Consider the following 63,760-nt stretch of genomic DNA (forward strand, 5'->3'; position numbering starts at 1 on the left):
CATCTTCTCGCCTTTCGCTGCTCAACTTTCCTGTCCACCTACACCATTCATCTTGAATCTCATCGGTACATCTTGTTAATTTAAGTGGTTGCATTGATCCTGAGTTATTGCAATAAGTGGTGACAAAGATGGAACATTTAATGCGCAATTCCCCAGTACCTGATGTTTCTGTGTATCTGAAAACAAAAGACACAAAGTGTTGGAAGAACTCAGCAGGTCTGGCAGCATCTTTGGAGGGCATAGAGAAAGAGTCAGGATCCTTCTTCAGACTAACTGTAGTAGGGGGAGAGTAAGAGATGGCATAGTGGTGGGGCAGGACAAAGTCTGACAAGTTTAGTTTACGCTACTTTAGTTTAATTTCATTTCATTTCATTTAGTTTAGTTTAGAGATAGACAATAGACAATAGACAATAGGTGCAGGAGTAGGCCATTCAGCCCTTCGAGCCAGCACCGCCATTCAATGCGATCATGGCTGTTCACTCTCAATCAGTACCCCGTTCCTGCCTTCTCCCCATACCCCCCCATCGTCCACGTCGAGCAGTAATGACTCGTGTACTAGTTCTATCCTACACACTCGGGGCAATTTACAAAGCCCAAATAACCTGCGAACGTCTTTGGGATGTGGGAAGAAACCAGAGCACCCGGAGAAAACCCAGGCAGTCACAGGGAGAACGTGCAAACTGCACCCAGAGAACTCCCGAGGTCAGGATTGAACCTGGGTCTCCGGCGCTGTGAGGCAACAACTCTACTGTTATGCCACTGTGTTTTGTCCAATTTCTATAATCAGAATTTGGCAACCAAAACAGTATTGTTATACTATTGAGTATTATACTGAGAATACTATTGAGTTTAACCTAAAGGAAACGTAGTTCTGCTATAGAATTCCTCTAAATGAAATGATCTGTTACGGTGGAGATCCACTACAAAAAATTAACTTGGTTTTAAGTGCTCTCGTTATAAACGGAAAGTGAAACAGCCATTCTGGAAAATATTTTTATTGGTGCAGGGCTAAATCAAAACCATTCAATGATACGAATTCCATGTCAGTTAAAAAGAAACGCACAACATTCTTCAAAAGCAATGGATCTAGACTTAGATTGGAGAGATATAATGTTTGAGCATTAGGATTCTTCCAAGTTTATCATTGTGGTTTCACCAGCCAAAACCATGCAATCTTGAGTTTAGTTTTGAGTTTGAGTTTAGTTTATTGTCACATGTACCGAGGTACAGTGAAAAGCTTTTGTTCATCTTCCCACCCATCCTAAGAGGATAAGGGGTAAATTTCCAAAGGATTTCTCCCGGTTGTTGGGGAAGGACCATAAAAAGCCTCAGAAAAGCTCGGGACAATTCCTTTAATTTTCACCACCACCCACACCCATAATAAATCAGGGCAAAGTAAATGCTTGGATTAATAACATAATTACTTGCTTTCTCTCTGTATACGAAATGTATACTGCAGATGCTTGTTTAAACCGAAGGTAGACACAAAACGCCGGAGTAACTCAGTGGGTCAGGCAGCATCACTGGAGAAAAGGAATAGGTGAGCCCCCATGGCTCTCAGTCTGAAGAAGGGTCTCGACCCAAAACGCCACCTATTCCTTCTCTCCAGCGATGCTGTCTGACCCACTGAATTACTCCAGCTTTTTGTGTCTATCCTCTCTCTGTCTACTCCTGCGTCTCATACGGAATCCTCCCTTTCAATTTGTACCAAAAGATCAGTAATCCAACAACCAAGCAAACGAGAAGCAACACTATTACTGTGATCAAAATAGCCTTTGTTATGTGATCGTTTAAGATAGGCAGAGGCTTAACGGAAGAAACCATGGCAACATTGGACATCTCGGAAGACTGATTCTTCTCATCATAAGCACGGATGGCGAAGTAGAGTGTTGTTCCGTTCTCCAGTTCTGTATTTTCAGGGACAATTATAACCATTTCCTTGGAGCCAAATGGCTGTGGTTTCAAGTTCGTCAAGTTAACCAGTTCAGCTCCGGAGAAACTACGTGGCAGCAGTAATTTGTCGCTCATTTTCATCTCGTAGTAGGATGCTGAGAAAGATAAGAAACACATGAATGCATTGACTTATGGCTGAAAACAATATTTTGATGATCAAAGGTACAAGATCAAGAGAACGGATTGGGTTCCACGATGGCGCAGCGGTAGAGCTGCTGCCTTACAGTACCAGAGACCCAGGTTCAATCCCGACTACAGGTGCTGTCTGTACGGAGTTTGTACGTTTTCCCTGTGACCTTGGGGGTTTTCTCCAGGTGCTCTGGTTTCCCTCAACACTCCAAAGATGTACAGGTTTTAGGTTAATTGGCTTTGGTAGAGATTGTAAATTGTCCTGAGTGTTAGAGAGGGCGAGCATACGGGATGAACGCTGGTCGGTGGGGATTCGGTGGGCCAAATGGTCTGTCTCCGTGCTGCATCTGGAAAGCCTAAAATGAATGTTCGAATGCAAATGAAACCTTTTTTGCTATTTTATAGCAAATTACTAGTTGAGACATCATCTTCAGTGCAGTAATAATGAGGAACTGCAGATGCTGGTTTACTAAAGAAAGACACAAAATGCTGGAATAACTTAGGAGGCCGGGATGCTCTTCAAAACATTTTACATTTTGACATCCCCACTGTGAGATCCCTTTGAAGTATGCCCACTTTGAAGTTCTCCTCCTGCCTTTCTGAGACCCTCTCTCATTGCTCCCCTTCTGTGATTGCCAGCCATGCTCTGTCCTCCCCTCCTCTCTTCCAACTTTCTTTCTCCACCCCCCCCCCCCCCCCCCGCCACCTTCACCTTCAATCAGTCTGAAGAAAGGTCCCGACCCAAAACGTCACTTATCCATGTTCTCCAGAGATGCTGCCTGACCTGCTGAGTTACTCCAGCACTTTGTATCTGTCTTCAGTACTGTGTCCAATTTAGGATATCAACCTTTCGACATGGAAATGGATTGAGTGGTGTTTGAATGAAAATGCTGGAAAGAGTACCAAGCAGATTTATGAGAATGCTGCCAGTATTCGAGGGCCTGAGCTGTCGGGAGAGGTTGTGCAGCCTAGGGGCAAATATGCTGAGGGGTGGTACTGCAGGGGTGTATAAAATCATGAGGGGAATAGACAGGGTGAATGCACAGAATGGTTTACCCTGAGTAGGGGAATCAAAAGCCAGAGGACATAGGTTAAGGTGGGAGGGAAAATATTTAATAGGAACTTAAGGGGCAACTTTTCTAACTCAGGGGTGGTGGGGATATGGAACGAGCTGCCAGAGGACCTAGTTGTGCCAGATACTATAACAGCATTGAAAAGACACTTGGGACAGGTACATGGATAGGAAAGGTTTGGAGGGATATGGGCTAAACACGGGCAAATAGGACTATCTCAGATAGGTAGAAAGCAGACTGTTGGGTTGCATCACAGCTTGGTTTGGGAATGGGACATTGAAAGATAAATTTCTGAATAATCTGAACTATGGTGATGCAGTCTGATTATCAACAATGATCACTGTGGAGTCTTGAATTGTATTCATTATGTGTAACATTATCTAGCATGCCTGTATGTAAAACGCACAGGTCTGTCTACAGTAGAAGCCTATCTGAACTGATCTCATCTGCCTGCACATGGTCCATATTCCTGCACTTCCATATGTCTATCCAAAAGCCACTTCGACGCCACTATGGTATCTGCCTGTATCACCCATGGAAGTGCATCCCAGGCCCCCAGCCACTCTCTGTGTAAAAAACTTGCCCCGCAGACCTCCATTACACTTTCCCCCTCTCACCCTATAGCTATGCCCATTGGTGTAGCTCGCTTCCACACAAGGATAAAGGTTCCGGAAGTCTACCTTATCTATGCTTCTCATAATTTTATACACTTCCATCAAGTCTCCCCTCAACCTCCGATGTTCCAGAGGCATGGACTCAGTGGGTCAAAGAGTCTTGTTCCATGCTGTATGATTCGACAAGTAATTCTCTAAAACACCAGGCTTTCCTTGCCTTCATTGCGACATGTTCCTTCTTCCTGGCCAATTTACTTCCATTGTGTCACACCTCAACTGGCCAGCAGGATTCCTTGACTGTTTGTGCAGGGAGGAACTGCAGATGCTGGTTTACACCACACAAAGTGCTGGAGTAACTCAGCGGGTCAGGCAGCATCTCTGGGGAGAAGGAATAGGTGATGTTTCTGGTCAAGACCCTTCAGACCCAATCTAAAGAAGGGTCTCGACCCGAAACATCATCTATTCCTTCAAGTTCATAAGTTCGTAAGTGATAGGAGCAGAATTGGGCCATTTGGCCCATCAAGTCTCTCTTTGGAGAATTACTTGTCGGATCATACAGCCTCCATGGCCTTCTGTGGCAATGAATTCCACAGATTCACCACCCTCTGACTAAAGAAATTCCTCCTCATCTCCTTCCTGAAATTCCTCCTCATCTCCACCCTTTTAATCTAAGGCTATGGCCTCTGGTCCTAGACTCTCCCACTAGTGGAAACATCCTCTCCGCATCCACTCTATCCAGACCTTTCATTATTCAGTAAGTTTCAATGAGGTGCCCCCTCTGTAGAGATGCTGCCTGAGCCGCTGAGTTACTGCAGCATTTTGTGTCTGTCTTCCACAACTATATGATCGCTTCATTGCTGGAAAGAAAAATTCTCTGTAAGCCCCATATAAATGCGGGACCATTTACCTGTTCCGTGATCCATATCTGCTCCTGGTGCAGTCCATTCCAGCTGAATCTTATCTTCAAGTACTCCCGCTTGAAGGTCTGTGATTTTACACGGTGGAAAGTTGACAGTGGGAGTGCCCGCGGGAATTGAAATCGATCCTCCAGATTTGACCCTGCTGAAGTTTCCGACCTGTGCCACGAGATCGTCTTCACTGACTGGAAGTCTTGGCGGATTTGCATGAACATTGCCTGTGTGGAATGAAAGACATATATCTCCAGGATCCAGAATACATTGAACATGAATATGGAAAGAGGCAGGAACATAGAAACATAGAATATAGGTGCAGAAAGAGGCCATTTGGCCCTTCGAGTCAGCACCGCCATTCATTGTGATCATGGCTGATCACCCACAATCAGTAACCCGTGCCTGCCTTCTCCCCATATCCCTTGATTCCGCTAGCCCCCCGAGCTCTATCTAACTCTCTTTTAAAAACTTCCACTGAGGTCCTGAGTGCCTCCTGTTGGGGAATAGCAGGCACAATGGATCTATTCTGACATTTTCTCCCTGATTCCCTTTGTCACGAGTGTTGGAGGTGTGCATGAGAAACAGTGAAGCCACTCAAAAGAGCCAGCAGCACATCCTGACCATCAGCCAGAGGCATGCGCACAATATCAATGTTCCCTGATGGTGGCGTTGCAGGTGGATAGGGTGGTAAAGAAGGCTATTGGTACATTGATCATCCTGTAACGTGGTGACCACACCATACTCCAATCATCATGAAAACATCTGTTTTTCAAGGAAATTAACCTGCCATCCTTTCGTCTGGACTATCAGATAATCTATTAATGCTTTGACGTACGTTAAATCACATTTTTCCATTGGATGTTTCACATGAGATATAGTCACATATAGTTTCCAGCTGGTCGAGCTGCTGCCTCACAGCGCCAGAGACCCGGATTCGTTCCTGACCTCGGGTGCTGTCTGTGTAGAATGTGCACTTCTCCCTGTGACCACATGGATTTCTCCCATGTGCTCCAGTTTCCAAAGACGTGCAGGTTTGTAGGTTAATTGGCCTCTGTAAAATTAACCCTAGTGTGTAGAGTGTGGATGAGAAAGTGGGATAACATAGACCTAGTGATTGATGGTCGGTGTGGTCTCGATGGGCCGAAGGGTCTGTTTCCCTGCTGTATATCTAAAACTAAAACCTAAAACTGAACCTGGTAAGTTTTAGAGAACGTGGGAGACAAGGTTTCAGCAAATTGAAAGGGTGTGTGGGAAGCTAAACATTATTCTTCTTGCACTGAACGTTACTTATGTTATTCCGTTTATCATGCATCTGTACACTGTGAATGGCTCGATTGTAATCATGTATTGTCTTTCCGCTGACTGGTTAGCAAGCACCAAAAGCTTTTCACTGTGCCTCGGTACATGTGACAATAAACTAAACTAAACTAAACTATGGGGAGTACAGGAATCGGTGAGTAGACTCCTGGAGTATAGAAGGAATGAGTGGGGACCTCATTGAAACTTACCAAATAGTGAAAGACTTGGATAGAGTGGATGTGGAGAGGATGTTTCCACCAGTGGGAGAGTCTAGGACCAGAGGTCACAGCCTCAGAATAAAAAGATGTTCCTTTAGGAAGGAGAGGAGGAGGAATTTCTTTAGTCAGAGGGTGGTGAATCTGTGGAATTCATTGCAACAGAAGGCTGTGGAGGCCGTCAGTGGCTTATTTGAAGCCAGAGACAGATAGATTCTTGATTAGTACGGGTATCAGGGGTTATGGGGAGAAGGCAGGAGAAGGGCTTGGTTCGCATTTCCCCATCCGCTCACTGAGACCCTTCTTAGTTTTTTAGTTTAGTTTAGAGTTACAGCGCGGAAACAGGCCCTTTGGCCCACCAAATCCGCGCCAACCAGCGATCCGTGCACACTAACACTAGCCTACACTAGGAAACCAAAGATCTCGGAGAAAACTCACCTAATTTGAGGAAGGACATTCTTGCTATTGAGGGAGTGCAGCGTAGGTTCATAAGGTTAATTCCCGGGATGGCGGGACTGTCATATGATGAAGAATGGGGCGACTGGACTTATATTCACTGGAATTTAGAAGGATGAGAGGGGACCTTATAGAAACATATAAAATGATTAAGGTGATTGGACAAGTTAGATGCAGGAAACATGTTCCCGACGGTGGGGGAGTCCAGAACCAGGAGCCACAGTTTAAGAATAAGGGGTAGGCCATTTAGAACTGAGATGAGGACAAACTTTTTCACCCAGAGATTTGTGAATTTGTGGAATTCTCTGCCTCAGGAGGCAGTGGAGGCCGATTCACTGGATGCATTCAAAAGAGAGAGAGATAGAGCTCTTAGGGCTAGCGGAACCAAGAGATATGGGGAGAAGGCAGGAACGGGGTACTGACAGTGGATGATCAGCCATGATCACATTGAATGGCGGTGCTGGCTCGAAGGTACCGAATGGCCTACTCCTACACCTATTGTCTATGTATCTACTGTAAGTATTTATGTAGATCACAGGGAGAATGTACAAACTCCGTACAGACAGCACCCGTAATCAGGATCGAACCCGGGACTCTGGCGCTGTAAGGCAGCTATTTTATCGCTGCGCCACATGCGGCCATTTTCTTACGTGAAATTCTAGACTTTGCATTGTGCTTTATAGCAGAGTTCCACAAGCCCAGAAATAAATGAGTGGTTGACATGTCCACTCAGTACGCCCCTGTTTTCAGTATTAGCCCCTGGCAAACGAAAATTCATCAGCAATGAGTCATAGAGATATACAATCAGAAACAGGAATGTCAGCAAACATTGTCCATGTGAGATCTTCCAGCAATCTGTAGTCCGCCAAGGGCTACGAGATCTCCCGGTTGCAATGTTCGGTCTGCTGAGGCCTACGGGACCTCCCGGTTGCCAACCAATTCAACTCCCCTTCCCATCCCCATACCACCACGTCCGCACCGACCAGCAATCCCCACACATCAACACCATCCTGCACACACTAAGGACAATTTTACATTTATACCAAGCCAATTGACCTATAAAACCTGTGCATCTTTGGAGTGTGAGAGGAAACCAAAGATCTCGGAGAAAAACCACCTCATTTGAGGAAGGACATTCTTGCTATTGAGGGAGCGCAGCCTAGGTTCACGAAATTAATTTCCGGGATGGCGGGACTGTCACATGATGAAAGAATGGGGTGACTGGGCTTGTATTCACTGGAATTTAGAAGGATGAGAGGATATCTTATAGAAACACTAGACCAAGTGGACCCGTTGGACCCAAACCTCTTCTGCATTGGTGTAGTACCCCCTCCCCCACACCTCCCCCCTCCACGCCTCCCCCTCTCCCCCCCTCCCCGCCTCCCCCTCCGCCCTCCCCCTCCCCCATCCCCCCACCACTCTCCCTTCCCCCCTCCCCGCCTCCCCTTACCCCCTCCCTCCACCCTCCTCCCTTCCCCCTCCACCCCTCCCTCCCCTCCTCCCTCCCCTCCTCCCTCCCCCCATCACACCCTCCCCCTTCCCCTCCCCCCCACTCCATCCCCTCAACCACCCTTATCCTCCCCCTTATCCTCCCCCTCCCTCCACCCCCTCCCTCCCTCTCCCCTCCTCCCTCCCCCCCCCTCCCCCTCCCTCCCTAGGAGATAGATTTAAGCTTTAAAATGTGAGTAACTTTAAAAATATAACACCGATTTCAATGAAACTTCATCCATTAGCACCAAAGGGACAACGGTGAGTAAGGTGGGCCTAAAATTGTAGTGCTATCGTGTGCCGTTTTGGCTATAGTTCAGGAACAAACAAACAAACAAACAAGAGTTTTAGTATATAGATATAAAATTATTAAGGGATTGGACACGTTAGAATAGCTGCTATGAACCGGTCCTGCTGAGCCGGATGGGCACAACGCATAGATCAACTTGCACTTTACCCTGTCTAAAAACTGTTACAATTGTTTCGTTTCGTTGGGTTGCTGTTAATTACTTAAATTATTGCATCGTATGGGAGGCGCATTCCCAATCTCGTTGTACCCCTGGGTACAATGACAATAAAGATATATTGTATTGTATTGTATTGTATTGTAGAGGCAGGAAACATTTTCCTGATGTTGGGGCAGTCCAGAACCAGGGGCCACAGTTTAAGAATAAGGGGTAGGCCATTTAGAACTGAGATGAGGAAAAACTTTTTCACCCAGAGAATGGTGAATTTGTGGAATTCTCTGCCTCAGGAAGCGGTGGAAGCTGATTCACTGGATGCATAGAAAGAGAGTTTGATAGAGCTCTTAGGGCTAGCAGAATCAAGGGATATGGGGAGAAGGCAGGAACAGGGTACTGATAGTGAATGATCAGCCATGATCACATTGAATGGCGGTGCTGGCTCAAAGGGCCAAATGGCCTACTCCTGCACCTATTGTCTACGTATTTATGTATTTATGTAGGTCACAGGGAGAACGTACAAACTCCATACAGACAGCACCCGTAATCAGGATCGAACCCAGGTCCCTGGCACTGTAAGGCGGTAACTCTACCGCTGTGCCACCATGCCACCCTGTAAGTTTGTTCCAAAACAAACTTGTCGTTCAATGGCTCAGAATGGCTAGGGTGGCATGGTGGCGAAGCGGTAGAGTGCTGCCTTCCAGCGCCAGAGACCCGGGTTCAATCCTGACGGCAGGTGCTGTCTGTACGGAGTTTGTACGTTCTCCCCATGACTTGCATGGGTTTTCGCCGAGATCTTCAGTTTCTTTCCACACTCCAAAGATGTACAGGTTTATAGATTAATTGGCTTGGTATAATTATAAATTGTCCCCAGTGTGTGTAATGCTAACGTTAGTGTGTGGGGATCGCTTGTTGGCACGGACTCGGTGGGCCGAAGGCCCTGTTTCCGCGCTGTATCTCTAAACTAAACAAAACTAGACATCACAAATCACTGCAAAGATATATTTTCATTGTCTTCATTTGCATTGGCAAATATTTATTACCATCAATGGTGATTCCCGATGTGTATATGGCATTCCCTCCTCTCTTGCTCATCAGCTTTGAGGGCCCTTCAATTCCCTCCACGCGCACCTTGAAGCTGTACCTTCCTTGTCCGGTAATGTTCAGGAAATACTTGGAGTAAACCCCATCATTCCTGCGAGTATCAGCCCCTGAAAGCAAGTAAAGGCAAACAATGTATAGGAAGGAACTGCAGGTGCTGGTTTACAACGAACATAGACACAAAATGCTGGAGTAACTCAGTGGGTCAGGCAGAATCTCTGGAGACAAGGAATAGGTGACGTTTCGGGTTGAGACCCTTCATCAGAACGAGTCATGGACGGGGAAAAGAGAAGTATGGGAAGCTGCAGAACAAAGCAGAGGCTGCATCGATGACACAGGGCAGGTGGAGCTCACAATGGTCCATTGATGGCTGGGGCTGAGGTGACAACGAAGGAACACAAAACGGTGAAATTAGCAATTAGAAAATACCCTTACCTGCCTAAATGTTTGTTAAATGTAGCAATACTACCCGCCTCAACTACCTCAACTACCTGGTGTAGGAAAATAACTGCAGATGCTGGTACACATCAAAGGTATTTATTCACAAAATACCAGAGTAACTCAGCAGGTCAGGCAGCATCTCAGGAGAGAAGGAATGGGTGACGTTTCGGGTCGAGACCCTTCTTCAGACCGGAGGGCACGTTGTTCCATATGCCCATCACCGTTTGTGTCAAAAAGTTACCCCTCAGGTTCCTGTTAAATCTTCCCCGTCTCATCTTAAACCTCTGGTTTGGATTGCATCAGGAATAAATATTTCTCCTGGCAGGAACAAATAGAAGAGGTTCTTTACCCACTCAGTGAGAGGGAAAGATAGATCAGTCAAGATTGAATGGTGGAGTAGACTTGATGGGCCGAATGGCCTAATTCTGCTGCTAGAGCTTATGAACAGTCCGCTCTTTGTCAATGGCTCACTCCCAGATTTTCACCTTACAGTCACAGCACTGTTAACAATTCACGCAAACTCCAATTTTTATTTCTCAGAGACGTTTTCATGCAACCTACCTAAGCCATTATCGAAAAGTTCTTGTTCATCTGGGTCGCCATTGGGAAGTTCAGCAATGACTATCACCTTCACATTTAAGACGGGTAAAAATCCCTGAGAGACTTCCACGTAAATAACCAAGGGGCTGTTGGGATCCTTCCTGCTGACCCTCGCGTTAACGGTAATGGGGGCAACGTTCTCATCCACCGCTCGAGATGTCACGGTCATCGTAACCTGCTGCTTCTGTCCGGAATTCATGATGCTGTAAACCCAGTTTCCTTCCTGGGAGATAAATGGTCAGGGTTAATCCAAGGCCAATGACATCAAAACAGGCAAGATCCACTTTATCACCTTCCCCAAGGCCAACATTGCACCATGGTGGGCTCCACCTTTCCTTCATCATCATTGCTGGCTTCATAAGTGATAGGAGCAGAATTAGGCCATTTAGCCCATCAAGTCTACTCCACCATCCAATCATGGCTGATCTATCTTTCCCTCTTCACTCCATTCTCCTGCCTTCTCCCCATAACCTCCGACACCTGTACTAATCTAGAATCTAACTATCTCTGCCTGAAAAATATCAATTGATGGCCTCCATCACCTTCTGTAGCTTCGATTTGTTCTTTTGCATAGTTTTGTACCATTTCATATCTCTCTTTTGCATATCTTTATCTATATATCTCTAGTTTCCCTTTCCCCTGACTCTCAGTCTGAAGAAGGGTCTCGACCCAAAACATCACCCATTCCTTTTCTCCAGAGATACTGCCTGTCCTGCTGAATTACTCCAGCATTTTGTCTCTATCTTCGGTGTAGACCAACATCTACAGTTCCTTTGATATCTAAATGATATTTAAAGTCAGCAATGCTTAACACATGGGATTAATTGTTATATAGGTGCAAGGGACCCTTGGGAAAGTGGTGGTGAGCCTTTTCCTTGAACTATCAGTGCTATTAAGAAGCTCCCTCTACCCAGTTATGTTGAAAACTCAAAGATCTTGAAGCCAGTAGTGAAGAAGAAATTGTCTTAAAGGTTCAAATTGACATAGGGATAACTTAAAGATGAAGGAATTCCAACGCATCCGATATATAAAGTCATAGACACAGAATCGTATAGCATGGAAACAAGCCCTTCGGCCCAACTTGTCCATGCCAACCAAAATGCCCCATCATTTGCCTCATCCCATTTACTGAATAGGTCAATAATAGGCAGCCCACATTGTAAAGTTGGGACCTGTCACATAGGAGTTTGATAAGAAAATAACTGCAGATGCTGGTACAAATCGATTTATTCACAAAATGCTGGAGTAACTCAGCAGGTCAGGCAGCATCTCGGGAGAGAAGGAATGGGTGATGTTTTGGGTCGAGACCCTTCTTCAGACTGATGTCGGGGGTGGGACAAAGGAAGGATATAGGTGGAGACAGGAAGATAGAGGGAGATCTGGGAAGGAGGAGGGGAAGGGAGGGACAGAGGAGCTATCTGAAGTTGGAGAAGTCGACGTTCATACCACCGGGCCGCAAACTGCCCAGGCGAAATATGAGGTGCTGCTCCTCCAATTTCCGGCGGGCCTCACTATGGCACTGGAGGAGGCCCATGACAGAGAGGTCAGACTGGGAATGGGAGGGGGAGTTAAAGTGCTGGGCCACCGGGAGATCAGTTGCGTTAATGCGGACCGAGCGCAGGTGTTCAGCGAAGCGATCGCCAAGCCTGCGCGTGGTTTCGCCGATATAAATAAGTTGACATCTAGAGCAGCGGATGCAATAGATGAGGTTGGAGGAGGTGCAGGTGAACCTCTGTCTCACCTGGAAAGACTGTTTGGGTCCTTTGATGGAGTTGAGGGGGGAGGTAAAGGGACAGGTGTTGCATCTCGTGCGGTTGCAAAGGAAAGTGCCCGGGGTTAGGGTGGTTTGGGTAGGAAGGGACGAGTGGACCAGGGAGTTGCGGAGGGAACGGTCTCTGCGGAACGCAGAGAGGGGAGGGGATGGGAAGATATGGCCAGTGGTGGGGTCCTGTTGTAGGTGACGGAAATGTTGGTGGATGATATGTTGGATCCGCTGGCTGGTGGGGTGGAAGGCGAGAACGAGGGGGATCCTGTCCTTGTTGCGAGTGGGGGGAGGGGGAGCAAGAGCGGAGCTGCGGGATGTAGAAGAGACCCTAGTGAGAGCCTCATCTATAATGGAGATGGGGAAGCCCCGTTTTCTGAAAAACGAGGACATCGTTGATTTTAATTTATTGTCACATGCACAGAGGTACAGTGAAAAGCTTTTGTTACGTGCTAACCAGTCAGCGGAACGACAATACACGATTACAATCGAGCCATCCACAGTGTACAGATGCATGATAAAGGGAATAGCGTGAATAACCTAACGTGCAAGATAAAGCCAGTAAAGTCTGATCAAATATAGAGATAGTCCAAGGGTCACCAATGAGGTAGATTGCAGCTCAGGACTGTTCTCCGGTTGTGGTAGGATGGTTCAGATGTCTGATAATAGCTGGGAAGAAACTGTCGCTGATTCTGAAGAAGGGTCTCGACCCGAAACGTCACCCTTTCCCTCTCTCCTAGATGCTGCCTTTTTCAGTCAGAGAGTTGTGAATCTGTGGAATTCTCTGCCTCAGAAGGCAGTGGAGGCCAATTCTCTGAATGCATTCAAGAGAGAGCTCGATAGAGCTCTTAAAGATAGCGGAGTCAGGGGATATGGGGAGAAGGCAGGAACGGGGTACTGATTGAGAATGAACAGCCATGATCACATTGAATGGCGGTGCTGGCTCGAAGGGTCGAATGGCCTCCTCCTGCACCCATTGTCTATTGTCCATTGCCTGACCTCCTGAGTTACTCCAGCATTTTGTGATACTTTCGTCCCTGATTCAGAGGATGAATAGCAGTAAATAGACATTACATGGTCAATGCAGCCTGAAAGGAATGGGTGTGAATAATGAATAATTCATTGCAATGTTCGTAGAAGAAAAAATACAAACTACCAGAAAAAGGAATCAGCTCCATCAAGGCCTGGATAGAGTGGATGTGGGGAGGGTGTTTCCACTAGTGGGAGAGCCTAGCACCATAGCCTCAGAATTAAAGGATGTTCCTTTAGGAAGGAGACGAGGAGAAATTTCTTTAGTCAGAGGGTGGTGAATCGGTGGAATTCATTGCCACAGAAGGCTGTTGTGGCCAAGTCAATGGATTTTTTTTAAGGCAGAGATAGATAGATTCTTGATTAGTACGGGTGTCAGGGGTTATGGGGAGAAGGCAGGAGAATGGGGTTAGGAGGGAGAGATAGATCAGCCATGATTGAATGGTGGAGTAGACTTGATGGGCCAACTGGCCTGATTCTGCTCCTATCACTTATGAACTTATCTGTGGAGAGACATCCAAAGTGATGTTTCAGGTGCGTTCGAACATACCTCTGCAGTGCCTGGAATCTGGAGTCGTGCTGTGCGTGTTGCGTTCTCGGATTGGAAGTCAGCCTGAGTGTAGATCTTCCCACTCGGGGCACGTAGGATAACATCCGGTGGAATATCCCCCCAAGTGACCACAAAATATGTGTTGTTTCCAATGGTTTTGTCAATAGAAACGATACCACTAAACCAACCACCTTGATCGATACTCCTTCCTAAACTTTCAAGCTGTGAATCAAGGAAACAGACTGATATTGTATTGTAAAACACTTTGTAAAGTGGGAATGAATGTTAAATAATTCTCCAACGCAATCAAACCTGGATTGCCTGTTGGCTAAGGTCGCCATTTTCTGATACTAGTCCGGTGAAAGCATCAATGAGTCCATTCGTGTCTACTTTATCAGTGGCTGCTAGCTGTAGACCATCTATTAAATGAAATGTAAAATAATCCTTAACTCACATATTATCCATGGTCAATGTCCATTAAGAACTGAATTTTTAAAAAAATAGGCCTTACAAATACCTGTAATGTGAGATCCGCCCTTTGAAAAAGTCAAAATAAAACTACTAAGTGGATTGAACTTGGTTGCAACACTGGTGGTGATAATGGATTGTTCTGCTCAATACTCTGCTGTGGGTAAAGCAAGACTTTTGCGGTGAGTTTGCTTTAGGTAGATTAGTTATCGCAACAAAGACATAGATTTGGAAGGAATGGGCCATTTTATGGCTGGCTGGATGGATGGATGTGACCAGGGATGTGACCAAGGATTATTCGGTGACCCTCAATAATCATTGATACAGGTGAAAGACTTGGAGGAGGGGCCAGAGTGTAAAGTCCACAAGTTAGGCAATGGTGTGCAAATGGGAGGGGAAGGGGCATGTTGCAGAGAAGATATTTGGAGTCCACCACAGAATATAAATGGGTTGAGTAAGTGGGGAAAATGCTTGGCAAAAGACCAAAGCCAGATAATTATCTGCATGGAGAAAGATTGGAAATTAACCAAGTAGAGACGGAATGAGATGTTTTCGTGCACGAATCACAAATATTTAGCAGGGAGGTGCAGCAAGTAGCTGCAAAGATAATTGGCACGTTGCCAAAGGGCCGGGGTTTTGAAGTAGGAAAGTGTTGTACGAGTTTGTACCGTCTACTGCTGGGCCCACATCTGTGCACGGTTTTGGTCCTTTTATTTAATAAAGGGTATACTGGAATGGGGGGCAGTCTGAAAGAGATTCAATAGACAATAGACAACTCTCTGACTGAAAAAGTTTTTTCTCATCTCAGTTCTAAATGGCCTACCGCTTATTCTTAAACTGTGGCCCCTTGTTCTGGACTCCCCCAACATTGGGAACATGTTTCATGCCTCTAACGTGTCCAACCCCTTAATAATCTTATACGTTTCGATAAGATCTCCTCTCATCCTTCTAAATTCCAGTGTATACAAGCCTAGTCGCTCCAGTCTTTCAACATATGCCAGTCCCGCCATTCCGGGAATTAACCTAGTAAACCTACGCTGCACGCCCTCAATAGCAAGAATATCCTTCCTCAAATTCACAACGTTAATTCAACGGGATGAGAGGGTCGTCCCATCAAAAGCGGCAAAAGAAAATATATCTGTTATCTTTGGAATTTCAAAGACTGAGAAGTGATCTGATTGAAACATGGAAGATCTTGAGGGAGTACAAACAGGTAGAAGCCAAGAAGTTACCACCAGGAGGAGAATCTTGATTGGGAGAATATAATAACGGGATTGGGGATAGGCACTTAAAAATGATCTACATGGGTACCTCTTCTCACAGAAAGTGGCGAATCTTAAGAAATCTCCACCTCAAAGGAGATCATCGGAGATATTTTAAAAAGTAAGTCGATAAATCTTTGAAAGATGAGGCGCATGAGGACCGTGGGAAGAGGAGTTGAGCATGGGGCAACTCTGCCATGATCATATTGAAGGGCCAGGACAGACTATACTGCCCGTTTCCCGTGTCCAAATATCTCAGATTCATCGGCTGCCAACTTACTGTTGATGCACGACTCAAAAATGAGCAAAAAATTAATCTGTCAGCAATTTCAATTAAAACCCAGGGCAATTTATTTGAAAAGGCAAAGGCTTCATTACAAGAGTAAAGAGAACTTGAAACAAAGAGCCACAGAGTCATAGAACACAGAAAGCGGCTCTTCGTCCCATTCTGTCCATAGCAAACATCAAATACCCATGGACACTCATTAACTTTGCCAGCACCTGGACTGTATCCTTCTATACCTGGCCATTCAAGTGCTCATCTGGATATTTCTTAAACATTGCCAGAATCTTTGCCTCCACCATCCAGGGGCAGCACGTTGGCACAGCGGTAGATCTATGAGCTTACAGCGCCAGAGACTCAGGTGCAATCCTGACTATGGGTGCGGTCTGGACAGAGTTTGTACGTTCTCCCCGTGACCCGCATGGGTTTTCTACGAGATCTTCGGCTTCCTCCCACACTCCAAAGACGCACAGGTTTGTAGGTTAATTGGCTTGGTGTAAATGTAAAAATTGTCCCTGGTGCGTGGAGGATAGTGTTAATGTGTGTGGATTGCTGGCCGGCGCGGACTTGGTGGGCCAGTGGGCCTGCTCCGTGCTGAATCTCTAAACTAAATTAAACTAAAAATTCAGGCAGTGAATTCCAAATTCCAGTCACCCTCTGGCTGAAAAGGCAAATGTGGGTCCCTTGAAGACAGAAGCAGGGGAATTTATTATGGGGAACAAAAAAATGGCAGACGAGTTAAACCGTTACTTTGGATCTGTCTTCACTGAGGAAGATACACACAATCTCCCAAATGTTCTAGGGGCTGGAGAACCTAGGGTGATGGAGGAACTGAAGGAAATCCACATTAGGCAGGAAATGGTTTTGAGTAGACTGATGGGACTGAAGGCTGATAAATCCCCAGGGCCTGATGGTCTGCATCCCAGGGTGCTTAAGGAGGTGGCTCTAGAAATTGTGGACGCATTAGTGATTATTTTCCAATGTTCTATAGATTCCGGGTCAGTTCCTGTGGATTGTAGGGTAGCTAATGTTATCCCACTTTTCAAGAAAGGAGGAAGAGAGAAATCGGGAAATTATAGACCAGTTAGTCTGACAGCAGTGGTGAGGAAGATGCTGGAGTCAATTATAAAAGACGAAATTGCGGAGCATTTGGATCGCAGTAACAGGATCGTTCCGAGTCAGTATGGATTTACGAAGGGGAAATCGTGCTTGACTAATCTACTGGAATTTTTTGAGGATGTAACTAGGAAAATTGACAGGGGAGAGCCGGTGGATGTGGTGTACCTCGACTTTCAGAAAGCCTTCGACAAGGTCCCACATAGGAGATTGGTGGGCAAAATTAGAGCACATGGTATTGGAGGTAGGGTACTGACATGGATAGAAAGTTGGTTGACAGACAGAAAGCAAAGAGTGGGGATAAATGGGTCCCTTTCAGAATGGCAGGCAGTGACTAGTGGGGTACCGCAAGGCTCGGTGCTAGGACCGCAGCTATTTACAATATACATTAATGACTTGGATGAAGGGATTAAAAGCACCATTAGCAAATTTGCAGATGATACAAACCTGGGTGGTTGTGTGAACTGTGAGGAAGACGCTATGAGGTTGCAGGGTGACTTGGACAGGTTGTGTGAGTGGGCGGATGCATGGCAGATGCAGTTTAATGTGGATAAGTGTGAGGTTATCCACTTTGGTGGTAAGAACAGGAAGGCAGATTATTATCTGAATGGTGTCAAGTTAGGAAAAGGGGACGTACAACGAGATCTGGGTGTCCTCGTGCATCAGTCACTGAAAGGAAGCATGCAGGTACAGCAGGCAGTGAAGAAAGCCAATGGAATGTTGGCCTTCATAACAAGAGGAGTTGAGTATAGGAGCAAATAGGTCCTTCTGCAGTTGTACAGGGCCCTAGTGAGACCGCACCTGGAGTACAGTGCAGTTTTGGTCTCCAAATTTGAGGAAGGATATTCTTGCTATTGAGGGCGTGCAGCGTAGGTTTACTAGGTTAATTCCCGGAATGGCGGGACTGTTATATGTTGAAAGACTGGAGTGACTAGGCTTATATACACTGGAATTTAGAAGGATGAGAGGAGATCTTATCGAACCAGGGGCCACAGGTTAAGAATAAGGGGTAGGCCATTTAGAACAGAGATGAGGAAAAACGTTTCAGTCAGAGATTTGTAAATCTGTGGAATTCTCTGCCTCAGAAGGCAGTGGAGGCCAATTCTCTGAATGCATTCAAGAGAGAGCTAGATAGAGCTCTTCAGAATAGCGGATTCAGGGGGTATGGGGAGAAAGCAGGAACGGGGTACTGATTGAGAATGATCAGCCATGATCACATTGAATGGTGGTGGTGGCTTGAAGGGCCGAATGGCCTACTCCTGCACCTATTGTCTATTGTCTATTGACCACGTCTGTTCTCTCCTCATAGCTGAAGCCTTCCATCATGGGCAAACATCTTTGTGAATCTCCTCTGCTGCTCCTCTCCACCCTTCATTTGCTGAGCTCCCAGGTATGAACAGTGTGGCTATTTACTGTTGGTCACCTGTCCTTCTTGAGAGCTCCTCCAGTTCTTTGGCTGCACCTGGTCCCAGTGCGATGGTGTGGATTTTGGTTCCACTCTCTTCCACCTCTTTGAAGCAGTCGCCAATTCCTCCGTCCTCTCCATCCGTGAGCAAAATAATCTCGTCTCCATTTGTAGCGCCGTCATCACCGCGAAGTACCTGCAATGCCATCGGTTATCAGTGAGGAGAGCAAAATGTAATACCTAAAAGTTATGTGTTGATGAAACCTTCCCCAAACTTTACAAGTTCACAAGTTGTAGGAGTAGAATTAGGCCATTTGCCTCATCGAGTCCACTCCGCCATTCAATCATGGCTGATCCCTGCCTCCTAATCTAATTTTCCTGCCTTCTCCCCATAACCCTTGACCACCCGTTCTAATCAAGAATTTGTCTATCTCGGCCTTAAAAATATCCACTCACTTGGCCTCCACAGCCCTCTGTGGCAATGAGTTCCACAGATTAACTACCCTCTTACTAAAGAAATTCCTCCACACCTTTCTAAATGAGTGCCCTTTAATTCTGAGGCTGTGACTTCTGGTCCTAGACTCTCCCACCAGTGGAAACATCCTTTCCACATCCACTCTTTGCCTTTCATTATTCTGTAAGTTTCAATGAGGTCCCCCCTCGACCTTCTAAACTCCAGCGAGTACAGGCCCAGTGCTGTCAAAGGCTCATTATATGCCAACCCACTCATAACTGGAATCTTTACAGCCTTACCTGAAAACCAGACCGAACCCCACTACAGATGTTTGTTCCTCCACCGGCAGATGTTGGTAGTAGTTTTACAAGGTTCTTCCTCACAGCGTCATTATCAACAGTCTTCAGCTGCGTTTTAATCATTGCACGAGAATTAAAAGTGACAATTCCAGCTTGTGATCCTGTCTCAAGAACCTGCAGCAAGAATATCTCGGCTGCTTGTCGAAGCCTGCCAATGCGATTCTCCTGTTTCATAACAAGAAGAAAATAGCAACGTTAAACACAGCCCTGTTTAGTAGGTGAAAAACAATGCTGGATACAACTGAATCTTCACATAGCAACAAGGAACTGCAGATGCTGGCTTATACCAAAGAGAGACATAGAGTGCTGGAGTAACTCGAGTAAAGGGCAGCACAGTGGCATAGTGGCAGAGTTGCCGCCTTACATCACCAGAGACCCGGGTTCGATCCTGACTATGGTACTTGTCTGTATGGAGTTTGTATATTCTCCCCATGACCTTGTGGGTTTTCTCCGGGATCTCCGGTTTCGTCCCACACTCCAAAGACATACAGGTTTGTAGGTTAATTGGCATGGTGTAAATGTAAAATTGTCCCTAGTGTGTGTAGGGTAGTGTTAATGTGTGGGGATCGCTGGTCGGTGTGGACTCAGTGGGCCGAAGGGCCTGTTTCCACGCTGTATCTCTAAACTAAACTAAACCCAACTCAACGGGTCAGGCAGCATCTCTGGAGAAAATGGATTGTTGGTGTTTCGGGTCGGAACCTTTCTTCATACTTCACGTTTTTTTCACGTTTTTAGATCTAAACCATGAAATTGCAATCATTCTGTTGGAATCAGAATGTCAAGTCAAATTGAGTTTGTTGTCACATGCACGTGAATGGTGAGGTACAGGTACATTGAAAATCTTGCTGCATGAGGCAGCATCACAAACACATAGACACTGACAAACACACAAAAACATAAATCACATATAAACTATAGATATATTATGCAAAAATTCCACAAGATTGTGACAAGAAAATGACAGCATTAAAAAAAAAAAACGTTGTCAGAAAAGTAACTCCGTAGTAGTGCAAGAGGTGGACCACAGTGTGTCGTAGTTGAGGTAGGACTAGGGTTGTGTGGGTTTAGTTTTAATGTAGTTTAGAGAAACAGGTCCTTCAGCCCACCAACCAGCGATCCCCGCACATTAACACTACCCGACACACACTATGGCAATTTTACATTTATACCAAGCCAATAAACCTACAAACCAGTTTGTCTTTGGAGTGTGGGTGGAAGCAAAAGATATTGGAGAAAACCCATGCAGGTCACGGGGAGAACGTACAAACTCCATACAGACAAGCACCTGTAGTCAGGATCGAACCCGGGTCCCTGGCGCTGTGAGGCAGTAGCTCAACCACTGCCCCACCATGCCACACTTGGTTCATTTAAGAACCTGATAGTTCACAAGTTCACTGCTTATAGGAGTAGAATTAGGGCATTCAGCCCATCAAGTCCACTCCGCCATTCAATCATGGCTGATCACTGCTTCCTAATCCCATTTTCCTGCCTTCTCCCCATAACCCTTGACACTGGCTCTAATCACGAATGTATCTATCTCTGCCTTAAAAATATCCACTGACTTTGCCTCCACAACCCTCTGTGGCAAAGAGTTCCACAGATTAACTATCCTCTGACTAAAGAAGTTCCTCCTCACCTCCTTTCTAAAAGAACTCCTTTTAATTCTGAGGCTATGACCTTTGGTCCTAGACTCTCCTACCAGTGGAAACATCCTCTTCACATCCACTCTATTAATGCCTTTCATTATTCTGTAAGTTTCAAATGAGGTCGCCCCTGAACCTTCTAAACTCCAGCGAATACAGGCCCAGTGCTGTCAAACGCTCATCATATGCTAACCCACTCATTCCTGGAATCATTCTTGTAAACCTTCTTGTATAGTTGTAGGACTGCAGCAATCCTGATAGTGTGAGGTGGTGTGAGACCTCGGGTGTCTGTATCCCCTGCCCGATGGTGGCAGCAAGAAGAGGAACCACCTCATGCGGATGCTTTTAATGGCAAAGAGGACCCTGTCCATGTAAGTGTGTGTAGGATGGAACTGCAGACGCTGGTTTAAACCGAAGATGTACGTAAAATGCTAGAGCAACTGAGCGGATCAGGCGGCATCTCTGGAGAGAAGTAGTAGGTGACGTTTCGGGTCGTGACCCTTCTTCAGACCACAGGGGAAACGTGAGATCTAGATCTAGATAAAGATATGCAAAAATGTAACGATGATAAAGGAAACAGCCATTGTTTGCTGTGAGGCAGGTGAAAACGGGTTACAGACTTCTTTTCACCTAGCTCACAGGTAACAGTGGCCCGTTTCTTTTATCATCGTTATTTTTTGCATATTTTTCATTCATCTATATACTAAAACTCTTGTTTGTTTGTTCCTGAACTACAGCCAAAATGGTACACAATAACGTGACAATTTTAGGCCCACCTTACTCACCGTCGTCCTTTTGGTGCTAATGGAAGAAGTTTCATTGAAATCGTTGTTATATTTTTAAAGTTATTCACATTTTATAGTTTAAATCTGTCTCCTAGGGAGGGGGGAGGGAAGGGGGGTTGAGGGGGATGGAGGGGGGAGGGGAGGGGGGAGTGGGAGGGCGGAGTGGGGGAGGAGAGGGTGCTGCACCAATGCAGGAGAGGTTTGGTCCCAACGGGTCCACTTGGTCTAGTTTGTTGTACATCTCCCTATGTCACCATACTATATGTCTCATTTGGACATATCTCAGTGGATTGTGTGGGGGGACCGAAGGGAGGAAGGGGGGTGAGAAGGAAGAATAAAGGGGGAACTGGCGTGGTGGGGTAGGAGGGGAGGGAGAATGTGTAACTTTGTAAGTGCCCTATATGGGTGACAATTTGCATCCCTTGGGTATGCAAGCAAAGAATTTCATGGTGGCTTGTCACATGTGACAATAAAGTATTCAATTCAATTCAATTTTCCCGCTCCCCTGACTTTCAGTCTGAAGAAGGGTCTCGACCCGAAACTTCACCCATTCCTTCTCTCCAGAGATGCTGCCTGTCCCGCTGAGATACCCCAGCAATTTGTGTCGATCTACAGTTTAAACCAGCGTCTGCAATTCCTTCCTCCACACACCATCATGGACAGAGTCCTCGTCTATCTTCTGCCCATGTTGGGCCGGGGTTTGAATCCACCGTATTCCTGGAATTACCATACGGCCATGACACCACCAGTCAGGATACTTTCCACCGTTGAACTATTTGGTCACTCGTGACCCGATGTCCAATGACACATCACCCACTGAGAGGGGGCGACGCTAATTGGATGCCATCTCCCATCTTACCGCTGTCTGCAATTATAATTGGGTGGGAAGGAACTGCAGATGCTGGTTCTCACCGAAGATAGACACAAAATGGTGGAGTAACTCAGTGGGACAGGCAGCATCTCTGGAGAGAAGGAATGGGTGACGTTTCGGGTTGAGAGCCTTCTTCAGATAATTGGGTCACCTTATATTTGGAAAGACTGTTGATTTCACACAGGGAAAGATGACTCAGAGATGAGATCAAATAGTCCCTTTGTTTTCGAGTTACATTATTAATTTGTGTCTGGAGCAAGCTGTGGTGTCTAAGGGCTGTTGAAGCATGAAGAAAATTGGAGCCAGCACATCTGGGAACAGTCACAAAACCCATCTGCTATTTTCCTAGTGTCTGGCATGAACCCAATGCCGTCAGACATCGGCAGTACATGTTTCAGCCTGAACGCCTCTCTCAATCAACTCCACACACATTCTGGCATGTCACTTTGTGGTCTTTTCCTGCACCATAGTCATGTACACAGTAAGCTGTAAGAACCATGCAGCCCCATAGCATCCTCCTCACAGCTCACACTGCCACCCAACTTTGTGTCATCCGCAAACTCAGAGATGTTACATTTAATTCCCTCTTCTAAATCGTTAATATATATTGTAAACAACTGGGGTCCATCACCGAGCCTTCCGGCACCCCACTAGTCACTGCCTGCCATTCTGAAAAGGACCCGTTGGTTCCTACTGTTTGCTTCCTGTCTGCCAGCCAGTTCTCTATCCATGTCAATACCCTACCCCCCAATACCATGTGCTCTAATTTTGCACACTAATCTCTTGTGTGGGACCTTGTCAAAGGCTTTTTGAAAGTCCGGTTTCTACACAAATATAATCATCTCTTGAGTTTAGAGATACAGCGCGGCAACAGGCCCTTTCCGCCCTGCACATTAACACTATCCTACACATACTAGGGACAATTTTTACATTTATACCAAGCCAATTAACCTACAAACTGTACGTCTTTGGAGTACGTCTTTGGAGGAAACTGAAGATCTCTCGGAGAAAACCCACGCAGGTCACGGGGAGAACGTACAAACTCCGTACAGACAGCACCCGTAGTCGGGATCGAACCCGGGTCTCCGGCGCTGCACTCTCTGTAAGGCAGCAACTATACCGCTGTGCCACCGTGCCGCCCAGTTGAGGCTGGCATGGTGGCGCAGCGGTAGAGCTGCTGCCTTACAGCGCCGGGAACCCGGGTTCAATCCCGACCACCGGCGCTGCCTGTACAGAGTTTGTACGTTCTCCCCGTGACCTGCGTGGGTTTTTGCCCAGGAGCTCCGGTTTCCTCCCACACTCCAAAGACGTACAGATGCGGTCGGTTAATTGGCTTGGTATAAATGTAAGTTGTCCCTAGTGTGTGTAGGATAGTGTTAGTGTGAAGGGATCGCTGGCCGGCGCGGACTCACTGGGCCAAAGGAGCCTGCTTCAGCGCTGTATCTCTAAACTAAACGAATCTAAATGCTAAAATAAAAGTGAACTGCTACAAAGACAAAAAGCATTGCACAATGTTCCTTTGTCCTAAGTCCCCGTGTGGTCACCCTCTCCACCGATTTTGTTCAGTGGTTTTATCATAAAGGACCTTACCATATTCATGCTTCCTGAGACGTCAAGGACTAAACAAAGCACCCGGCTCTTGGCCTGTACAAGTGTGAATGTTGGTTGGACAGAACCAGTGTGGGGCGAAGAAACAATTTTGAAATCCTCTGATTCATTGATCACTTCCCAAGTGCTCCTGTAATTGCACATTTGGTTCTGCATGTTGGGCGCTTCAGTATTGTGAGTGTTGTTATCACAGAATTCGACCACCTGGAAGTTTGGAGAAAAAAAAGCCTCGAGTTAACCAGATGATTAGCGAAAAGGAGGTATTTTCCAGGTGGTCATAATTGATCTTTAGACTTTCGACTTTCGAGATACAGCTCAGAAATAGCCCCTCCATCCCCCCCTCCCCCCACCCCAGCCTTCACCCCATCCCCGCTGAGTCTGCGTCGACCACACACTAGCACTATCCGATATGATGGGGACAATTTACAAATTTATCAAAGCCAATTAACCTACAAACCTCCACGTCTGTGCGGTGTGGGAGGAAACCGGAGCTCCCGGGGAAAACCCACGCAGGTCACAGGGAGAACATGAAAATTCTGCACAGACAGCACCCGCAGTCAGGACCGAACCCAGATGTGGAGAGGATGTTTCCACTAGTGGGAGAGTCGAGGACCAGAGGCCACAGCCTCAGAATAAAAGGACATACATTTAGAAAGGAGATGTGGAGGATTTTTTTAGTCAGAGAAATCTGTGGAATTCATCGTCACAGACGGCTGTGGAGGCCGTCATTGAATATGTTTAAGGTGGAGATTGACAAGTCCTTGGGTGTCAGGGGTTATGGGGAGAAGGCAGGAGAATGGGATTGAGAGGTAATGATAGACCAGCCATGATTGAATGGTGGGGGAGACTGAATGGCCTAATTTTGCTCCTTTAACTGTGATTAGTACGGGTGTCAGGGGTTATGGGGAGAAGGCAGAAGAATGGGGTTGTGAGGGATAGATAGATCAGCCTTGATTGAATGGCGGAGTAGACTCGATGGGCCGAATGGCCTAATTCTGCTCCGATAACCTATGAACTTATGAACATGCTGGAACACAATTAATCATCAGTGGGAAAAGAACAGTTTGGTGACTCTACTTACATTTTCCAAGCCTTGATTATACATTATGGAAGCGGATGCAGTCTGATCCTTGTTTGGATAAAAGTTACAACTTCTATCGTACAATCCTGTCCTTTCATTGATTTTACAATCTGAACAAGACCCACCGCTGCACTCCTTAACACTTCCAGTTATCTCCTTTGTACACCTGCAGACCAAATGACAAAAATAAAACCGATTTGATTTTGAGCGGCATTTCTATAAGTAATCATTTTGCAAGATTAGGGCGGCACAGTGGTGCCTCACAGCTGCAGAGACACCATTCTGACTAAGGGCCCCGTCTGAGTGGAGTTTGCACGTTCTCCCTGTGACCGTGTGGGTTTTATCCAGGTGCTCCGGTTTGCTCCCACATTCCAAAGACATGTGGGTATGTAGGGTAACCCTTTAAATGCTCGAAGGTGGTGCGGTGGCGCAGCGGTAGAGTTGCTGCCTTTTAGCATCAGAGACCCGGGTTCGATCCTGACTACGGGTGCTGTCTGTATGGAGTTTGTGCGTTCTCCAAGTGACCTGTGTGGGTTTTCTCTGGGAGCTCCAAATACGTACAAATTTGTAGGCTAATTGGCTTGGTAAAATTGTAAATTGCCCCTAGTGTGTGTAGGATAGTGTTGGTGTACAGGATGCTCGATGGACAGAGCGGGCTCGGTGGGCTCCTGTTTCCGCGCTGCATCTCTAAACTAGACTAAAGTAAGCAGACCACAATGGGCAACAGTCAGATGTTGTGGCCATGTCTCGGAATCTCAAACTGTCTTCTTCACAGAACAAAATAATGTGATTTCAATTGCCTCACCTCGTTACCTCAATGCGTCCATCGCTAGATTTATAAAAGGGCAGCTCATCACTGAATTCATTAAATACACCCCACCGGAGATGGGCCCATTCGTGAACAAATAATGGTCCTGTGGAAACAGAAGTGTATTTGTTCAATGTAATGCTCTCACTTGCAGTTAAAACTCACATTTCTGAGTGTCTCTGAAATTTCCCACTTCTCCCAAAAGAAACCATTTGATCCGCTGAGTCTATGCCAGCTTTCAGAGCAATACCATCTGTCCTATTGCGCACCCATTTCCATGTGCCCAACTTATGCCCACCAACTTACAGGATGGTGGGTATATGTAACGAGCTGCTACAGGAGGTAGTTGAGGCAGGAAGTATAACAGCATTTAGAAGACTAGTCTCTCCACATCACCCTCTATATCGACTTGAAACGTCACCCATTCCTTCTCTCCAGAGATGCTGCCTGTCCCGCTGAGTTACTCCAGCGTTTTGTGTCTACCTTTGGTTTAAACTAGCATCTGTGGCTCCTTCTTACACATTTAGAAGACACTTGGACAGGTACATGAATTTAGTGGGTTTTGGGCCAAACACAAGCACACGGGGTATAGAAATGAATGGCAGATGCTGGTTTATACCGAAGGTAGACTCAAAGTGCTAAAGTAACTCAAAGGTTCATAAATTCTTGGAGCAGAATGAAGCCATTCGGCCCATCAAGTCTACTCTGCCATTCAATCATGGCTGATCTATCTTTCCCTCTCAACCCATTCTCCTGCCTTCGCCTCACAACCCCATAACTCAGCGGGTCAGGCAGCATCTCTGGAGTAAAAGGATGGATGACATTTCGGGTCGGGATTGAAGAAGGGTCTTTATCCATGTTCTCCTGAGATGCTGCCTCGCCCGCTGAGTTACTCCAGCACTTTGTGTCTTTCCACGAGCATCTGGCTTCGATGGGGCATCTTGGTTGGCATAGATGATTTGGGCCGAAGGGCCTGGTTCCATGGGGTATGACTCTCTGACTCTTTAACTCCACCCACATTCTCCCGCCACCCACCTAAGCAGAGGCTGATTTACAATGAGTCAATTGAAGTACCAATTGGGAACAAGTTTGTCAAAAGAATAGTAACTTCCTGGAGACACAAGGAACTGCAGATGCTGAAATCTTGCGTTTAAAAAAAACGCTGGGGTAACTCAGCGGGTCAGGCAGCACCTATGGAAGGAATGGATAGGTGACGTTTCAAGTAGGGACGCTTCTTCACTCTGAAGAAGGGACCAGATACGAAGCATTGCTTATCCTTTTCTACCAGAGATGCTGCCAGGCCCGGCTAACTCCAGCACTTAGCGACCTACTTACACCCTATTTTGTCCTCCCAATTGTTGGCATCCCTTGGAAACTGTTTCATCGTATGCAAAGGTACATATGCGGTCATTGTTCTCAAAATGGCTTACCTCTCTTCCCATAAATTTGAAGCAGTCTGTCATTTAGAAGGAAGCCCGGAGTGAGGTGAATGTACCGGCCCTTCTCTCCACATCCTCCATACTGCAGAGTGTAAGGGGTGTCTCCATATTTAGGATTTTCTTCAGCAATGATTACACTGGCCTATGAAAGACAACTGCACATGAAAATCCATACAGTATTGATACTGTGCACTATCCAGGTAGAAAGCTCAGGTCTGGAGAAAGGTCTGTATGTGGATGGGAAGGTGAAGAAATATAAGAAAATAACTGCAAATGCTGGTACAAATCAAAGGTATTTATTCAAAAAATGCAGGAGTTACTCAGCAGGTCAGGCAGCATCTCAGGAGAGAAGGAATGGGTGATGTTTCGGGCTGAGACCCTTCTTCAGACTGATGTCAGGGGGGGCGGGACAAAGGAAGGATATAGGTGGAGACAGGAAGATAGAGGGAGAACTGGGAAGGGGAGGGGAAGAGAGGGACAGAGGAACTATCTAAAGTTGGAGAAGTCAATGTTCATACCACTGGGCTGCAAGCTGCCCAGGCGAAATATGAGGTGCTGTTCCTCCAATTTCCGGTGGGCCTCACTATGGCACTGGAGGAGGCCCATGACAGAAAGGTCAGACTGGGAGTGGGAGGGGGAGTTGAAGTGCTCTGCCACCGGGAGATCAGGTTGCTTAAAACGGACTGAGCGAAGGTGTTGAGCGAAGCGATCGCCGAGCCTGCGATGTGGATGGGAAGGTGGAGAAAGGTCGGTATGTGGATGGGAAGGGGAGTTGAATTGGCTTGGCAACCTGGAGGTCCGAGCATTGCAACCAGGAAATCTCGTAGACTTTCGCGGACTACAGATTGTTGGAAGATCTCACGTAGACAATGTTTGCGCTATGGACCTGTTTCTGATTGTATATCTCTATGACTCATTGCTGATGGATTTTCGTTTGCCAGGCTCAATTTTATTTCTATACACACACACACACACACACACACACACACATACACACCACACACACACTCACGCACACACACACACACACACACACACACACACACACACACACACACACACACGCGCGCGCACACACACGCCCACACACAGGCACAGACACACACCACACACACACCACACACACATATGTACACAAAAAGAATAAAGAAACTATAATTTTTTCTATTTATCTATATGAAATAATATAGAATGAAAGGCCTGGGTTGAGTGGATGTGTGGGGGAGTCTATGGAATTCATTGCCACAGACAGCTGCGGAGGCCAAGGGTTTAACTATTTTAAAAGCGGAGATTGATTGATTCTTGACTAGTACGGGTGTCAAAAGGTTTGGGGAGGAGGCAGGAGAATGGGGTTAGCAGGGAGAGATAGATCAGCCATGATTGAATGGTGGAGTGGACGAGATGGGCCGAATGGCCTAATCTTGCTCCAATGACTTATGAACTTATGTTTTTGCTTTCCAACATTATCGTCCTTCCTCCTTACTGCTCTTTCGTCCATAAATCTGCAGGTTTTATCCTGCACATCCACTTTGGCAGTCAGTAATAAGCCTTGGGTAACACGGCGCTCTTAAGTCAAGAGTGTTTTATTGTCAATTTGTTCCGAAACGGAACAATGAAATTCTTACCTGTGTGGCGGCAGCATAAGGCAGTACTCAATAGATAATATAATAAACAAACAAAATAAAATACAATCAATAAGTTTTAAAAAGGCAATCTCGTGCAAAAAAACCTTTGTACCTTCTCGTAGGATTGCGTGGTTGGTCTCTGAATCGAGCTGACTTCTGGCCAGCTGGATGGCAACAGGATCTTTACATCCGAAAAATAAACTTTGTTTTTGGTAGCTCGGTGAAGGTAGAGGGAGGCATCTGTTATCATTGTCTAAAAGGAGCACAGGTTTTAAAATCAGTGGCTCGTTGTGTCTCAGACGCATAGAATCATACAGAGTGCAAACAGACCCTTCAGCCCAACTTGCCCACACCGACCAACTACACTAGTCCCACCTGTCTGCATTTGGACCATATCCCTCCAAACCTTCCTATCCATGTACCTGTCTAATTGTTTCTTAAACTTTACGATAGTCCCTGCCACAACCACCTCCTCTGGCAACTAGTTCCATATGCCCACCATCCTTTGTATGAAGCAGTCACCCCTCAGATTCCCTTTAAATCTTTCCCCCTTTACCTTAAACCTAAGTCCTCTGGTTCTTGATTCCCCTAGTCTGGCCAAGAAACTCTGGGTGTTAACCTGATTTATTCCTCTCTTGATCTATAAGATCACCCCTCATCCTCTTGCGCTCCAAGGAACAGAGTTCTAGCCTGCTCAACCTCCCCCTATAGCTCAAACCCTCGCACATCCTCGCAAACATTATGGCAACATCCTCGTAAACATTATGTTATGTAATTATGTTGACAGAGGCAATCGTGGACACACATTCTTTTAACTCTTTTTCCTATCATCAAAACCTAAATTCAAACGAGTTCAATGCGGTATGAAGATGTACATTGACACTAAGCAACTCGAGAAGCACGCACCACCAGACTGAGAAACACCCTCTTCCCCTCTAAACAGTCCTTCTATAAGCTAGGGTACTGTCCGATTCACCTCTAGCTCATTGCGAACATTAGACTTTGTCTGGAACTGATATACTACAATGCTGAGAACTATATTCTGTACTCCATATCGTCCCGTTTGTTCTATCTATTCTATTTGAATTTGATATGTATAGTGTCATCTGATCTGTATGGATAGCATACAAAACAAAGTTTATCAAATAATAAATCTAAACAGGCCCTTCGGCCCATCGATTCCGCGACGACCACCATTCCCCGTACACTAGCACTATCCTACATACTAGGGACAATATTACAATTTTTACCGAAGCCAATTATCCTACAAGCCTGTACATCTTTGGATACCGGAGCTCCTGGAGAAAGCCCACGCTGTCACGGGGAGAACGTACAAACTCCGTACAGACAGCACCCATCATGAGGGTCCGGGTCTCTGGGGCTGTAAAGCAGCAATTCTATCGCCATGCCGACCCCCAACCTAAACCCAAACCTAATGAATTCATTTCAGATCTCACCTGGATTTTTTCAAGAAGCATTTCATTATGTTCGATGCTTGGTTTAATGGCAATCACAAGGTCTCTGTAACCATTATCCACCAAGTCTAGTCCAAAGCAGCTCTCAATATAGGTGCACAGAAGATAGGTGAACACTAAGTTAAAAGGTTTACGCAGCACCATCGTTACACTGACGTTCTGTTCTGCTCTGCTGGTCGCTAGTGCTGAAATAAACCAAGACGAACTAATGGAAGGTTGTACCTGTAACAGAAAAGGTGTGAGATGCTCGTTTGGACTTGTTTGTGACATTCCATCCCGCAAACCTGAACATGACTAGAAACAGAAAAATAGGTATAGGAGTAGGCAATTTGGCAATTCGGCCATTCAATATGATCATGGCTGATCATCCAAAATCAGTACCCTGTTCCTGCTTTTTCCCCATATCCTTTGATTCCTTTAGCCCTGAGAGCTAAATCTAACTCACTTAAAAACATCCAGTGAATTGGCCTCCACTGCTTTTTGTGGCAGAGAACTCCACAGATTCACAACTCTCTGGGTGAAGAAGTTTTTCCTCATCTCAGTTCTAAATGGCCCACCCCTTATTCTTAAACTGTGACTCCTGGTTCTGGACTCCCAAAAATCAGGAACATTTTTCCTGCATCTCGCCTGTCCAATCCTTTAAGAATTTTATATGTTTCTATAAGATTCTCATCACAAACAGAACTGAAACTATCGGATCTGCGAGAGTACGAGTTCATCCCTGGAATGAATCTATCAAAACTCTTCTTTAAGGAAAGAGTTTGATCTAATTAATTTGTGATTTTTCTCCCATCAAGGTTAGTGTACAGTTCTTTAAGGCATAGTGGTAATCTGAGGAATGTGATTTAGTTTAGTTTAGTTTAGAGACACAGCGCGGAAACAGGTCCTTCGGCTCACCGAGTCCGCACTGACCAGCGATCCCCGCACATTAAACACTATCCCACACACACTGGGGACAATTTACAACTGTACCAAAGCCAATTAGCCTACTAACCTGTACGTCTTTGGAGTGTGGGTGGAAACCAGATCTCCCGGAGAAAACCCACGCAGGTCGTGGGGAGAACATACAAACTCCACACAGACGTGCACCCGTAGTCAGGATCGAACCCGAGTCTCTGGCGCTGTGAGGCAGCAACTCTACCACTGCGCCACCGTGATGTGGCAGGAATGAACTTGTGAGCAGAGATGGTGGAGGTAATGCGATCCTGAGGCATGTAGGCAGAATGAACGGAAGGAAATTGTTTCCACTGACGGACATGTCAAGTACAAAAAAAAGTTGGCAAAAGAATCAAAGGTGATGAGGGAATAAATAAAGGTAGATTCAATTACAGGTTTCAAAAAGAAGATTGATGATTAACTGAAAGAAGAAAATATTTATGACTCTATGAGTCGTAGTCATACAGTATGTAACCAGGCCCTTCAGCCCAACACTTCCAAAGCAACTAAGATTCCCATCTGCGCGAATCCCATTCACCTGCATGTGACCCATATCCCTCTTAACCTTTCTTACTTATGTACCTGTCCTAATGTCATTTAAACGTTATTTTGGTACCTGCCTCAACCACTTCCTCTGGCAGCTCATTCCATGATGTACCATCATCTTTGGGCGGCACAAAGAGGCACAGGGGTGGCGCAGTAGTGCAGCGGTAGAGTTGCTGCCTCACAGCGCCCGTGACACAGGATCGATTCTGACAATGGGTGCTGCCGGTGTGGAATTTGCATGTTCTCCCTGTGTACGCGTGGGTTTCCTCCAGGTGCTCCGGTTTCCTCCCATATTCTAAAGACATGCGGGTTTGTAGGTTAACTGGTCTCTGTAAATTGTTCCTAGTGTGTAGGCTAGAACTAGTGTATGGGTGTAGTTGGTTGGCATGGACTCGGTGGGCCGAAGAGCCTGTTTCCACGCTGTATCTAAACTAAACTACACTAAATTTAACTAATCTAAACTAAACTACACTACACTACACTACACTGCACTACACTACACTACACTACACTACACTACACTACACTACACTACACTGCACTACACTACACTACATTACACTGCACTACACTACACTACACTACACTGCACTACACTACACTACACTACACTACACTACACTGCACTGCACTGCACTACACTACACTGCACTACATTACACTGCACTACACTACACTACACTACACTGCACTGCACTACACTACACTACATTGCACTACACTACACTACACTACACTACACTACACTACATAAACTAAACTAAACTAAACTACACTACCCTACACTACACTACACTACATTACACCACTACACTATACACTGTACTACATAAACTAAACTAAACTAAACTAAACTACACTGCACTACACTACACCACATTACACTGCACTACACTATGCTACACTACACTACATTACATTACACTACACTGCACTAGACTACACTACACTACACCGCACTACACCAAACTACACTCCACTACACTAAACTACACTACATAAATTAAACTACATTACACTACACTAAACTAACCTAAACTACACTACACTACACTACATAAACTACATAATCAGTCTGAAGAAGGGACTCGACCCGAAACGTCACCCATTCCTTCTCTCCTGAGATGCTGCCTGACCTGCTGAGTTACTCCAGCATTTTGTGAAATAAACTAAACTAAACTACACTCCAATACACTAAACTACACTAAACTACACTCCAATACACAAAACTACACTAAACTGGACTACAGTACACTAAACTACACTAAATGAAACTACAGTACACAAAACTAAACTAAACTAAACTAAACTAAACTTAATGAAGAAGCTACCCCTTCGGTTCTTGTTAAACCTTTTCCTCACTGTAAAGCCATGCCCTCTCGTTCTTTTTCACCAACCTTGGGAAAGGGTCTGTGTGCGTTCACCCTGTCTATGCCCTCTCGTGATGTTTCACACCACTGTAAGATCACCCCCTCAGTCTCCCACGCTCCAAGGAGCAAGGTCTCAGCATGTCCAACGTCTCCTCCTGACTCAGTCTCTCGAGCCGTGGCAACATCCTTGTGGAACATTTCTGCTGTAGGTGTGAAGAGTAGCCTGGGGCCACTTGAATCACTGCAGATACACACTGACGGGGCTGAATGGCCTCCATCTATGCTGAAACCAGTTCTGTGAAACCCTACCAGTGAGCGAACACTTGATTGATTATCATTGTGCGATCCAGCATGAGCACACTGCCTAGGGGCAACAATGTGGAAAGTGATATCTCAGTTCGTTTAACCTTTAGCCTGGGAATGAAACCACTGTCAAGTAGTTGCTGCCTTGCAAAACGTTGGAGAGGAGCTGGCAAGGAATATCTGCAGGCCGCAGGCACTGGAGTGTTGCAGCACACAGTGTAAAAGTATGACAGAAGCAGGAACACAAACCTCATGTTAAAGGATCCGCCTGATGTGCCAATGACCAAGAGCCCGGCTTACGCTGGATAATTCACTTTCTCAATGTGGGCATTGTGTCCAAACCCCCTCTTTCAGTTCCATCACAGGGGCGGCACGGTGGCGCAGCGGTAGAGTTGCTGCCTGACAGCACCAGAGACCCGGGTTCCACCCTGACTACCAGTGCTGTCTGTACCTGCTGTCCCTCCAGGTGCTTCAGTTTCCTCCCACATCCCAAAGACGGGTGGATTTGCAGGTTAAATGGCTTCTGTAAATTGTCCCTATTGTGTGGAGCACAGAACTGGTGTACAGGTGACCGCTGGTCGGCACGGACTCGGTGGGCCGAAGGACCCGTTTGAACGCTGTACCTCTAAACAAAATTAACTAAACTAATCAGGTTCATGGTTCCAGATGTTACACGTAGAATGATTCAAATCGCCTTCCTGAGACAAGTTGCTGACACGGTCCAAGTTCAATGTTTTGCTCAACTGAAGGATGTCTTGTTCCTCTGCTCTAAATACCTCTTTTCTTTTCACCTTTCATTCCAACACATTGCAAAGATCTAACTGATATTCTGGGGGTGCAATCCGGTTAGCCCATCACGCACATTACCACAGTCCCCCACCAGCACTATCGATCTCTCCTCAAGTCAAACCTCTGCAACCTCTTGGTATTTATAAATCCCTTCTATCCTCCACAAACCATGTTCCTTTTACCTCTTCCGGCAAAGCGCTTCTTGACAAGAAGTCCTGAAGTTTCACACACCGTAAGATAGCCCATGCACAGTTAATTCTCCAACTTCAGTCCATGAACTTTCTTTTTACTTTAGTTTAGGGTGGAAACAGGTCCTTCGACCCATCGAGTCCGCGGCGACCAGCGATCCCCGCACACTAACACTATGCTGCACATACTAGAGGCAATTTACACACTTACCGAAGTCAGTCAACTTACAAACCTGTACGTCTTTGGAGTGTGGAGGAAACCTGAGATTCCGAGAAAACCCACGCAGGTCACGGGGAGAACGTGCAAAACCCATACGGACAGCACCCGTAGTCACGATCGAACCCAAGTCTCATAAGTGATAGGAGCAGAATTAGGCCATTTGGCCCATCAAGTCTACTTTGCCATTCAATCATGGCTGATCTATATCTCCCTCCTAAACCCATTCTCCTGCCTTCTCCCCATAACCCCTGACACCAGTACTAACCAAGGCAGCAACTCTATTGCTGCGCCACCATGCCGCCCGAGATTTTAGAAATCTAGTTGTGTAGGGCATCTAGACATTGAACCAGTGATTCTTCAATTTGAACCAGCATCTGCAGTTCCTTCCTACACATTCTAGTTCACTGAATCATTTCAAATTTAGTAGCCCATTTAAAATCTCAATGCCTTGGGAATTTCCAAGAGGTTAATCATCAACAAAACTGACCCTTTATGTTTTTAAGGACTGCATTGTAAAACTGTACCAAAGTCATTCAACCCTCACAGTGTACGTCAGTTACGATAAATGATAAACCCTTTTACCAATTATTTAATAGGTTGGAGTACCACCTGCTACACTGATTGATTATTTTCTCAAAGAAGGACTCTAAGAATCAATCAGTGTAGCAGGCCGTGTGCCATCTTGCAAACAAACTCAGGCTCGCAACAATAAATAACTATCTTCACGAAGAACCATTATGAAAGGCCTGCATGGTGTGGATGTGGAGAGAATGTTTCCACTGGTGGGAGAGTCGAGGATGAGGGAGCACAGCCTCAGAACAAAAGGACGTACCTTTAGAGAGGAGATGAGCAATTTGTTTAGTCAGAGGGTGGTGAATCTGTGGAATTCGTTGCCACAGATGACTGTGGAGGCCAAGTCAATGGGTATTTTTAAGGCGCAGATTTATGATTTGTACGGGTGTCAGGGCTATAGTGAGAAGGCAAGAGAACGGGGTTGAGAGGGAATGATAGATCAGCCATGATTTATTCTATTGTTTACAGTGTACTATGTTTACATATTCTGTCGTGCTGCTGTTAATAAGGATTTCATTGTTCTATCTGGGACATACGACAATAAAACACTCTCGACTCCGTACATGAACTTTCTTAAAGCTTCTGCCAATTGTCACTTTTAGTTCAGTTTATTTTATGGTCACGTGCAATGAAGTATAGTGAAAAGCTTTTTTGTTGCATGCTAACCAGTCAGCGGAAAGATTGATTACAATCGACCCAACCACTACGCACAGATACAGGATAAATGGAATCACGTTTAATGCAAGATAAAGTCCAGTAAATCCATTTAAAGATCGTCTCAGAGTCTTCAATGAGGTAGATTGTAGTTCAGGACAGCTCTCTTGTTGTGGTGGGATGGTTCAGTTGCCTGACAACAGCTGGGAAGAAACTGTTCCTGAATATGGAGGTGTGCGTTTTCACACTTCTATACCTCTTGCCTGATGGGAGAGGGGAGAAGAGGGAGTGATCGGGGTGAGATTTGTCCTTGACTATGCTGGTTCCTCATGCATTTGACCTCCCAAATGCATCATCTCACCATTTCTAGGTTGAACTCGGATCCCATTTCTCTGCCCAAATTTCCACCTGATCTACACCTTGGAAAAGAAGAATATAACTCCAAATTAGTTGCTGCATCTCTGTGCTTAGATTAGTTTGAAGTTTGCAGCAGGTTAATCCAGTGTGAAGAAGGGTCCCGACCCGAAACATCACCCATTGAGTATGAACAAGGGTCTCAACCCGAAAATTACTCATTCCTTCTCTCCAGAGATGCTTGCCTGTCCCGATGAGTAACTCGAGCATTTTGCGTCTATCTTCTAAATAAAAGCTGGTTCTTTCTATTTCAAAAAACTAATCTAGTTCACCTCGGAGAGCGGGTGAGAACAGAGGCTGGAGAAGTTGAAGCAGGAAACAGTGGGACAATACTGACACCTACTGCCAATGTTGGCACACTGCAGCGATATCTGGTGCCCAGAGTCACCATCTGTGAGGGGTACAGAAAACGCAATGACAATAGACAATAGACAATAGGTGCAGGAGGAGGCCATTCGGCCCTTCAAGCCAGCACCGCCATTCAATGTGATCATGGCTGATCATTCTCAATCAGTACCCCGTTCCTGCCTTCTCCCCATACCCCCTGACTCCGCTATCCTTAAGAGCTCTATCTAGCTCTCTCTTGAATGCATTCAGAGAATTGGCCTCCACTGCCTTCTGAGGCAGAGAATTCCACAGATTCACAACTCTCTAACTGAAAAAGTTTTTCCTCATCTCAGTTCTAAATGGCCTACCCCTTATTCTTAAACTGTGGCCCCTTGTTCTGGACTACACCAACATTGGGAACATGTTTCCTGCCTCTAACATGTCCAACCCCTTAATAATCTTGTATGTTTCCATAAGATCTCCTCTCATCCTTCTAAATTCCAGTGTATACAAGCCTAGTCGCTCCAGTCTTTCAACATATGACAGTCCCGCCATTAACCTAGTAAACCTACGCTGCACGCCCTCAATAGCAAGAATGAGATGGAGTAAGGAGGAAAAGGATATCAAATTGCGGTCAAACTGGGCTGCTTGGTTTAGTTTAGTTTAGTTTAGAGATACAGCGTGGACACAGGCCCTTCAGCCCACCGAGTCTGCACCGACCAGCGATCCTCACACACTAACACTATCCTACACACACCAGAGACAATTTTACATTTATACCAAGCCAGTTAACCTACAAACCTATACGTCTTTGGAGTGCGGGAGTAAACCGAAGATCTCGGAGAAAACCCACGTGGTCACGTGGAGAACGTACAAACTCCCCGTTCACAGGATCGAACCCGGATCTCTGGCGCTGTAAGGCAGTAACTCTACCGCTGCGCCACTGGGCCGACCCATGTCCCCTAAATAGAGAGAGCTGACTGAGTAGTGGTGTTGGGCAATGGGTGCTGGGGCCACAAGAGGTCCCTCTATTCATACAACCTGGGTTCGATCATGATCTTGGCTGCTGTGTATGGAGTTTGCATGTTCTCCCTGTGACCCTGTGCGTTTTTCTAGGTGTTCGGGTTCTATCTCACATCCCAAAGACAATAGACAATAGACAATAGGTGCAGGAGTAGGCCATTCGGCCCTTTGAGTCAGCACCACCATTCAATGTGATCATGGCTGATCATTCTCAATCAGTACCCTGTTCCTGCCTTCTCCCCATACCCCCTGACTCCGCTATCTGTAAGAGCTCTATCTAGCTCTCTCTTGAATGCATTCAGGGAATTGGCCTCCACTGCCTTCAGAGGCAGGGAATTCCACAGATTTACAACTCTCTGACTGAAAAAGTTTTTCCTCATCTCCGTTCTAAATGGCCTACCCCTTATTCTTAAACTGTGGCCCCTGGTTCTGGACTCCCCCAACATTGGGAACATGTTTCCTGCCTCTAACGTGTCCAACCCCTTAATAATCCTATATGTTTCGATAAGATCCCCTCTCATCATTCTAAATTCCAGTGTATACATCTTCTAAATATTGCCTTCAGAATAAAAAGCTGACTATAATTATATGAAAATGAGAGCAACAGCAGTCAGTAAAGATTCCAAAAGTGAAGGTCAGGCTTTGACGAATTTACAGAGAGTCTGAATAAAAGTACTGTAATAGACATAACGTATTGAAATCTTCAAAGCAACTCTGATAAGGTACCGTGTAATAGATTAAAAAGAGGCCAGAAGTCAGAAAGCAAACTTCCTGCAAAGCAAATAGCAGAGGTTAAAGATAGATGTTTAGATTGGTAAACAATGGCGAGGGAGGTGTTGCAATAATCAATGCTGGGAATAAACAGCGTAGGAAAGAAACTGCAGATGCTGGTTTAAACCGAAGACACCAAAAATGCCGGAGTAACTCAGCGGGACAGGCAGCATCTCTGGGGAGCACACATTCCTTCTCTCCAGAGATGCTGCCTGTCCCCCTGAGTTACTCCGGCATTTCGTGTCTATGCCTGGAAATAAACAGATTGGGCAGGAAAACAGAGGAACAACTTCACAATTTGTGCATGACACCAAACTAGATGAGTCATAGAGTCATGCAGCGTGGAAACAGGCCCTTCAGCCCAACTTGCCCACACCGACCAACATGTCCCATCTATACTCGTCCCACCTGCCTACGTTTGGTCCATGTCCCCCTAACCCAGTCCTGTCCATGTCCATGTTCTTAAATAGTGCAATAGTAAAATTATGAGTAGTTAATACAGAAGGGGGCAGCTTCAGAACATAGAACATAGAAAAATATCTTCAAGCGACTCTTGCTTTCACTTTCTCTCCATCACTCCCCCATCCTAGTTCTCCGACCATTCTGACTGATTACATTTTACATTGTGTGTGCCTTATTGTTAGCTTCCCCCATTTATACAAAGCCAATTAACCCCGTCATCTCTGTCCCCTTTGATCTCACATTTTCATACCTTCCGCATCCCTATCTCTCGTTTCCTCTCCCCTGACTCTCACTGCGTTGCCACCCATCCCCACTTCCTTATCTGTGACCATCCTCCATGAAGTACCGGAGCGGCAGGGAACTGCAGATGCTGGTGAAAAATAAAGACACAAAGTCCTGGAGTAATTCAGTGGGTCAGGCAGCATCTCGATAGAACATACAGGCCCAAAGACGTACAGGTATGTAGGTTAATTGGCTGGGTAAATGTAAAATGTAAAAATTGTCCCTAGTGGGTGTAGGATAGTGTTAATGTACGGGGATCGCTGGGCGGCACGGACTTGGAGGGCCGAAAAGGCCTGTTTCCGGCTGTATATATATGATATGATAACATGGACATGGAAATAGGTCCCCATTGGGTCCGCGCCGACCAGCGATCCCCGCACATTAACACTATCCTACACCCACTAGGGACATTTATTTTTACATTTAACAAGCCAATTAACCTACATAGCTGCACTATTAAGGGGTTGGACACGTTAGAGGCAGGAAACATGTTCCCAATGTTGGGGGAGTCCAGAACAAGGGGCCACAGTTTAAGAATAAGGGGTAGACCATTTAGAACTGAGATGAGGAAAAACTTTTTCAGTCAGAGAGTTGTGAATCTGTGGAATTCTCTGTCTCAGAAGGCAGTGGAGGCCAATTCTCTGAATGCATTCAAGAGAGAGCTAGATAGAGCTCTTAAGGATAGTGGAGTCAGGGGGTATGGGGAGAAGGTGGGAACGGGGTACTGATTGAGAATGATCAGCCATGATCACATTGAATGGCGGTGCTGGCTCGAAGGGCCAAATGGCCATCTCCTGCACCTATTGTCTATTGTCACACTCCAAAGACATACAGGTTAGTAGGTTATTAGGCTTGGTATAAATGTAAAAAGGAATTGTCCCTAGTGTAAGATAGTGTTAATGTGTGGGGATCGCTGGTCGGTGCAGACTCAGTGGGCCGAAGGGCCTGTTTTTATCATATCATCATATATATATACAGCCGGAAACAGGCCTTTTCGGCCCACCGTCCGTGCCGCCCAGCGATCCCCGTACATTAACACTATCCTACACCCACTAGGGACAATTTTTACATTTACCCAGCCAATTAACCTACATACCTGTTGTACGTCTTTGGAGTGTGGGAGGAAACCGAAGATCTCGGCGAAAACCCACGCAGGTCACGGGGAGAACGTACAAACTCCGTACAGACAGCACCCGTAGTCGGGATCGAACCCGGGTCTCCGGCGCTGCATTCGCTGTAAGGCAGCAACTCTACCGCTGCACCACTGTGCCCCCCCCCCCCCCCCCCCCAAGTTCACACATGCACCTCTTTTCTGATGGGAGAGGGGAGAAGAGGAAGTGACCGGGGTGAGACCCGTCTCTGACTGTCCTCGTTCTTCATGCGTTTGATCTCCCAAATTCATCATCCCACACTTTCTAGGTTAAACTCGGCTCCCTTTTCTCCGCCCAAATTTCCACCTGATCTATATCTTGCTGACTTTGGGAAAGGAAAGGATAAGTTGGTTGCTGGATCTCTGTGGACAGACGAGTTTAAAGTTTGTAGCAAGTTAATCCAGTGTGAAGAAGGGTTCCGAACATGGACAGCAAGACAGGAAAACAGCACCTATCCATATTCTCCGCAAATGCTGGCTGACCCACTGAGTTACTCCAGCAGTTGGTGTCTTCATGAGGTACTGCTGGTTTTATCATGCCCACTCCTCACGCCCTAGAGTGCTGCTCCTGTCTCCCAACCCTTGGTCAACGTCTTCCCCCATAACAACGCGGGGATATGGATCAATTACAAAAAGATGAGATCACTTCAGCTAGGCTTCGTGTTCGCCACGAGCATCGTGGGCTGAATGGCCCTGTTCTTAGTTTAGTTTAGTTTAGAGATACAGCGCGGAAACAGGCCCTTCGGCTGCACCGACCAGCGATCCCCACACATTAACTCTCTCCTGCACTAGGGACAATTTTTGCATTTATACAAAGCCAATTAACCTACAAACCTGTACGTCTTTGGAGTGTGGGAGACATAGAGTCATAGACTGAATGGTGGTGCTGGCTCGAAGGGCCGAATGGCCTATTCATGGCGCGGGGTGCGGCTCGGCCGCGGGGCTTAACATCGCCCGGTGCGGCTCGGCCGCGGGACTTTATATCGCCCGGTGCGGCTCGGCCGCTGGACTTAACAGTGCCCGGTGCGGCTCGGCCACGGGACTTTACATCGCTGGTGCGGCTCGGCCGCTGGACTTAACAGTGCCCGGTGCAGCTCGGCTGCGGGGCCTAACATCGCCCGGTGCGGCTCGGTCGCGGGACTTTACATCGCCCGGTGCAGCTCGGCCGCGGGACTTTACATCACTGGTGCGGCTCGGCCGCGGGACTTAACATCGCCCGGTGCGGCTCGGCCGCGGGGCTTTACATCGCTGGTGCGGCTCGGCCGCGGGACTTAACATCGCCCGGTGCAGCTCGGCCACGGGACTTAGATGTGCAAGGCTTGGTCGCGGGGCCTTCCATCGCCCGGCTCGGCCGCGGGACGTTTCAGTGCCCCTTGCGGGGACTGTGCGGGTCGGTCGGGGACGAGCTGTCTGTCCGTGGGCGTGAGGAAGAGAGTGGAAGTTTTGTTGCCTCCATCACAGTGAGGGGGTGTTTGGAGTCACTGTGATGGACGTTTGTGTTGGGGTTATGTGTCTTGTGTTCTTTTTTTGTATGACTGCTATGTAGTTTCGTTCGGTACCTCGGTACCGAATGACAAATAAAGCTCTGTTATACTGTTATACAGTTATACTGTTATACTGTTATACTGTTATACTGTTATACTATTGTCTATTGTATATTAACTGATACCCCATGGAAACCGAACCTCTTGCAGGGCACGGGGAGAACGTGCAAACACTGTACATACAAGCATCCGTAGCCAGGATCGAACCCGGGTCTCTGGCGCTGTAAGGCAGCAACTCTACCGCTGCGCCACCTATAGGGAGACTATTTGTACAGTCATGTCCAGGGGAAATTTAAAAAAAAAACAAAGGTTTTCAGCGAAAGGGACTCGAAATGGGGCTGAGTTTGATAACACCACAGTGAAAGGAGATCAGTCGTCTTCGTGGCAGCTTAGATATGAGACCTAAACCTTAATTCAGGGTCAAACATGGCACCAGAGCCTGGTTCAGTTGTAGACTGGTGAAAAGGAGACTGGTGGAGTCGGTGGCTCGGAACAGTATTTGTGCAAGAGATTGAAGACAATGGTCTCAGTGTATCTAAGGCTTAATTGAAGGAAATTTCTACTCCGTCACTATTGAATGGAAAACAATCTGGCAATTCATTCCAAAGATGGGTTGACGAAGATGCACATTAATTATCTATTGGTCCCTGCGATTAGAGTATTCTAAATGAAGTAATGACAAATTAAGAGTGATACAGTAATGCAGCTCGTAGAGTTACTGCCTCACCGCCACAGGGACTAAAGTTCAATCCTGAACTTGCTTGCATATTTTCCCTGGGATCGCATCATTCCTTCCATGTGGACACAAGGAACTGCAGGTGCTGGTTTACAAAAAAACACACAAAGTGCTGGAGTAACTCAACGTCTCTCAAGGACATGGATAAGTGACGTTCCAGGTCAATAGACAATAGACAATAGACAATAGGTGCAGGAGTAGGCCATTCAGCCCTTCGAGCCAGCACCGCCATTCAATGCGATCATGGCTGATCACTCTCAATCAGTACCCCGTTCCTGCCTTCTCCCCATACCCCCTCACTCCGCTATCCTTAAGAGCTCTATCCAGCTCTCTCTTGAAAGCATCCAACGAACTGGCCTCCACTGCCTTCTGAGGCAGAGAATTCCACACCTTCACCACTCTCTGACTGAAAAAGGTCTTCCTCATCTCCATTCTAAATGGCCTACCCCTTATTCTTAAACTGTGGCCCCTTGTTCTGGACTCCCCCAACATTGGGAACATGTTTCCTGCCTCTAATGTGTCCAATCCCCTAATTATCTTATATGTTTCAATAAGATCCCCCCTCATCCTTCTAAATTCCAGTGTATACCGCACCTGGAGTACTGTGTGCAGTTTTGGTCTCCAAATTTGAGGAAGGATATTCTTGCTATGGAGGGCGTGCAGCGTAGGTTCACTAGATTATTTCCCGGAATGGCGGGACTGTCGTATGTTGAAAGGCTGGAGCGATTGGGCTTGTATACACTGGAATTTAGAAGGATGAGGGGGGATCTTATTGAAACATATAAGATAATTAGGGGATTGGACACATTAGAGGCAGATAACATGTTCCCAATGTTGGGGGAGTCCAGAACAAGGGGCCACAGTTTGAGAATAAGGGGTAGGCCATTTAGAACGGAGATGAGGAAGAACTTTTTCAGTCAGAGGGTGGTGAAGGTGTGGAATTCTCTGCCTCAGAAGGCAGTGGAGGCCAGTTCGTTGGATGCTTTCAAGAGAGAGCTGGATAGAGCTCTTAAGGATAGCGGAGTGAGGGGGTATGGGGAGAAGGCAGGAACGGGGTACTGATTGATAGTGATCAGCCATGATCGCATTGAATGGCGGTGCTGGCTCGAAGGGCTGAATGGCCTACTCCTGCACCTATTGTCTATTGTCTATTGTCTATTGTATACAAGCCTAATTGCTCCAGCCTTTCAACATACGACAGTCCCGCCATTCTGGGAATTAACCTAGTGAACCTACGCTGCACGCCCTCAATAGCAAGAATATCCTTCCTCAAATTTGGAGACCAAAACTGCACACAGTACTCCAGGTGCGGTCTCACCAGGGCCCGGTACAACTGTAGAAGGACCTCTTTGCTCCTATACTCAACTCCTCTTGTTATGAAGGCCAACATTCCATTGGCTTTCTTCACTGCCTGCTGTACCTGCATGCTTCCTTTCAGTGACTGATGCACAAGGACACCCAAATCTCGTTGAACATCCCCTCTTCCTAACTTGACACCATTCAGATAATAATCTGCCTTTCTATTCTTACTTCCAAAGTGAATAACCTCACACTTATCTACATTAAACTGCATCTGCCATGTATCCGCCCACTCACACACCCTGTCCAAGTCACCCTGCAGCCTTATTGCATCTTCCTCACAATTCACACTACCCCCCAGCTTAGTATCATCTGCAAATTTGCTAATGGTACTTTTAATCCCTTCATCTAAGTCATTAATGTCATTAATGTATATCGTAAATAGCTGGGACCCTGGGACCTGGGAAAGGTCGGGACCCTTCTTCGGACTGATCGGTTCAATCAGTGTCCCGTCCCGAAACTTTGCCTATTCATGTCCACCACAGATGTACCTGACCATCTTCATTCCTTCTGCGTGCTCCAGTTTCCTTCCACATCCCATAGATGTGCAATTTGGTTGGTGAATTGTCCACAGATATTCCTTCCTCATATGTCTTAGACAATAGACAATAGACAATAGGTGCAGGAGTAGGCCATTCAGCCCTTCGAGCCAGCACCACCATTCAATGCGATCATGGCTGATCACTCTCAATCAGTACCCCGTTCCTGCCTTCTCCCCATACCCCCTCACTCCGCTATCCTTAAGAGCTCTATCCAGCTCTCTCTTGAAAGCATCCAACGAACTGGCCTCCACTGTCTTCTGAGGCAGAGAATTCCACACCTTCACCACTCTCTGACTGAAAAAGTTCTTCCTCATCTCCGTTCTAAATGGCCTACCCCTTATTCTCAAACTGTGGCCCCTTGTTCTGGACTCCCCCAACATTGGGAACATGTTTCCTGCCTCTAATGTGTCCAATCCCCTAATTATCTTATATGTTTCAATAAGATCACCCCTCATCCTTCTAAATTCCAGTGTATACAAGCCCAATCGCTCCAGCCTTTCAACATACGACAGTCCCGCCATTCCGGGAATTAACCTAGTGAACCTACGCTGCACGCCCTCCATAGCAAGAATATCCTTCCTCAAATTTGGAGACCAAAACTGCACACAGTATTCCAGGTGCGGTCTCACCAGGGCCCGGTACAACTGTAGAAGGACCTCTTTGCTCCTATACTCAACTCCTCTTGTTATGAAGGCCAACATTCCATTGGCTTTCTTCACTGCCTGCTGTACCTGCATGCTTCCTTTCATTGACTGATGCACTAGGACACCCAGATCTCGTTGAACTCCCCCTCCTCCTAACTTGACACCATTCAGATAATAATCTGCCTTTCTATTCTTACTTCCAAAGTGAATAACCTCACACTTATCTACATTAAACTGCATCTGCCATGTATCCGCCCACTCACACAACCTGTCCAAGTCACCCTGCAGCCTTATTGCATCTTCCTCACAATTCACACTACCCCCCAGCTTAGTATCATCTGCAAATTTGCTAATGGTACTTTTAATCCCTTCGTCTAAGTCATTAATGTATATCGTAAATAGCTGGGGTCCCAGCACCGAACCTTGTGGTACCCCACTGGTCACTGCCTGCCATTCCGAAAGGGACCCATTTATCCCCACTCTTTGCTTTCTGTCTGTCAACCAATTTTCTATCCATGTCAGTACCCTACCCCTTTCTAGAATCTAATGGGGGTCAGTGATATATTGGGGAGAATTAAATGGGATCTGTGTGGATTAATGTGAGCGGGCACTTGATCTCAGCGTAGACTTGCTTGGCCTAAGAGCCTATTTCCACAACTCTAACCCTTTTAGAATGAAAATATCATTGCCCAAATTCAGGGTGGCACGGTGGCACAGCAGTAAAGTTGTTGCCTTACAGCGCCAAAGACTCGAGTTCGATCCTGACTACGGGTGCTGTCTGTACGGAGTTTGTATGTTATCCCCGTGACCACATGGGTTTTCTTCGGGTGCTCCGGTTTCCTCCCACACTCCAAAGATGTGTAGGTTTGTAGGCTGATTGGCTTCTGTTAAAAAAAATATATATTGTAAATTGTTCCCAGAGTGTGCAGGATAGTGCTAGTGTACGGGGTGATTCGGTGGGCTGAAGGGCCTGTTTCCGCACAGTTGTCTGCAAAGTCTAGGGTAACGTCTAAAGTAAATGGGACATGGGAGTGGAACAGGCTCAAAGTCACACACATGTATCTCACCAGTGCGCTGGATATCATATACTGCGTTCACCATTGTATTCATAAGTAGCAGTGTTGCTATATGTCGTCATTTTAATTATATATTTAAAATAAGTTTTAAGTTTGCTTCCTTCCAGATTTTACATGTTGCGTGGGACAGGAGAGAGAGTCAGAGAGCCACTGACATTCATGAAAGTGACCCAGGGGTGCCACTTACTGTAACATGCAGGTGAATTATTGGACGGAATTAAATTGAATAGATTAAAATTTGCTACTTCCATTGAAATATGAAAGGTAATTTCTGGACATCGTTGAAGTGACACACAACTATGGGGAGAGATTGTATGGTTTTTAAATAACTTACATTGGTTTTGAAGGTATCACAAAATGCTGGAGTAACTCAGCAGGTCAGGCAGCATCTAGGAGAGAGGGAATGGGTGGCGTTTCGGGTCGAGACCCTTCTTCAGTCTGAAGAAGGGTCTCGACCCAAAACATCACAATACAATACAATACAATACAATATATCTTTATTGTCATTGTACCCAGGGGTACAACGAGATTGGGAATGCGCCTCCCATACGATGCACTAATTTAGGTAATTTAGACAGCAGCAACCCAACGAAACGAACAGTTGTAACAGTTTTGGACAGGGTAAAGTGCAAGTTGATCTATGCGTTGTGGCCATCCGGCTCAGCAGGACCGGTTCATAGCAGCTATGGCCCTGGGGATGAAGCTGTTCCTGAGTCTGGAGGTGCGGGCATAGAAGGCCTTGTATCGTCTGCCCGATGGAAGGAGTTCGAACAGACTGTTGCAGGGGTGTGAAGAGTCTTTGTGGATGCTGGTGGCTTTTCTGAGGCATCGTGTGTTGTAGATGCCCTCCAAGTCTGGTAGCTGTGTTCCGATTCCCATTCCCTCTCTCCTAGATGCTGCCTGACCTGCTGAGTTACTCCAGCATTTTGTGATACCTTCAATTTGTACCAGCATCTGCAGTTATTTTCCTACATTGGTTTTGAAATCTCTCAGTATTTCCATCACCCTGTAATGGTAGCTCTGGGTGATTAGCAGAAGCATCAGTCAAATGAAGAGCTTAATGGTATTTCTGCCCATTTCTAGTTCTCCCATTGTACTCTTGACAAGAAATCTTGGTGCAGCTGCTGCCTCACAGCGCCAGAGACCCAGGATCGATCTTGTCCTTGGGTGCCGTCTGTGTGGAGTTTGCACGTTCTCCCTGTAAGGGTCGCTACCGGAACATCACCCATTCCTTCTCTCCAGAGATGCTGCCTGAGTTACTCCAGCATTTTCTGCCTACCTTTGCTTTAAACCAACAACGGCAGTTCCTTCCTACACACTCCCTGTGACCACGTGGGTTTCCTCCAGGTGCTCTGGTTTGCTTCCACAGATGTGTGGGTTTGTCGGTTAATTGTCCATTATTGTGTCTGCCTCCACAACTGTCTCTGGCATCGTATTCCAAACACCGATGTAAAATACCGGCCAAGCACATTTCCTTTAATCTGAAAACAGAAGAAACTGCAGATGCTGGAATCTTGAGGAAAACACAAAGTACTGGTAGTAATTGTTAGCTACAGTTGGCAACCAGCAAAGACCTCAATCTTTATAAATAGCTGCCAGTACAATTTTTTGATTAAAGAGTAATTTCTAAAGGGGATTTTTCTTCCCATGTTCTACTTAAGTCCACTTTGTTTCGTGAATGCTTCACAGTTTACAGCCCATTTGTCATCCTTTGATTGTGAGTTAATTATAAAAGTCGTAGGTGGTGGACTTTGACTCGATTGCTGCCATTTCATTAAAACAAGCCGTGCACAACAAGAGCATTAAAATGTGCACAAAACACAGCAGGAAAATGAAACGCATGTTAGGGTGAATTAAAGAGAGGATGGGGCTCACGTTGTCGACCTCCCCGTGGTGAGCCCTGTCAACTGACCTCAGTCAGGCGAACGAACAGAGACAGCAGAAGCAGAAGCAGCTTCATAACTTCTGCTGCCTCAAACGCAAGAAGAGGAAGAGGGGATACACAGTTCAAAGTGTCAGATTTTCACAAATCATCTGACTTTCCGTGGTATAAATTGATTCAGATGAGATAAAATATAAACGCGTCTTTTCCCCCGAACCAAACTTGGGAATAGAGTTCGGGAAAAAGCGCGGACAATTTGCAGCTTTTTTAACCGTTAAACTTCAAAAGGCTTACAAGACCGAAACGCATTTGGGAGCAGTACTGAAAATAGCAGACAGATTGGTTAAACTGAAAGCTGGAAAATTGAGAAATCATGTGAGTTTTAAATGAACAGAACCAAATGTTGTAAAGCGTTTTGGGTAGTTCGTCAACATGAAATAGGCATGAACTCCTCAGAACTGCACCTTAAAAAGGCTTCTTATGCACAATCTATTTATTAAAACTAGGTATTAGTGGATCTCATTTCTCTCAGGATCGTATTTCCTAAGGGGCCTGTCCCACTTAGGCGTTTCTTTAGGCGACTGCAATAGTCATAGCAGTTCGCCCAAAAACTGGCGACTGGACCCCCCTACGACAATGTCTACGACAATCTACAACAACCTATCACCTATCCGACGTCACACTACGGCAAGCTACCGACAACCAGTGACCCAATCGTCGCGACTTAGGACGTCCACCTACGACCGCGCCTACAACAACCTACGACCACGCAGGCGACAACCTACAACAACTGAAGTCAACCTACATCTACCCGCGACAAGCTACGACCCTGTCGGTGACAACTGAAGACAATTCACATCATTTTCGCCTCCGGTTTTGACACCGGTACCTGTCGCCGGTTGACGTAGGTTGACGTAGGTAGTCGCCAATGGAATTCACCGAAGTCAGCACCGGTGACAACCTACGTCACCTGGCGACAACCTACGACAGCGCCTACATCAGGAGACGTCAAGCTACGATCATTGGCGTCAAACCAACAGTCGCCGAAATTTTTTAAACATTTCAAAATCCAGCGGCGACCAGAAAAACGCTACGACTCTTTGGAGACGACTCACGACCGTACAGGCGACACCCCGGCAACCGTGTGGCAACAGCCTAGTCGCCTGTAGTAGCCTTAAAAATCGCAGAAGTGGGACAGGGGCTTTAGGATTCTGCTTCGGGATAGTCAGCATGTTTTTATGCGTGGGAGATCGTGTGTCTCACAAATCTTGATTGGGCTTTCTGAAGAAGTAACCAAGAAGGTTTATAAGGGCAGGGATGTCGGAGTAGTGTATTCGGACTTCAGCAAGGCCTCTGATAAGGTTTGCATGGTGGGCTGATCTGAAAGGTTAAATCAAATTGGATCCAGGGAGAGCCAACTAACTAGAAATGGTCTGAAGAAGGGTCTCGACCCGAATCGTCACCCATTCCTTCTCTCCAGAGATGCTGCCTGTCCTGCTGAATTACTCCAGCATTTTGTGTCTAACTAGAAATGGAGCTGGCTACATGGTAGGAAGCAGAGAATGGTTGTTTTACGGATTGGAGGTCGGTAAGTAGTGATGTGCCTCAGGGGTCAGTGCTGGGCTCATTTCCGTTTGTCATCTATATCCACCATTTGGATAAGAATCTACAACGCATGATTTTCAAGTTTGGAGATGACACTACAACAGATGGTATTGTAGACAATGAAGATGGTTATCAAGAATTACAGTGGGGTCTTGATCAGCTGGGCAAGTGGGCAGAGGAATGGCTAGTGCAGTTTAATTCAGATAAGTGTGTGGTGTTGCATTTTGAGAAGTCAAACCAGGGCAGGACCTTCACAGTGAACAGTAGGGCCCTGGAGAGTGTTGTGGAGCAGATGGATCTAGGAGTAAAAGTACATAGTTCCCTGAGAGTGGCTTCACAGGTAGATAGAGCAGTGAAGAATGCTTCACTGGGAAGCATTCAGGGAACTGAGAATAGAATTTGGAATATTATGGGAAAAAACGTTTTTCAGGTGCGGGTGAGTAAGGCCTCGAGCTTCTTCAGTCTGAAGAAGGGTCTCGACCCGAGACGTCACCCATTCCTTCTCTCCCGAGATGCTGCCTGACCCTCTGAGTTACTCCAGCAATTTGTGTCTACCTTGTGATGTTATGTTAGGGTTCTATGGGACCTTGGCGAGGTTGGAGTATTGTATTCACTTTTGGTCACCCTGCTATAGGAAAGGTCGGATTGGAAAAGCTGGAAAGTGTGCAGAGAAGATTTAGAAGGATGCTGCCAAGCCTCGAGGGCCTGAGTTATAAGAAAAGATTGGCAGGCTAGGACTTTAATGCAAGGTGTACAGAGGCTGAGGAATGATCTTTAAGAGATGCACCATGAGGGGAATAGATAGGGTGAATACACAGAGTCTTTTTCCCTGGAATAAGGGAATCAAGAACTAGAGGGCATAAATTTAAGTTGAGATGAGAAAGATTTACTAGGAACCTGAGGGGCAATCTTTTGGAATGAGCTACCAGAAAATGTAGAAGCAAAGCACTGCAGATGCTGGTTCACATCGAAAATAGACACAGGATAACCTGTTGAGTTATTCTAATGCTTTGTGTCGATCTTTGCCAGAGAAGTAGTTGATGTAGGTACAACAACAACATTTAAAAGGCATCTGGACAGGTACATGGATAGGAAAGGTTTTGAGGCAAAATACGGGCAAATGTGACTAGCTTAGTTGGGACATCTTGGTCAGCATGGACGAGTTGGGCCGAATGGCCTGTTTCTGTGCTCCATGATCCCATGACTCGAATTTCCAGACAGTGCAGGCACATCGATTTGAAAAGGTCCCAGTGTTCAAAGGTTCTTATTTCCTCATTCATCTTTCTTTTGCACAATGCTTTGCACATTACTCAATTATCCAGCCATGACCCATGGAGCAGCAAACATCCCAATTGACCTTCTGTTGACATCAGGACATAGATCTATTGCATGGGATTCAGTTTTGCAAAACGCAAGTGTTAATGCCTTTTTCAAAACGTCCTTAGAGTTCTTTTGACTGACCAGCACAAAATCATTGTCAACATTCCACTGAACCTTTATCTCTCTCTCCTTTTTTAGATTTAGATTTAGAGATACAGCGCGGAAACAGGCCCTTTGGCCCACCGAGTCCGCGCCGCCCAGCGATCCCCGCACATTAACACTATCCTACACACACTAGGGACAATTTTTGCATTTACCCAGTTAATTAACCTACATACCTGTACGTCTTTTGGAGTGTGGGAGGAAACCGAAGATCTCGGAGAAAACCCACGTAGGTCACGGGGAGAACGTACAAACTCCGTACAGACGGCGCCCGTAGTCCGGATCGAACCTGAGTCTCCGGCGCTGCATTCGCTGTAAGGCAGCAACTCTACCGCTGCGCCACCGTGCCGCTGACCAGTTTAAACAAGCTCTACAGGTCCGCCAACCAGTTGAAACAGATATCACTTGAGTGATATTTTAACAAATCGTTTGCCAAAAGGCACTAATGGGTCACAGTGGCAATCTTTTAAGTTCGCAAAGCACAGTGCCATACATTCTTACCCTTCATTGGAAAGTTTTGTTTTTAGTTTAGTTTAGAGATACAGCACGGAAACAGGCCCCTCGGCCCACCGAGTCCGCGCCGACCAGCGATCCCCACACAGTAACACTATCCTATACACACTAAGGACAATTTACAATTTTACCGAAGCCAATTAGTGTCTTTGGAGTGTGGGAGGAAACCGAAGATCTTGGAGAAAACCCACGAGTGTCACGGGGAGAACGTCCAGACAGCACCCATAGTTAGGATCGAACCCGGGTCTCTGGCGCTGTAAGGCAGCAAATCTACCACTGCGTCACTGTGCCGCCCACAAAATTCTGTGTTAAAACAAGACTTTCTGCGGCGCCCTTTTCAAACAAACCCAGTTAAGTTTAGTTTAGAGATACAGAGTGGAAACAGGTTCTTCAGCCCAATGAGGCCACGCTGACGAGCGATCATCCACACACTAGTTTTATCCCACTTTTGCATCCTACACACTCAGGGCAATTTGCAGAAGCCTGCAAACCTGCATGTCTTTGGAGTGTGGGAGGAAACCAGAGCACCTGAAGAAAATCCACGCAGTCCCAGGGAGAACGTACAAACTGTACAGACAGCACCCCTAGTCAGGACTGAAACCAGTCTCTGGCGCTGAGAAGCAGCAGCTCTATCACTGCTCCATTTTATTACATTGAGTCAATAGACAATAGACAATGGTAACAATGATCTATTCTACATCGTCCTTGTTACTTCATCCCCTTTGATGTCTCATTGTCAAACTTCACCCTTCCCTATCTCTGTGTCTCCCTCTCCCTTGACTTTCAGTCTGAAGAAGGGTCTCGACCAGAAACGTCATCACCAATTCCTTCTATCCAGAGATTCTGACTGGCCTGCTGAGTTACTCCAGCATTTTGAGTCTATCTTCAGTGTAAACCAGCATCTGCAGTTCCTTCCAACACGAAACAAAGTAGAGCATGGTAACCCGAGACTGAGTGTGTGGAAGGGAACTTGTGAAATGTGGCCGCAGTTTGTGGAAGAGAATGAAGGAATCAGCACCAGGTGAGCCAGACGACAAACCGTTGAGATTATCCGAGCACTTTTTAAAGCAAATTGCTGAACTGTATTGCCAAATAGACTTTGTTGTAAAATCTCAGTGAGTATAAGACGGAATCAACATTCCTTACAATTCTATCTTCACCAATGCCATCTCTCACTATTTCATTCAATTCTTTCTAAGAGTTGTGTCCCCCCCTTCATCAAGGTCCCGGTCACTCCCTCGTCTCCCCTCTCCTTGCAGGCAAGTGGTACAGAAGTTTGAAAACGTACACATCCAGATTCAGGTTCTGTTTCTTCCCATCTGTTATCAGACAAATGAACCATCCTACCACAACTAGATTCAACTAAACTAATCTAAGCAGGGCGGCAAAGTGGTGCAGCAGTAGAGTTGTGCTTTACAGTGCTTACAGCGCCAGAGACACGGGTTCAATCCTGGCTATGGGTACTTGTCTGTACGGAGTTTGTACGTTCTCCCCATGACCTGCATGGCTTTTCTCCGAGAACTTTGGTTTCCTCCCACAATAGCGGGACTGTCATATGTTGAAAGACTGGAGTGACTAGGCTTGTATACACTGGAATTTAGAAGGATGAGAGGAGATCTTATCGAAACGTATAAGATTATTAAGGGGTTGGACACGTTAGAGGCAGGAAACATGTTCCCAATGTTGGGGGAGTCCAGAACAAGGGGCCACAGTTTAAGAATAAGGGGTAGACCATTTAGAACTGAGATGAGGAAAAACTTTTTCAGTCAGAGAGTTGTGAATATGTGGAATTCTCTGCCTCAGAAGGCAGTGGAGGCCAATTCTCTGAATGCATTCAAGAGAGAGCTAGATAGAGCTCTTAAGGATAGTGGAGTCAGGAGGTATGGGGAGAAGGTGGGAACGGGGTACTGATTGAGAATGATCAGCCATGATCACATTGAATGGCGGTGCTGGCTCGAAGGGCCAAATGGCCTCCTCCTGCACCTATTATCTATTGTCACACTCCAAAGACATACAGGTTAGTAGGTTATTAGGCTTGGTATAAATGTAAAAAGAAATTGTCCCTAGTGTAAGATAGTGTTAATGTGTGGGGATCGCTGGTCGGTGCAGACTCAATGGGCCGAAGGGCCTGTTTTTCCATCCTGTATTTCTAAACTAAACGAACTAAACTTGAATAAACTAAGCTAAATTACAGCCTAACTCTTTTAAGGATCTTAGCATTCATATGCCTTATTCATTTTTTTCCATTGAGCAACTGGTTCAACGTTCTGTAGATTTGCAACAACAGAAATCACATGTTCTATTGTGCTGTGTTAGCAGACATTTCCATGAAGTTACTATGTCAGATTTTTGTGTACATCATCACTCTCACAGCTGTGGCTGACCACACGGAGAGAAGAAATTTGCAAGAAGTCGTTTCCTCTTCTCTCCCATTGATTTTAGCGAACGGCTGGGTTCAGTGAGACGATTTCCTTTTCTAACCGAGTGAAAGGGGCATTATATTAACTGTTGGCAGATGCCACGGCTCATATCTACAAACCCATGTGTAGTCATCTGGAGTTCCTCTACCCAAACAAAGGGAAGACTGATTTCAGAGCCTCGTCGCATTAATTGTCGTTCCTGCCCCCAAGGAGAAAACAAAGGGCCGGAAAATAACCTTAAGGGTGACAGGAACCAAAGTGAGTCCAAGGCTCCAGCTCCCTCCCTCCCTTGGCCTCTGCCACAGGAAATGGCCGGGAAGCTTTTATTGAACATCCTGTTTCTCACTGAAAAACGTTAAAGTCCACAGTTGGAAAGCCAAATCCCACAAACCATTCAATTCATGGGCAAAGCTTGCCTGAAACAATTCTCAGATGCTCTTGTAAATATTCAGTTTCAGTTTAGTTCAATTTAGTTTATTGTCATGTGTACCGAGGTACAGTGAAAAGCCTTTGTTGTGTGATAACCATTCAGTGGAAAGAGGGGGAGCAAAGCAGAATAGTGGGAACTATAGGCCGGTTCGTCTGATTTCAGTGATTGGAACGATTTTGGAGTCCATTCTGGAGTCCTCCAGAACAAGGGGTCACAGTTTAAGGATAAGGGGGAAGTCTTTTAGAACCGAGATGAGAACGTTTTTTTTCACACAGAGAGTGGTGAATCTGTGGAATTCTCTGCCACATAGGGTAGTTGAGGCCAGTTTATTGGCTAAATTTAAGAGGGAGTTAGATGTGGCCCTTGTGGCTAAAAGGATCAGGGGGATGGAGAGAAGGCAGGTACAGGATACTGAGTTGGATGATCAGCTATGATCATATTGAATGGCGGTGCAGGCTCAAAGGGCCGAATGGCCTACTCCTGCACCTATTTTCTAGTATAAAGGATGTGGTTAGGGAGTACTTAGATGTTCATGATAAAAAAGGCCAAAGACAGCATGGTTTTGTGAAGGGGAGGTCTTGCCTGACAATTCTGTTGGAATTCCTTGAAGAATTAAATAGCAGGACAGACAAAGGAGAGTAGGTGGACGTCGTTTTACCTAGATTTTCAGAAAGCTTTTACTAAGGTGCCAAGCGAGATGCAGCTAAGGAAGATGAGAACCCACGGCATCAAAGGGCAGATACCAGCATGGATAGCAAGTTAACTGGATGGCAGAAGGCAGAGTGGCAATAAAGGGGCCTTTTTCTGGTTGGCCGCCATTGACTTGCGGAGTTCCACAGGGGTCGGTGCTGGGTACGCTACTCTTCAAGTTGTATATTAATGATTTGGACGAGGGGATTAAAGGCTTGTGGCCAAGTTTGCGGATGATACAAAAATGGATGGAGGGGCAGGTAGTGTAGAGAAAGCAGGGACTCTGCAGAAGGACTTGGACAGGTTGGGAGAGTGGGCAAAAAAGTGGCAGATGGAATATAGTGTAGCAAAGTGTGGAGTGATGCATTTTGGTAGTAGGAATAAAGTCAAGTCAAGTCAATTTTATTTGTATAGCACATTTAAACACAACCCACGTTCACCAAAATGCTGTACGTCAGTGCAGGTACTAAAAAAGAACATACAATAGCACACAAACCTAACAACACATACATAAACAGTCTACAGCGCCCCCTCAAAAGGCCTCAAACGCTAGGGAATAGAAGTAGGTTTTGAGCCTGGACTTAAAGGAGTCGATGGAGGGGGCAGTTCTGATGGGGAGTGGGATGCTGTTCCACAGTCTAGGAGCTGCAACCGCAAAAGCGTGGTCACCCCTGAGCCTAAGCCTAGACCGCGGGATAGTGAGTAGCCCCAAGTCGGCCAACCTGAGGGACCTGGAGTTTGGAGTGGTGGGTTATTTTCTAAATGGGGTGAGAATCCAGAAATCGGAGGTGCAAAGGGACTTGAGATTGCTGGTGCAGGATTCCCCAAAAGGTCTCCACCCGAAACGTCACCCATTCCTTCTCTCCAGAGATGCTGCCTGTCCCGCTGAGTTACTCCAGCTTTTTGTGTCTATCTTTGGTTTAGACAATAGACAATAGACAATAGACAATAGACAATAGGTGCAGGAGTAGGCCATTTAGCCCTTCGAGCCAGCACCGCCATTCAATGCGATCATGGCTGATCACTCTCAATCAGTACCCCGTTCCTGCCTTCTCCCCATACCCCCTCACTCCGCTATCCTTAAGAGCTCTATCCAGCTCTCTCTTGAAAGCATCCAACGAACTGGCCTCCACTGCCTTCTGAGGCAGAGAATTCCACACCTTCAACACTCTCTGACTGAAAAAGTTCTTCCTCATCTCCGTTCTAAATGGCCTACCCCTTATTCTTAAACTGTGGCCCCTTGTTCTGGACTCCCCCAACATTGGGAACATATTTCCTGCCTCTAATGTGTCCAATCCCCTAATTATCTTATATGTTTCAATAAGATCCCCCCTCATCCTTCTAAATTCCAATGTATACAAGCCTAATTGCTCCAGCCTTTCAACATACGACAGTCCCGCCATTCCGGGAATTAACCTAGTGGACCTACGCTGCACGCCCTCAATAGCAAGAATATCCTTCCTCAAATTTGGAGACCAAAACTGCACACAGTACTCCAGGTGCGGTCTCACCAGGGCCCGGTACAACTGTAGAAGGACCTCTTTGCTCCTATACTCAACTCCTCTTGTTATGAAGGCCAACATTCCATTGGCTTTCTTCACTGCCTGCTGTACCTGCATGCTTCCTTTCATTGACTGATGCACTAGGACACCCAGATCTCGTTGAACATCCCCTCTTCCTAACTTGACACCATTCAGATAATAATCTGCCTTTCTATTCTTACTTCCAAAGTGAATAACCTCACACTTATCTACATTAAACTGCATCTGCCATGTATCCGCCCACTCACACAACCTGTCCAAGTCACCCTGCAGCCTTATTGCATCTTCCTCACAATTCACACTACCCCCCAGCTTAGTATCATCTGCAAATTTGCTAATGGTACTTTTAATCCCTTCATCTAAGTCATTAATGTATATCGTAAATAGCTGGGGTCACAGCACCGAACCTTGCGGTACCCCACTGGTCACTGCCTGCCATTCCGAAAGGGACCCATTTATCCCCACTCTTTGCTTTCTGTCTGTCAACCAATTTTCTATCCATGTCAGTACCCTACCCCCAATACCATGTGCTCTAATTTTGCCCACTAATCTCCTATGTGGGACCTTGTCGAAGGCTTTCTGAAAGTCGAGGTACACCACATCCACTGACTCTCCCCTGTCAATTTTCCTAGTTACATCCTCAAAAAATTCCAGTAGATTTGTCAAGCATGATTTCCCCTTCGTAAATCCATGCTGACTCGGAATGATCCTGTTACTGCTATCCAAATGCTCAGCAATTTCGTCTTTTATAATTGACTCCAGCATCTTCCCCACCACTGATGTCAGACTAACTGGTCTATAATTACCCGTTTTCTCTCTCCCTCCTTTCTTAAAAAGTGGGATAACATTTGCTATCCTCCAATCCACAGGAACTGATCCTAAATCTATAGAACATTGAAAAATGATCTCCAATGCTTCCACTATTTCTAGAGCCACCTCGTTAAGTACCCTGGGATGCAGACCATCAGGCCCTGGGGATTTATCAGCCTTCAGTCCCATCAGTCTACCCAAAACCATTTCCTGCCTAATGTGGATTTCCTTCTGTTCCTCCATCACCCTAGGTTCTCCGGCCCCTAGAACATTTGGGAGATTGTGTGTATCTTCCTCAGTGAAGACAGATCCAAAGTAACGGTTTAACTCGTCTGCCATTTCTTTGTTCCCCATAATAAATTCCACTGCTTCTGTCTTCAAGGGACCCACATTTGCCTTGACTATTTTTTTCCTCTTCACGTACCTAAAAAAACTTTTGCTATCCTCCTTTATATTATTGGCTAGTTTACCCTCGTACCTCATCTTTTCTCCCCGTATTGCCTTTTTAGTTAACTTTTGTTGCTCTTTAAAAGAGTCCCAATCCTCTGTCTTCCCACTCTTTTTTGCTATGTTATACTTCCTCTCCTTAATTTTTATGCTGTCCTTGACTTCCCTTGTCAGCCACAGGTGTCTCTTACTCCCCTTAGAGTCTTTCAGCCTCTTTGGGGTAAATTGATCCTGCAACCTCTGCATTATTCCCAGGAATACCTGCCATTGCTGTTCTACCGTCTTCCCTACTAGGGCCTCCTTCCAGTCAATTTTGGCCAGCTCCTGCCTCATGCCTCTGTAATCCCCTTTGCTATACTGTGATACTGACACTTCCGATTTTCCCTTCTGCCTTTCCATTTGCAGAGTAAAACTTATCATGTTGTGATCACTGCCTCCTAATGGCTCTTTTACCTCTAGTCCCCTTATCAGATCAGGATCATTACACAACACTAAATCCAGAATTGCCTTCTCCCTGGTAGGCTCCAGTACAAGCTGTTCTAAGAATCCATCTCGAAGGCACTCTACAAACTCCCTTTCCTGGGGTCCATTTCCAACCTGATTTTCCCAGTCTACCTGCATGTTGAAATCTCCCATAACCACCGCAGCATTACATTTGTGACACGCCAATTTTATCTCCTGATTCAACTTGCACCCTATGTCGAGGCTACTGTTTGGGGGCCTATAGATAACTCCCATTAGGGTCTTTTTACCCTTACAATTCCTCATTTCTATCCATACTGATTCAACATCTCCTGATTCTATGTCACCCCTTGCAAGGGAATGAATATCATTCCTTACCAGCAGAGCAACCCCACCCCCTCTGCCCACCTGTCTGTCTTTTCTATACGTTGTGTACCCCTGAATATTCAGTTCCCAGCCCTGGTCCTCTTGTAGCCATGTCTCAGTGATCCCTACAACATCATACTTGCCCATGACTAACTGAGCCTCAAGCTCATCCACTTTATTTTTTATACCACGCGCATTTAAGTACAACACTTTAACTTCTGTATTTACCTCCCCTCTCACATCGGTCACAAATGGCCCTGCCCTTAATCTCTTTTCCCCTCTAGAACTTCTGTTCCCATTCTTCCGAGAGTCTTCTGCAATATCTCCTGTATTCCTTTTAACCTCATCTTCATATTCACAATTTGTTAACCCCTCCCCCCCACTACTTAGTTTAAAGCCACAGGTGTCGCACTAGCAAACCTGCCTGCCAGAATGTTTGTCAACCTGCTGTTAAGATGTAACCCGTCCCTTTTGTACAAGTCACCCCTAGCCCAGAAGAGATCCCAGTGGTCCAGAAATCTAAATCCCTGCTCTCTGCACCAGCCCCTCAGCCATAAATTCATACCCTCTATCTCTCTGTTCCTGGCCTCACCAGCACGAGGTACCGGTAGCAGTCCAGAGATAACCACCTTCAACATCCTACTACTCAGTCTTTTTCCTAACTCTCTAAACTCCCGCTGTAGCACCTCCTTCCTCTTCCGCCCGACGTCATTCGTGCCCACGTGCACAACGACTTCAGGTTGATCGCCTTCCCTCACTAGGATTTTCTGAAGCCGGTCCGTGATGTGCTGAACCCTGGCACCAGGGAGGCAACAGACCATCCTCAAGTCCCTCCTGCTGCCACAGAATCTTCTGTCCGTCCCTCGGACGATGGAGTCACCCACCACTACGGCTCTTCCTGACTTCGGTCTCCCCTGTCGAGTATCCCTGCCAACAGGTCCGCCACTCGGACTGGAAACGTCTTCTGCCCCGACAGTTCCCAAGAGGGTATACCTATTTGCAATAGGCACAGCCACTGGGGTCTCCTGTAGTCCACGTCCACTCCCCCCTGAAACAGTCTCCCACCTTCGCTCGACCTGGACCCTTGGCGTGACAGCCTCACAATAGGTCCTGTCGAGGACGTCCCTATCTTCCCACATCCTGCAGGAAACACACTGCACCAACTTTTCCGCCATTACTTTGTGTCTATAAACAGTTCAGGCTTAAAACAATTGTAACCTCCTCACCTCAGCCTCCTCACCTCAGCCTCGCAGCCAAAGACTCGCACTTCCCTCACTGGGCACTTCCCTCACTGGGCACTTCCCTCACTGGGCACTTCCCTCACTGGGCACTTCCCTCACTGGGCACTTCCCTCACTGGGCACTTCCCTCACTGGGCACTTCCCTCACTGGGCACTTCCCTCACTGGGCACTTCCCTCACTGGGCACTTCCCTCACTGGGCACTTCCCTCACTGGGCACTTCCCTCACTGGGCACTTCCCTCACTGGGCACTTCCCTCACTGGGCACTTCCCTCACTGGGCACTTCCCTCACTGGGCACTTCCCTCACTGGGCACTTCCCTCACTGGGCACTTCCCTCACTGGGCACTTCCCTCACTGGTCACTTCCCTCACTGGGCACTTCCCTCACTGGGCACTTCCCTCACTGGGCACTTCCCTCACTGGGCACTTCCCTCACTGGGCACTTCCCTCACTGGGCACTTCCCTCACTGGGCACTTCCCTCACTGGGCACTTCCCTCACTGGGCACTTCCCTCACTGGGCACTTCCCTCACTGGGCACTTCCCTCACTGGGCACTTCCCTCACTGGGCACTTCCCTCACTGGGCACTTCCCTCACTGGGCACTTCCCTCACTGGGCACTTCCCTCACTGGGCACTTCCCTCACTGGGCACTTCCCTCACTGGGCACTTCCCTCACTGGTCTTGCTTATATCACCAATTAAATTGCCTGATTGTTTAAACCAGCATCTGCAGTTTCTTCTTTCACATTTCGTCTGCTCCACTGCAAAATCTTCTCAAGGTATGTCTACTTTGAAGAAGTTCTCCTCCTCTCTCCAGTGAGAGTTTTGCAACATCCTCTCTCGCTGCTCCCCTCTCTGAGATTCCCACCGCTCTCCCCACTCTACGACCATGTTTTAACCCAGACTCGTTACCACAGCCACGTGTGTTTTCTCAGTGCTTGCCTGCGCCTCCATCTTCTACCTCGGGGATTCCAGCTCCAGTTCCGGACATCCCAGTTCGGACCCAACCCGGATTACAGGCTCTGACAGTTGGTCTGCCGCTTTTCGCACCAGTTCTCCTTCCGTGCCCTGCGTTCCACACTGGCTGCGATGTGCTGGCACCAGCAACCCCTCGCTCTGACTCTCCCGCAGCTCCGAGCCTCACTCACCCACACCTGCAATGGACACCAACTCTAATTCATTCAATGCCAGATCCACACCCTTTTCCACGCAGCGGTAGAGTTGCTGCCTTACAGCGAATGCAGGGCTGGAGACTCAGGTTTGATTCTGACTACAAGCGCCATCTGTACGGAGGTTGTACGTTCTCCCCATGACCTGCGTGGGTTTTCTCCGAGATCTTCGGTTTCCTCCCACACTCCAAGGACGTACAGGTATGCAGGTTAGTTGGCTATTAAAAAAAATTTGTCCCTAGTGGGTGTAGGATAGTGTTAGTGTGCGGGGATCGATGGGCGGCGAAGACTCGGTGGGCCGAAGGGCCTGTTTCTGCGCTGTATCTCTAAATCTAAAATCTAAAACAGCGGATACATTAGATGAGGTTGGAGGAGGTGCAGGTGAACCTCTGCCTCACATGGAAAGACTGTTTGGGTCCTTGGATGGAGTTGAGGGGGGAGGTAAAGGGACAGGTGTTGCATCTCCTGCAGTTGGAGGGGAAAGTGCCTGGGAAGGGGTTGGTGGGAGTTACGGAGGTAACGGTCTCTGCGGAACGCAGAAAGGAGAGGAGATGGGAAGATGTGGGCCAGTAGTGAGATCCCGTTGGAGGTGACGGAAATGTTGGAGGATAATTTGTTGGATACGCTGGCTGATAACAGTATAACAGTACAACAGAGCTTTATTTGTCGTTCGGTACCGAAGTACCGAACGAAATTACATAGCAGTCATAGAAAAAAAGAACACAAGACACATAGCCCCAACACAAACGTCCATCACAGTGACTCCAAACACCCCCTCACTGTGATGGAGGCAACAAAACTTCCCCTCTCTTCCCCACGCCCACGGACAGACAGCTCGTCCCCGACCGACTCGCACAGTCCCCGCAAGGGGATGGAAGTCCCCCCGGCCGAATCGCACCGGGCGCTGAAACGTCTCGCGGCCGAGCCGGGCGATGAAAGGCCCCGCGACCAAGCCTTGCGCAGCTAAGTCCCGTGGTCGAGCCGCACCGGGCGATGTTAAGTCCCGCAGCCGAGCCACACCGGGCGATGTAAAGTCCCGTGGTCGAGCCGCACCAGCGATGTAAAGTCCCGCAGCCGAGCCGCACCGGGCAATGTTAAGTCCCGCAGCCGAGCCGCACCGGGCGATGTAAAGTCCCGCAGCCGAGCCGCACCGGGCGATGTTAAGTCCCGCAGCCGAGCCGCACCAGCGATGAAAAGTCCCGTGGTCGAGCCGCACCAGCGATGTAAAGTCCCGCAGCCGAGCCGCACCGGGCGATGTTAAGTCCCGCGGCCGAGCTGCACCGGGCACTGTTAAGTCCAGCGGCCAAGCCGCACCGGGCGATGTAAAGTCCAGCGGCCGAGCCGCACCGGGCGATGTTAGGCCCCGCAGCCGAGCCGCACCCCGCGCCGTGAGGAAGAGAAAAGTTTCCCCCACCCCCCCCGCCACCCCCCACCCACACCACCACCCCCCACACATACACAACCAAAAAAAATACAAAAACCATCCCAACACCGACACACAACAAAAAAAAAAGGAAAAAAGACGAACAGACTGCTAGCGAGCCGCTGCCGTTAGGCGCCGCCACTTCCGATGGGGTGGAAGGTGAGGACAGTCAAGGGGGACTCTATCCTTCTTACAAATGGGGGGAGGGGGAGGGGGAGCAAGAGCGGAGCTGCGGGATATAGAGGAGGTCCTAGTGAGAGCCTGATATATAATGGAAGAGGGGAAGCCCCGTTTGCTGAAGATTGAGGACATCTCCGATGCCCGAGTGTGGAACACCTCGTCCCGGGCACAGATGCGGCGTAGACGGGCGTCCATCTCGACACGCCGATTGGCAGAAGCTGAGAGACTGCGCTCTGACTGACGGTTGATTGGTTGCCATGGTCTCCGGTCCTGGCTGGGCGTTGATTGGTCGGTGGAATGAGGCCACCGTATGCTGATTGGTTGAGGGGAGGGGAACCGCTATCGTGATTGGCGGAGCGGGAGTCCCGGACCTGCGCGACGATTGGTTGACGCTGTGAGCGTGCGCGCCAATTGGTGGAGGGCCTGGT

The 63,760-nt window shown here is 46.8% G+C and overlaps 1 protein-coding gene across 1 annotated transcript; it reads right to left on the reverse strand.

The window, feature by feature from the left end:
* Positions 1–1,090: 1,090 nt before the first annotated feature.
* Positions 1,091–30,908, reverse strand: LOC144598022 (calcium-activated chloride channel regulator 1-like). The gene is made up of 14 exons (XM_078407895.1): positions 30,747–30,908; positions 29,402–29,542; positions 27,656–27,806; positions 26,223–26,331; positions 25,418–25,583; positions 24,319–24,540; positions 19,370–19,594; positions 18,635–18,812; positions 14,395–14,501; positions 14,083–14,304; positions 10,703–10,964; positions 9,643–9,810; positions 4,677–4,904; positions 1,091–2,048 (listed from the first exon to the last, which is right to left on the reverse strand). Exons 1-14 carry the CDS (start codon positions 30,906–30,908, stop codon positions 1,666–1,668), a joined length of 2,724 nt encoding a protein of 907 aa, XP_078264021.1. The 3' UTR covers positions 1,091–1,665.
* Between the last annotated feature and the right edge of the window lie 32,852 nt (positions 30,909–63,760).

This window comes from Rhinoraja longicauda, chromosome 11 (assembly GCF_053455715.1).
Source record: "Rhinoraja longicauda isolate Sanriku21f chromosome 11, sRhiLon1.1, whole genome shotgun sequence".
Taxonomy (NCBI): Eukaryota; Metazoa; Chordata; class Chondrichthyes; order Rajiformes; family Arhynchobatidae; genus Rhinoraja; species Rhinoraja longicauda.

Excerpts from the sequence above, each read along its gene's own strand:
- LOC144598022 (XM_078407895.1), bottom strand. The coding sequence starts at position 30,908 with ATGGTGCTGCGTAAACCTTTTAACTTAGTGTTCACCTATCTTCTGTGC. Across the intron at positions 26,332-27,655 it reads TCAAATTTATGGGAAGAGAG|GACCATTATTTGTTCACGAA; the intron begins GTAAGCCATTTT and ends CTGTTTCCACAG. Across the intron at positions 2,049-4,676 it reads AGATATGGATCACGGAACAG|CATCCTACTACGAGATGAAA; the intron begins GTAAATGGTCCC and ends TATCTTTCTCAG.